General features: G+C 36.6%; 1 long non-coding RNA gene across 2 annotated transcripts; it reads right to left on the reverse strand.

The window, feature by feature from the left end:
* Positions 1-7,309: 7,309 nt before the first annotated feature.
* Positions 7,310-20,457, reverse strand: LOC121486247. Of its 2 annotated transcripts, XR_005986587.1 has the most exons (5): positions 20,383-20,457; positions 16,445-16,496; positions 12,020-12,094; positions 8,850-8,898; positions 7,310-7,585 (listed from the first exon to the last, which is right to left on the reverse strand). It is a non-coding gene; the product is annotated as an uncharacterized LOC121486247 (long non-coding RNA). The 2 variants fall into 2 exon arrangements; XR_005986588.1 differs by lacking the exon at positions 12,020-12,094 and having other exon boundaries at positions 20,383-20,455.
* Positions 20,458-72,089: the final 51,632 nt, after the last annotated feature.

Below are 72,089 nucleotides of genomic sequence, written 5' to 3' on the forward strand. Positions count from 1 at the left end.
CAACACTGGAACTGAGATGACACTGAGGGACACACCTTTTCTTCTCACCTCCATGTTTCCAAACACAGAAATGCTGGATAAAAACATAACAAAAAGTTATAGTGAAATGCAATGAAAAAGAAAAACATAAGATGTCAAAAATAAAAAGGAAACAAGAAAACAGGATAGTAAGCATATAAACTAATGCCATGACAACTGACTTATAAGGTATTGTTCCCAAATATAATCCTAATGGCCAGAAATTTGGATTTTAGTACCCAGGCAAGGACCAGAAATGTCGCCCTAGAACTGAGATTCTTGCACAAATCTCAAAGCTAAGATGCCTAAAGAGTTGAATGCTCTGTAAAATTGAGTCTGGAAGTGGCAAGAAACTTTTCATTAGTCTGGGGCTTCAGGTAAAAACAAAAACTGGGGGACAAAATAAAAATAAGGTAGAAATAAAATATTAGGAAATAATATCAAGGAAGTTGGATGGCTTTCCTAGAGAGCTTAGGAGTCAATCAGTGTCACAATTAAGAACATGTACAGTGAAGACAGACTTCCTGTGTTCAAATCCCAGCTCTATCATTTATTAGCTGTGTGATCTTGGACAAGTTACTTCCTCCAACTTTCTCCTCTGTAAAATGTAGATAATAATAGTGCCTACTTCATTAATTTACCTTATTAATATCCTACCTCCAAAATGTTTAGTATATTGATTTAAAAAACTCTTTGGAAAAAAATTTAGGATTTGAAGGGAATTTTCTTAATCTGATTAAGGTTGCTTAGCATTCTCTTTAATGTCAAGAATAGAATAATGCCAAACCCACAACTCTATGGTCAATTAATATTTGACAAAGCAGGAAAGAATAATCAATGGAAAAAAACATTTTTCAACAAATGGCCTTGGGAACACTGGACAGCAACAGGCAAAAGGCTGAAACTAGACCATGTTCTTACACTATACGCAAAAATAAATTCAAAATGGATTAAAGACCATATGTGAGACAAGAAACCATTAACTGGCAGTAACTTCTTTGACATTGGCAGTATCAACTTCTTAGTAGATATGTTCCCAGAGGCAAGAGAAACAAAAACAAAAATAAACTATTGGGACCTCATCAAAATAAAAAGCTTCTTCACAGCCAAGGAAACAATCAGCAAAACTAAAAGGCAAAGTATGAAATGGGGGAAGATATTTACAAGTGACATATCTCATAAAAGGTTAGTATCCAAAGTCTATATATAAAGAGTTTATACAACTCAATACCCAAAGCTCAAATAATCCAATTAAAAATTGAGCAGAAGACATGAATACACATTTTTCTAAAGAAGACATACAAATGGCCAACACACAAAAAGTTGCTGAATATTATCATCAGGGAAATATAAGTCAAAACTACAATAAGATATCACCTCAAACCTATCAGAATAGCTAAAATCAGCAATGCAAAAAACAATAAGTGTTGGCAAGGATGTGGAAAAAGGAGAAAACTCTTACACTGTTGGTGGGAATGCAAATTGGTGCAGCCACCCCGGAAAACAGCACAGTATGAATTTTCCTCAAAAAGTTACAAATATAACTACTTTACGACCCAGTAATGACACTAACAAGTGTTTACCCAGAGAATACAAAAATACTAATTTAAACGGATACACGAACCCCAATGTTTATAGCAATATTATCTACCATAGCCAAGTTATGGAAAGAGCCCAAATATCCATTGACTGATGAATGTATAAAAAAGATGTGGTATATATACATATATATATTATATTGGCTGATCGCCACCCAGTCAGGAAAGTAACACCTCCAGCGTGTGGAGGGACGAGATCAAAATGCTTATTTGAAACCTCACATGGTTTTGAGTCTCCCTCTTGGGTCCCGTGTGAAGGCAGGTGGTTGAAGTAGCAAGATGTTGACCTGTCTGGGCTTCCTTCCCACTGGAGGTTCTTCCCTGACTTTGGACTTCACATGATTCTTATTCATACTTGAACCTTTCCCGTCACCCCCTCCTCAAAGCATCTCTGTGTCATTCGAAAAGAGCTCTTCAGACCTTAGACCGAAAATCACCCCTTTGAGGGGGTGGCTATGCTGCCAAGAGTAAAAGGGACCCGCTGCATCCGGGTCACTGGCATTGAACTGGTCGTTTCCCCAGCTTGCTATCCTTAATGTGTGCTTGTCTCATCTCTTGTGACACATGTTTTCTTCCCTACCCCTGGGGATTGTCTTCAGGGTGTGGACTTCTGGGGTTTGCAGATTTGTAATGTGGTACTTCTTTTTTTGTCTGTAGTTTCTATCTCCAGGGGAAAAGGCAATAATTTCCTAAAATCCATATGAATGTGAAAAACAGCAGTATGTTACTGGGTGTTGTTTTTTATAGTGCAAAATAAAAAAGATGAAAAGAAAAAAATATATGTGGAATATTATTCAGCCATAAAAATAAATGAAATCTTGCCATTTGCAATGACACAGATGGAGCTAGAGAATATTATGCTAAGCAAAATGTTAGTCAGAGAAAGACAAATGCCATATGATTTCACTCGTAAATGGAATTTAAGAAACAAAACAAATGATCATACGGGATAAAAGAGAAAGGCAAACCAAGAAACAGACTCTTGATTATAGAGAACAAACTGAAGGTTACCAGAGGGGAGATAGATGAGGAGATGGGTGAAATAGGTGATGGGGATTAAGGAAGTCATTTGTGATGAGCATCGGGTATTGTATGTAAGTATTGAATCACTAAATTGTACACCTGAAACTAGGATTACACTTAGATTAACTAACTGGAATTTAAATAAAAATTGTGTGAGACAATTATGAAAAATATTATAAATATTATTGCAAGACCTAAAAAGACTTAAATAAATATAAAAATCATGGTCAATGAATGAGGAAATCTGTATCATAAATGTCATCTCCTCACAAATAATTTATGCATTTTAAATTCCAATTATACCAACAGGTGTTGTTTTGTTTCTATGGAATTTTATGAATTGATTGTAAGATTCATATCAACAGTCAAAAGCCAGGAATAGTTGAAGTAATTTTGGATAAGAAAAACAGGAAGGAAAAAAAAAAAAAAGAAAAAAAGAAAAACAGGAAGGATGTGATGTGTCACACAGATCTCTCTTTAGGCAAGAAAGAATTAATACCCCAAATACTGAGAGTGCTGCTGACAGACACTCATTAGTTGGCAGCTGACTTTGAGTATTGCATCAGTTGAAAAGACCCCAAGGTCATGGCTCTTGTTCAAGGCAATTTACTGATCAGTGCTGTGGTATAAAGGTCAAGTCCTTTGGTCCCAGCTTGGGATACCTTTGAAAGGCTATCCCAACTCCAGAATTCCCTGTGTAGTTTGCAGAGGATTTCATTGGGACTGCATTACAGCTCAGCTTCTCTTTCTGTCCAATTCACATCTTTCCTTTCCCTTCCACATGTTTTAATCCCAAGAGAAATTCATAATAAACCTTCTGCATGCTAATGTCTTTCTCAGTGTTTTCCTCTCCTGGGAATCCAACCTGCGACTAAAGACTTTCTCTTTCAGCTATCAAAACATATTTATTACGAAGCTATGATACTTAAGTAGTGTCATAAATAAATAAATAAATCCAAAAAAGTACAGAAACAGAAAGTGGTATAGGTGAAAGGTGACACTATATTAAGTTGGGAAAAAATGCTCTATTTGGTAACTATCACTCTGACAAGTGTCTATTCAGATAGAAAAAATATTAGGTTTATTTTGAAAAAAGTTCAATGAGGAACAAATACCCAAATGTAAAAAGTGAAGAAGTAAAGTTATTAATAAAATGTAAGTTAGTGTCTTTGTGACAGGATAGGAAAGAACTTCTTAAACAAGAGGCAAAAGTGGAAACCATAAAGAAGAGGTTGATAAGCTTGATTATATATAAATTTAAAAGTTTTGCAGGCAATCTCAGGCTTGGTTATGTATAATCAACAAAGGAATGGTACTCAGACTATACAAAGAACTCCACAAAGCAGCAAGAGGTAGAAAACTGGCAAAAGGGACACCTGGGTGGCTCAGTGGTTGAGCATCTGCCTTTGGCTCGGGGCGTGATCCTGGGATCCAGGATCGAGTCCTACCTTGGGCTCCCTGCATAGAGCCTGCTTCTCCCTCTGCCTATGTCTCTGCTTCTCTCTCTCTGTGTGTCTCTCATGAATAAATAAATAAAATCTTTTTTTAAAAGAAAACTGGCAAAAGATATGAACTGAAAATTTGCAGAGGAAGAAACACAAATGGCCAAAATCTTAAGAAAGGATGGTCAAATTCACTAATCAGTAATGAGTTATAAATAAGGAGATGCTATTTCTCATCCATAAGGAAAATGAAAATAAAGAATACAGATGTAACAAATGTGACTGAAGATGTGGGAAAATACAGCAACCTCTTTGGACAGGAATTTGGTAATATCCTGTAAATTTTATTTCTTATACACATCCCTGAGAAACGCATAGGAATGTGCACATGGTGGGATGCCTGGGTGGCTCAGCAGTTGAACATCTGCCTTTGACTTGGGGCATGATCCCGGGTTCCAGGATCAAATCCCACACTAGGCTTCCTGCATGGAGCCTGCTTCTCCCTCTGCCTTTGTCTTTGCCGCTTTCTGTGTCTCTCATAAATAAATAAATAAATAAAATCTTAAAAAAAAAAAAAAGGAATGTGCACATGGTGACATGCAAAAGGATGATCAGTATGATTTTGTTTGTAATAGCAAATATTTGGAAATCAATAGACAAATCAATCCTGCCTATCAATAAGGAATGAATGAATAAATAATTGTACTACATATATATGATACCATAGTATAAAGAAGTAAAGTGAATTAAACACATTTACATATCTCAACAAAAATCTTGAAAACATAATATGGAATAAAAATTTGTGTGTGGTTAGGGATGCCTGGATGGCTCAGTTGGTTAAGGGTCCAACTTGTGATTTTGGCTCATGTTGTGATCTCAAGGTCTTCAGTTTGAGTCCAGAGTCAGATTCCATGCTCAGCAGGGAGTCTGCTTCTCTCTCTCTCTCTGAAATAAATCTTTTAAAAAATTGTGTGTCGTTAGATAGCATTTATTTATCAAACATAAATTTACAAAATAATATTGTATTCAGCTTTGAAAAATATATAAGTGGTGAATATTTTTAAATATAGAAATGTTATAGAAAGGAAACATAACAGCTTCAGAAAACTGACTGTCTTTGGGGCAAGGAGAGAAGGAAATGGAAAAAGTCTTCAAGTGTATATTACATTTCATTTTTTATAAAAATATTCTGAAGTGAAAAGCTTAATGTGGCAAAATGTTAATATTTATTGATTCTGGTTGGTGATATGATTTTGGATAGTGGATACTCTGCATTTTTCTGTATGTTTGAAATACTTTAGTATATAGATTTCTAAAAATTTAAATAGCAGAGACATGTAGTAGAGGCCAGAAGTAAGTAGGAGCCTTGGATTGGTTTTGTAAGCATTTGTAACATATCCTTTGAGGAGTTTCAAAAATATTTTGGGAGACTTTTTTTTCCTGGAGGTAAAATTTGCATAATATGAAATTCACCATTTTAATAATTTTGAAATGTACACTTAGAGTTTTTAGTATATTCATAAGATTGTGCAATCACCATCACTATTTCATTCCACACACTTCCATCACCTTTGGAAGAATCCTGCAAGGAACCAGAGGTCTTACATTAGCAGCAGCTTGGGGAAAATGGTAAAGATATTAATAACTGATTTTGTATGAATTCTCAGAGAGAAACCTGGGATGATTCAACTTAACGTTTAAATTGCCAGTAGGGATTTAGGGTTTTAATATTTCCCCCATAGATAAGAATAGCTCTTACAACTTCCAAAGTTACTCAGTAATTCCTTTTCCCAGGTGGTAACTTTACCCACTATTTCACATGATTTCTTTCTCCTTGGAGTGCTGCTTAGAACAGAGAGACAGAGATACGTCCTCTGCCTAAAGTACATTCTTTTTTGCCATTCCAGACTGTGCTAGAAGTCTTAGAAACTGCTCTGGACTGAATGCTGTGCTCCACCCCACACCAACTGCCCCCACCAAACTCATAAATTGAAATCCTAATCCTTGACATGACGGTATTTGGATGTCCCTTTGGGAGGTGATTAGATAATAAAGGCAGAGCCTTCATGAATGAGAATAGTGTGAATGAAAGAGCCTCTGTAGGGGTCCCTGCTCCCCTCTGCCACATCAGGACACAGTGAGAAGATGGCTGTCCATGAATCAAGAAGTGGGTTGTCACCAGAGATCCCTAATCTGCTGGTGCCTTGGTCTTGGATTTTCCAGCATCCAGAACTGTGAGAAATCACTTTCTGCTGTGCATAAGCCACTCAATCTACAGTATTCTGTTATAGAGCCCTGATAGACTAAGGCAGGGAACCCTCTTCTGACTCTTAAACTGCAATGTGTAATTATTTCCACTATAAAAATTACTCTTAGGGATGTGATTACTTATGGCACAGTCTATCACTTCAGGAAGCTCTGAACTCCTGGAATTCAGTGATCACATCTTTTTACCTTTGAATCCTCAAAACTTAGCATAATTTCCAGAATTCAGTAAATTTTCAAATAATTTTGTTTGAATGACTTTGACGATGAAGTATCTGTGACTCATTTTGGGTCCATCCAAGCTCAAGAACAAATATTGGTTGGCCAAACATATCATTTTCAATCAACTGTTGGAGGTAGCCATTAACTTAATATTTAGCATACCTCAAGTAAGCAAACCCCCGAGAACAATGAAATGTTAAAGTGCCCTACCTACTCTTCCTGCAAGGGTTAGCTTAATTCTTTCTGTTTCGTGAGTCTTTCCCTGATAGCCTGATGTGATGGCAGATGTCTTAGACCAGGAAATCAGAAGATTTACACTCAGTGAGAGATTTCTATAGCTGTTTAAACTTCAGGAAAAAAATTTTTCTGAGTCTTATTTCCTTTTGGATAAAACTATGGGTTAGGTTTCTTGGTCCATTTCTCTCTTATCAGTCTCTGATTCTTCCTTGGAACTCTCAGTAGCCATTATTAGTTGGTTTAGACATTTGGCACTTACCAGATACTATCTTTATTATTTTTATCCTTTTATATTTATACTCATACACATGTATTTTATACTTTTGCAAGGCAAGCATTTTATATTATACTTATATATGTATTATATAGCTTTATAGCAGAAGGCTTTTGTTGTTTTGTTTGCTTTTGTTGCACCAAATTAAAATAATTATCCCAAAACTTTATAATATGCAGAGGTATTATTAGGCTTCAAGTTTTCTGAGGTAAATGAATCTGCTTGTGTGGATTCAATAGAGATAATTTTAATGTTTATTAGCAAGTTTCTCATTTTTCTCCCAAAAAAGGATTTTCTGGATAAAGACCTAGACACAGTTTTCAAAAGCTTTTCTTTATGGATACTTGCTCCATCTTCAAAATTGTTGAACTTTCCATCAACAAGCAAAAATACCATTAATTCTTCTAAGAGTTGAGCTCCAGGTTCTAGCTCTTCATTTCCAAACATTGTTCTTCATTCCATCCAGAGTCCCCTTCAACTTCCTCTGGCTTCTAACTACAGACCTATCAAGAATTTACAATTAGAAAAAATCACCACCAAAACTCACAGATTTTAACCTCAACAAAACAAACATGTAGATGCATGTTGTCCTCAGCCTTTAAAAAGCTCCCAGGCTGAACTCTGCTCAGTCAACCAGCCAGAAAGAGGCTCCTACATAATTCTGTGAGAAGGCCCTTGAACTGTGAAGATTTGTTATATATTTTTGGCATCATATTTGTGCATGTAAATATGTGTATGTGTAAACAGATATAAGGATGAGGTTTATAACAAATGTATTATAATATTTAACATCCAACTGTATAATTAAGCAGGGTTTTTTTTAAGTATAGAAAGTCCAACTTTAATCAAAGGACTTGATCTGGTGGTTGATTTCTGCAATTAGGTATCTCTAAATCTTACATCAGATATCATTTTACATTTTTTGGTTGATTTTTAACAAAAGAGAAAGTATGAATTCCTTAGAATTATTTTATTGTCTCATAATTTCATTTTTCTTCTAAGGAAAATACAAAACAAGGCTAAGATTCTTTTATCTGGTTCTGATAAGATAGGAAGCATATTAGTATAGTGACTAGAAGTTTGGCTTGCAACAGTTGGATTGTACTTCAAATTTCCACCATCACTTTCTAGCCAGAAATCCCTAGACAAATTATTTAACTTTTCTAAGATTCACTTTTCTTATCTGTGAAGTGAAGATAATAAAAGAATGTATGTTATAAGTTTTCTATGAGTACTAAGTAAGGTAATACATAGGAAAAGCAATAAAGATATAGCTTGGAACATTGTGTTTACTTAACAATAGTGATTATCTGAAACTCTTCATGGTAGATAATTTTTGCTCATGGAGAGGGTCTGAGGAATGGTCAGGTACAATTCAGTAGAGTATAATGTGAATTAGATCAAGGAATTTAGGATTTAAAATTCAATTTCACCTGAAAGAGCTTGGGCAACTCACTCAATCTGCACTTATCCTCAATATTGCATAAAAAACACCCTGGAATTTGTATTATCCCAGCTTCCTTTTCCCACATTTTCTCTCTTGCTATGTACTCTCCTCTCACCCCTTATCACAAACTTCTCTTAGAAAAGAATCTGTTGATACCTACTGACACCCTAATCAATAATATCCTTCCTCTCCATAGGAATTAATTTTTCAGCATAATAATTCATTTGGTGCTCATAAGCTATATATCTACTAAGGGAACTTCATGTATCAGAAACTGAAAATGGGAGAGGGTTTTGAAGTTGGTGGAGATTTTCAATGACCTTGAAATATTCTTCTGTGGATATTCTTCTTCTTTGGCTCTGCACAAAGCTGGATAGGAAAAAAAAAAAACAGAACAAAACAAAAACAAAAGTGAACAACAGCAAAAAAAAATCTCACACTAATCTTTTCTTTTTGGTTGCTTGACAAGCAGGGTAAGTTTCTAAGTCAGCTGAAAATTTTTTTTTCTTTTGATAAAATTTTCCATTTCAGAAGTAGGTTCAGTCTGACAATAACAGGAAAGGATGCAAATCTTTTCATTTTTGTCTGTCATCTTGTGTCTAAATGTCTGCTTTGTCACTGTATGTTCACACACACACACACACACACACACACACACACAAAAGTATTTGGCCTTCTAGGACTATGGAGACATTGTGGAGTGACTATGCTTGGATTTGGGGACCTAGTCCCAATGTAAGCTCTATAGCTCATTGGAAGTCCCAATTCTTGGACTATAAAATTAAAAGAATGCACTAACTTCTGAATTGCAGATAGGATTGAGTTTACAGCCATACTTTGAGTGATTGGTAGTAGCTGCCTAGGGTACTGACTTAAGGCAGTTGAGATCTTGATGAATTGGAAGAGTGTTTTGTGATAAATTAGCCATAAACATGGGACAGAAAAATGAGGGCCATCATGCCATAATCTTGCCAATCTTAGGCTGCAAAAATCACTAAGGTCTTTCAATTTTTGCATCACATCAGGTGATGATTAATTCTTTACTTGCTGAAGATGTGACGTATCTGCCCTTCAAGTAGGTCAGCCACCTGCTGTAACCTAGTAGAAGACTATTAACATGTACAAAATATATTATGACTCATTCCTTTCTTAAAGGATTTGAAGAATCATAAATAATTTTCAAAAGCTAAAAAGTGAATTCACAAAAGGGAAGTGAAAATAAGAGTAAAATATAAAAGAGAATTAGCATAAGAGTCAATTATGAAATTCAAGGTTTGATTTTAATTTCTCTAACTTTATTCCATATTATTTCCCCTTTCTATTTCATTTCCATAGATTGTGGCAAAATAAAAAGGAGTCACATTGGCCTGATAGTAGTATGTGAAGCCTGAACATTTTTCAAATTTTCTCATGAAAATGCCTGGTAAAATCTTGAGATTTGTTGAGGAGTCTGTATGATGGGGAAAATGCTTTAGCTGGCTTACTGAGTCAGACTTAAGCAAAGCAATCAGGATGATTGTTCTATTTAAAATTCATCAGCAGTAATGATCACTTGCGTCATCCTTCAAAGATAAGACTTGGGTCTCATGTAAAGGCATTCAAAACCTCATTACCATCTACAGTGCCCTTAGATGCAAGTTACTCAATGCATAGTAAATGGATCAGCACAGCAAGTTGGGCTAAATAGTCACATGCTCTAAAACTATACAGAGTTTTATAACTGGAATGACATTTTCCTTCTTATATTTTGCATTGAGAATACCACACAAAAATAACGATATTGGCATGCTTGTTAATAATATATCCTTGGTCTTCCTCAAGTATTCAGTTAAGTAATGATCAAGGCATACATGTGCAGAAACCACCTCTGGCTAGGGAAAGAAATTCTCAAAAAGATGAAACAACAGCACTCAGATCCCACATGGGGCCATGGTTACTGGGCTCAGTTAGGGTGCAGGACTAGACCAATTCCCTGCCAGAGAAGAAAAACTCATAATTCATGAACCATTGGATAGAGTATTCAAAAGAGTCTTGTTTCAGCAGTGAAGAGTAATTAAACCCAGACAAAATACAGTTCATGTATAAAAGCAATGGCAGAAAAAAATCAAACTATTGATTAGTTTGATAAAATATAACTGTGTCCCAGAACAAAACCCAACAATAGTTATAGAAATACAAAAGTATCCAGCACTCAACAAGGTAAAACACAATATCTTACATCTAATCAAAAATTGTCAAGCATGCAAGCAATCAGAAAAATGCCACCTATAATAAAGAGAAATATCAGACAAAACTGACAGAGATGTTAAAAATAGCTGACAAAAACATTGGAAAACTATTACGCTATACTTTTATGTTCAAAGAACTGAAGAAGAAATTAAATATACTAAATATAAAGATATATTTTTAAAGACCATATAAACTTCAGAGGCGAAAACCAGAAGATAAATCCTGGAAATAAAAACTAGAAGAAAAAGACATTAATGAGATTAAGGACAGATGAAATATTGTAAAGTTTAATGAAATTGAAGACAATAATTGATACTATCCAAAATGAAACTCAGGAACTTCCAGAGAAGACAGAAGAGTAGGACCATAAGCTTACTGTATCCTATGGGATACAACCAGATAACACTCACAGCAGTGTCAATAACCCAGAACATGACCTGAAGACTGGCAGAACAAACTCCAGAACCAAATATAGAGAAGAGGCCACATCAAAGAGGGTAAGAAGAGAAGAGATGTCATGGGAAACTAAACCCCATGAGTCTGGCCACTGAAGGGAAGAAGAAACTGAAGATGTGGAGAGGGGAGAGAAACAGACTACCACACAGGGGAGCCTGCACAGCCCATAGCATTCAGCTTTGAAAACCAGAGAGGCTGAACTTCATGAGTTCTTATCCAGCAAGAATTAAAGTCTGAAACTTTAAAAACCAAAAGACTTGGCTCTAGGAGGACCAGAAGGGTAATAGGAAACTCTGTCCTTGGGATGCCTGGGTGACTCAGTGGTTGAGCATCTGCCTTCAGCTCAGGGCATGATCCCAGGGTCTTGGGATCGAGTCCCACATGGGGCTTCCCTCAGCGAGCCTGTTTCTCCCTCTCCCTCTGTCTCTCTCTGTGTCTTTCATGAGTAAATAAATAAAATCTTTTAAAAAAAGGAAACTCTGTCCCTGCACATAAAGAGACAGTACAACAAACAGCCTGGGGAGATACAGCATAGAAGGAATGGTTTGAAAAATTCTGGGGACATACGGGAAGGAGAATCTCAGAATTTTTTGAAAGACTATCCAGAGACAAAGGAGTTGGCAGGTGCCATTTCCCTCTCCCAGCCCCCAGGATAAACACATAGCAACTTGTGGGCATCAACAATGGTACCAGCATTTACTACCTAACTTGTTTGCCTTATGCCCTGCTCCCTCCAGCTGGGTGTGCCTCAGTTCCAGTGCTGCAAATCCCCTCCCCCAGAAGACCAGTGCAAAACTTGCCAAACCTTGCAAAGACCTCATCTGCTGACTCTTTGCTTTGTAGAGTCTTGGTCCCAGTGGCAGTGGGGGCTGGTCACCTTCTGCAGAAAACATAAGCACCTTGTTAAAACTGCATGCCCCATCCACACATGCTTTGCAGAGTGGCTCAGGCCTACCCTAGTCTCTGTAACAGCTGCACATCTTCCTGTAGAAGAGGACCAGTGTCACGTTGTTAAAAGCACACATTCCACCTGAGCTTTCAAGAGCAAGAGAATAGCTGACTTTCCTAACACAGAGAAACAGACACAGAAAGTTAGACAAAATGAGGAGACAGAGGAATATGTCTCAAATGAGAGAACAAACAGGACAAAATCACAGCAAGAGACCCAAGCAAAATGGAGATAAGGAATATGCCTGATAGAGAATTTAAGGTAATGATCATAAAGATACCCACTAGACTTAAGAAAAGAGTGATCATCAGTGAGACTCAACACCGAGATAAGAAAGAACCAATAATCAGTGATGAAGAGCACAATAAATGAAATTTAAAAATACACTAGATGGAATAAATGGCAGGCTAGAAGAAGCAGAACAAATCAGTGAGGACAGAATAATGGAAAGTAATCAACCTGGACAGGTTACAGAAAAAAAAATTAGAGTAGACTGAGCAAAATGAGAGTAGACTTATGGAAGTCAGTGATGCCATCAAGTGTAATAACATTCTCATCATAAGCATTGCAGAATAAAAGAGAGAAAAGGGGGCAGAAAACTTATTTGAAGAAATAATAGCTGGAACATTCCTAATCTAGGGGAAGGAAACATATATCCAGATCCAGGAGGCACAGAGATCCCCCAGCAAAACCAACTTAAAGAGGTCCACATTAAGACACATAATAATTAAAATGGCAAAAAAAAAAAAAAGCCATGATAAAGAGACAATTTTAAAAGCATCAAGAGAAAAGAAAACAGTTACATATGAGGGAAACCCCATAAAGCTAGCTACAGATTTCTCAACAGAATCTTTTCAGGCCAGAAGAAAGTGAAAAATCTTTCACTTTCTGGAAGGGAAAAATCTGCAGCCAAGAATCCAGCAAAGTTATCATTCAGAACAGAAAGAGAAACAAAAAGTTTCCCAGACAAACAAAAGTTAAAGGAGTTCATGACCACTAAACCAACCCCAAATGAAACGTGAAAGGGGACTCTATGAGTGGAAAGAAAATACCATAAATAAGAGTAAAAAAAGGGAAGCACAAAAGCAGTGAAAATAAGTATACCTGTAAAAAATTGGTCAAAAGATTCACAAAATAAGCGGATGTAGAGTATGACACCATATACTTAAAACATGGAGAGGGAAAGAGTAAAGAATGGGTTCAAACTGAAGTGACCATCAACTTAATATAGACTGCTATATGCATAAGATGTTATATACAAACCTGATGGTAACCACAAATCAAAAACCTGTAATAGATATACAAAAAATAAAGGAATCCAAGTATATCACTAAAAAAAGCCAACTATGGAAAGAGAAGAGAGCAAGGGAACAAAGGAACAGAGAAGATCTACAAAAATGAAACACAAAACAAATAGTAAAATGACAATGTATACATACCTATCAATATTATTTTGAATGTAAATGAACTAAATCTTCCAATCAAAAGGCATAGGGTGACAGAATAGATTTAAAAACAAACAAATAAAACCCTACAGGCTTCAGATCTAAACACAATTACAGATTGGAAGTGAGAGGATAGATAAACATTTATTAAGCAAATAGATGTCAAAAGAAAATGGGGGTAGCAATAGCTATTTCAGAAAAAAAAAATTGACTTTAAAACAAAGAGTAACAAATGACAAAGAAGGATACTATATAATCATTAAGGAGACAATCCAACAAGACATAACAATTGTAAATATTTATGCACCTAACATGGGAGCACACAAAATATAAAAACACTTAATAACAGACATAAAGGAACTACTTGACAGTAATAAAAGAATTGTAGGGAACTTTAACATCCCACTTACATCAATGGAAAGACCATCTAAATAGAAAATAAACAAGGAAACAGTGGTTTGAATAACACTCTGCACTAGAAGGATTTAATATATATATTCAGAACACTCCATCTTAAAACAGAATACACAAATTTTCAAGTGTATATGGAATATTCTCCAGAATAGATCACATATTAGGTCATAAAACAAGTCTCGACAATTTCAAAATGATCAGTGTTATACTATGTACCTTTTCTGACCACACCACAATGAAACTAGAAATCAACTACAAGAAAAAATGTGGAATGAACACAAATACATGGAGGTTAAATAATACGCCACTATACAATGAATGGGTCAACCAAGAAATCAAAGAGGAAATTAAAAAAAAAAAAAACATGGAGACAAATTCGAAAACATATCAATGGTCCAAAATCCTTGGGATCAGGCAAAGGCAGTTTTTAGAGAGAAGTTTGTAGCTAAAGGCCTGCCTCAAAAAGCAGGAAAAATTGCAGATAAACAAACTAACCTTATACCTAAAGGAGTTAGAAAAAGAAGAATAAACAAAACTCAAATATAGCAGAATGTTGGAAATAGTAAAGATTAGAGCAGAAATAAATGATAAAGAGATTTTAAGAACAATAGAACAGATCAATGAAACCAGGAGCTGATTTTTGAAAAGATCAACAGGATTGATAAACTTCTAGGCAGGCTTACCAAAGAGAGAAAGACAGAGACAGAAAGTACTCAAGTAAACAAAATCAGGAATGAAAAAAGAAAAATAACAACCAACATCACAGAAATACAAAGGATTGCAAGAGAATATGAAAAATTTTGGGTCAATACATTGGACAACCTAGAAAAAAATGGATAAAATCCTAGAAACATAAAAATAACAAAAACTGAAGCAGTAAGAAATAGAAAACTTGAACAGACCAATTACCAGCAATGGAATTGAATCAGTAATTAAAATACTCCCAACAAACGAAAGTCCAGGACCAGACAGATTCACAGGTTAACTCTATCAAACATATAAAGAAGACCTAAAACCTATTCTTCTCAAACTATTCCAAAAAATAGGAAGAGGAAGGAGGAAGAGGAAGGAAAATGTACAAATTCATTCTGGGACCAATATCACCCAGATACCAAAACCACATAAAGATACCATAAACAAAAGGGGCACCTGGGTGGCTCCGTGGTTGAGAGTCTGCCTTCTGCTCAGGACATGGTCCTGGAGTCACAGAAGAGTCTCACATTGGGCTCCCTGCAGGGAGCCTGCTTCTCCCTTTGCCTATGTCTCTGTCTCTCTGTGTCTCTCATGAATAAATAAATAAATAAAATCTTAAAAAAAGAAAAAAGACACCACAAAAAGAGATAGGCAACGATCTCTGACAAACCTATACGCAAAAATCCTCAATAAGATATCAGCAAACCAAATCCAACAGTATATTTAAAATATCATTCACCACTACCAAGTGGGACTTATTCTTGGGATACAAGGGTGGTTCAATATTTGCAAATCAATTACCATAGTATATCACATCAATAGGTAAAAGGATAAAAACCACATGATCATTTCAAAATATGCAGAAAAATCATTTGACAAAGTACAACATCCACTCATGATACAAACCCTTAAAAAAGTTGGTTTAGAGGGAATGTACCTCAATATAATGAAGACTATATAAAAGACCCATGGCAAACATCATACTCAGTGGGGAACAGTTGAAAGCTTTTTCCCTAAGGTCAGAAACAGACAAGAAGGTCCACTCTCATCAATTTTATTCAACATAGTACTGGAAGTCCTAGTTACAGCAACTAGGCAAGAGAAAGGAGTAAAGGCATCCAAATCAGTAAGGAAGAAGTAAACATTTCACTATTTACAGATGACATGATACTATATATATAAAACCCAAAGCACTCTACCAAAAAATGACTCGAACTGATTAAAGAATTCAGTAAGTTTGCAAGTTTTTACCCAAAGAACACAAAAACACTAATTCAAAGAGATACATGCACCCCTATGCTTATTGTAGCATTATTTACAATAGTCAAGTTATGGAAACAGCCCAAGAGTCCATTGATAGATGAATAGATGAAGTATGGCATATATACATATACATATATATATATATATATATATATATATATATATAATGGAATATTATTCAGCCATAAAAAATGAAATCTTGCCATTTGCAACAACATGGATATGATTGCAAGTATAATTATATAATTAAAGTATAATTCTAAGTGAAATAAGCCAGTCAGAAAAAGACAAATACCATGATTTCATTTATAAGTGCAACTTAAGAAACAAGACACATGAATAAAGGAACAAAAAGAGAGAGACAAACCAAAAACAAGATTCTTAATTATACAGAACAAATAGATAGTAGAGGGAAGGGGAGTTGGGGGATTAGTGAATAGGCAAAGGAGATTAAGAGTACACTTACCTTGAGGAGCACTGAATAATATATGGAATTGTTGAATTGCTATATTATACACCTGAAATGAATATAAATGAGTGTGTTAACACACTGGAATAAAAAAAACAGAAAAAGAAAATGAAACAGAGAAAAAAATACTAGAAAGTAAAAAAGACAAAAAAAAATCAGTAAACTGTGGTACAACTTCAAGTGACTAATGTATGTGTAATTAGAGTTCTTTAATGTATGTGTAAACCTTCTTTAAGGTGGGAACCAAATAAAGATAGTTGAACACATGGTGGCCAAAAATTTTTCAAATTCATAAAAATTATAAACTTCAATGAAGCTCAAAAACTAAAAAATAAGAAATGTAAGGAATACTACAAGGTACACTATAACCACATTGTCCAAAACTAGAGAAAATGAGAAAATTTTTAAGCAGCCAGAGAAAGATTTTAAATTATATACAGAGGAGCAAAGGTAAGGACAACAGATATCTTGTCAAAAACAATGCGAATGAAAACACAGAGAACCAACATTTTTTAAATTATGAAAGGTCAAAACACTCTATCCATCTAGAATTCTACACCCAGTGAAAATACCTTTCCAAAAAAAGTGATATGGAGTTTTTTTCTGAAATCCAAAGCTGAAAGAATTTACTACCAGTGGTCTTGTAGTATAAGAAATGCTTTAAGAATTCTTTCAGGTAAAAGGAATATGATACTAGTTGGAAATTTGAATCTACACAAAGGCAATAAACATTTGGCTTTTATTATTTAAATACCTTTAAAAGCTAATTGTGCAAGTAAAAATAATAATCAAATATGGGGTTTATATATAGAAGTAAAATGAATGACAGTAATAGCATCAATATCAAGAAGGTAAAAATGAGAGTAAACTGTTATAAAGTCCTTATAATATGATATGATATAAAATGATATGTTACCACTTGAAGATAGACTGTGATAAGTTAAAGATATATACGGTAAATCCTAAAGCATCTTCTAAAATAACAGAAGAAACAATTACAGGTAATAAGCTAACAAAGGAGACAAAATGGCACCAAAAAAAAAGTTGACCCAAAATAAGGCAGGAAAAGGGGAACAAAGATCATATAGAGAAATCAAATAGGAGGTTGATTTAAATCTTGTCATGTTAGTAATCATATGATGTGTAAATCTAAACAACCAAGTTAAAAGGCAGAGACTACCTATCATGTTAAATAAAAAAATTACTGACCAAGTATATGATGCTTACAAAAACCTATGACTTAAAATATAAAGACACAAATAAGTTAAAGTATTTGAAAAGATATGCCATGCTAACATTATCATTTCATAATGATAAAGGGATCACATATTGCTGGTAAAAAGGTTAAATGGAAACATGCCTTTGGAAAACAATTTGGAAATTCTTTATAAAGTTAAAATAAACATAAACTTGCCCTATGACCCAGCCATTTTATTCCTTGGTATTTATTTACCCAAGAGCATATGTCCATATAAAGACTTGTATAAAGATGTACAAAATAGCTGTACTTGTAACAACCCCAAACTGAAATCAACCCAAATGTGGATCAATAGATGAATGGATAAACAAGATATATTTTATCCATACAATGGAATACAATGGAATAGTATTTAACAACAAAAAGAATGAAGTCTTGATGCATGCAACAATGTGGATGAATCTCAAAATAATGGCTCAGCTTGAAAAACATCTTGAAACATTCTTGAAAAACAGAATACACACTATATAATCTATTTATATAAAATTCTAGGCAATGCAAACTAATGTATAGTGACAGAAAGGAGACCATTGGTTTCCAGGCGAATGAAAAAGAGGGAGTGTTTGTGGGTAGAAATGGAAGAGAGAGATGACATAGGGACACAAGGTTTCTTTTGAGAGTGTTTACGTGTTCACTATCTTTATTGTGGTGATGAATTCATATATCATATTGGACATGTGGACATATGTCGTGTCAAAACTTACAAGACGGTATACTTTAAAAACGTGCATTTATTGTACATCAATTATACCTCAATAAAGCTGTTCAAAAATAACTGGAATGCAAAGTATGCAGAGAACATATCACCTCAGGGTGATCCGGATGCAAATGTTTTTCCTCTCTACCTTACACCTTAAATATTAGCATTTTGTTTTATCAGCAGAACAACTAACTTGATAACTGTCTCAGAAACAGGCAGATGCTGACTAGAGACCTTAATTGGACACATATTAACTGAATATATTACCCAAAGATAAAGGCTGTCGTGTTGGTTTTAAGTATCTTTCTGTACAATTGTAATTTTTCATCAATTTAAACAAACTTATAATAACCTCACTTAAAACCTTTTAATTCACCAAAGAAAAATTTCAGACTTTCCTACGGCACAATTGTAAATGCAGACATAGATTCATAGTACCTGAAAGGACCTCAGAAATATCTGGCTTGCTTTTACAAAGAAAGAGATTGAAAGTCAAGGGAAATGAGTGGCCAGCTTGAAGTCACACGGCTGAGACCAGAACTTGTGTTTCCTGACTCTCTAGGTAGGATTTCAGTATTTCAAACTCAGAGGACTTTGATATAAAGCCCATTCAATATATATTTGTTCAACTCGCAATGAATATCCCAGATTGAGCTGGTGACCTTATATTCTTCTCTTTTAAAATATACTGAATATTATAAAAGAAAAAACACATTTTTGTGCAAATATCTATACCCCCCACCTTTCTACATTAACAAGTTTCCGTTTTGGGAAAGGGACACCATAGGAAGAATATAAACTGCCCTCATCTCTTCATCCTCTCATTTATCTTCTGTTATATTTAGGGCATGGCCCATTTATGAGGATTTATGAAAACATGGGCCAATACAAACTCTCTCATTTTCCCCCTTACCTATGATTTCTTAATTTTGTACTGTACTTAATTTTTGTCTATATTTTTATCTTTTTATTAAATTTCTGGTAATAATCTTTCTAGGAATTCTGGGGAACATTAGTCAGTCTTCTCGAATTCTAAGCTGTTAAAGGCTCAAACTATGCATTAAAAACTGCTAAAAGAGGAAGAGAAAGGGAATAAAGGACTAGCACCACCATTCATCCATTAGAACAAGTGGAGGGGTGGAAATCTATGCATGGAAACTAAGGGAAAACTAGTTTCGGTCATTAAGAAACAGATGCATCTCATTCATGGTTTTTGCCATGAACAAACACACAGAAAATTTCTCAGCTCTGTTTTTTTTTCTACTCTACCATTGTTTTGTGTGACTATTCCACAAATTCCATCTAAGGAGAAAATGCTAATTCTTTGTGGCCCAATTTGAATCTAAAATATAATCTTCTGACATTTTTTGTATATAGAGTTTCCAGAAATCTGACCATATTCGGAGGGATTGAGAAACAGTAGGTGATAAAACAAGGCTAATCTTCAAAGTAATTTAATTGTAGGGTAACACATTGTATCCTAAAAAAATAACTGGAGCATAATGACAATTATGACATAGCAGTGGTTCTCAAATTTGGGGGTGCATAAAAGTCACAGAGAATTCCCTGGCACTTCTCCCAGAAATTCTGGTTTAGTAGGTTAGGAGTAGAGCCCAATTTCCACTTATTAAAAACTTTGCAAGTGATTTTTGCTGTAAGCAAATTTGTACTGATAAAAATTGCTCAACTTCTCACTTTTTTGTTGCTAGTAAAACTTTGGTTAAAACTTCAGTTCCATAACTCACTAACCAGAAGTCCTTAGAGAAGTCACAGGACCACTCTGTATCTCAGCTTTAAAAAAATGAAATAATGTATGTAAAGTGCCTGATACATAGGTAGATATTTAAATAATATTAGTTTCTTTACCCAAACACATATTCTATTCAATCTGAGCCTAATCTACAATGTGTCTCTCTCTTAATTCTTAACCTAAGTGTAAACAACTCCACATATTTAAGATCATGAAAACTCACATACCTCAACTCAAATGACCGGTTACCAGCCTCAGAAACATTTTTGCTATGTTTGAACGACTAAGGCACAACAGAATATTGATGCATGCATATGATTAGTCCTGTTACAAAAGCCAGCTGACATAAGATTTTAAAACTTATTCGAGTAAAAAATGTAATCATTAACCCAAACTTACCACCCCGCTTTGGGTACTATTTTGTAAACTGAGAAAAACTACTTTAAGTAGGAAGATATAAAGTATTTCTGTGTATAGACAAGAGTTCAAGATAAATCCTTATACATTTTTTGACATATGTTCTAGTCCCTCAGCCTCTTGCATTCACATTCATTTGAGTGCTTTAGATCCAGCAAGATGCTCTGAAACACCCAGGATTTAAACATAGGCCCAATGCACACCCAGACAACCCAGAGGAAAAGTGAGAATTACACTTGTGCCTGTAGTCAATAATGGTTAAAGAGAAAATCATCATCTCAGTGAACACACAAAACTCAATCCGAGGTAGTATATGAGAGTCTATCTCCTTATTTATCAGTGCTGGATCAATGCCAATAGAAGTTATTAACAACATTTGACCAGAGCCTTCCAGACCAAACTCCAGTCCTAAGACTTCCTCCAGTCCACCAAATCCACTGAAATCTTCCTAATCCTTATACTTAAAAAGCCAACCCCTCTTTATCACTGCTCCACAAAACATTGGGGAAAGCATGCCAGCCTTGTACTTATGGTAGAGGGAGTTGGAAATACAAATTGTATTTTTAAATGTTTAATTTTTCATGAAAATCATATTGGTATAAAGTTTTAAAAGTCAAATAGTCCTATGTAGTTTACACTAGAAATTGCTCTCCCAAGACAAGCAACATCAACCCTGCTCTCCAAAGGCAATTACATACAAATATCTGTTTCTTCTGATATTTATCTCCATGTTTTTAAAAATTAACTTCATTTCACTATATAAATATAATTCACTAGTGGGCCATTATGCACATAATTTTATTTCCTTCCCTAAACTTAATTTTTTATTTTTCCTGGAGTTATTCACTGCATCTTTTTAAAATAATTCACTTGGTTTTCTCTGTACTTACTCGTAGGTCTTTCTACGTCCCTGGCAACTAGCATTTCAGAATTGCTCACAAATATAACTTGTCAGATAATTCTTCATTTCCATTTTTTCTAGAAACTTTTCTCCTAGCATAATTTTTGGCCTCCTACTTCAGTTTGAACTTATTTCCTGGAAGGGAAACTTCACAGCTCTTATTCTTTGCCATTCCCCTGTATTGGATTCTGTAAACCCATGGCTAATTTTTTTTGGCCTTATTTTTTTCTTTTGGTGGAGGCTAATTCATTTTTAATGGCCAGGTTTTAAGATCAACTCCAAAAAGCCCCCTGAAAAAAACCTACTCCATTTGTATTTTAGAAATATCCCAAAATAGAAAATTAAACCAATTTACACATTACCCTTAATAGTGGCAACTGATATACTCTCACAAAACACAAAATCAAAACTACCTAATAGAGCAACCTAAAAATACTGACAAACTCTCCAGATGAGAAAGCAAAAGGCTAGGATATTATCAGTATAGAAGGCTTAATATTTTTTATTTTCCTCTCAAGTTCTATACTTTCTTGGATAGCTGATTGTCTTCTGATTCAGGAATTTCACTATAATTGAGCACCATGTGCAAGCAACAAGGAAAAATCAATTCAATGACCATGAGAAAAGGAGAAATGAGCTACAGAATCACTGGGGAAGTGTATAAAGCTTCTCTATAGGATTAGGTTATTAGTTTTTGTTCTGAAACAGCAGCACTGAAGCACAAAAAATTGCCAGTAATTGGGGTCAATGTTCAGTCAGATCCCCAAAAAGAAGATCTAAGCCAACTAGTATGCAGTATGCAGTGTCCTCTGCTAGAATAAAACTTCGGCTTCAAATAAGCATGTGATGCTTCTAGCTTTTCTATTAAAGAAAGTTAATGAGTTTCTTTTGACTAAAGTGTTACAAAGGTGTGATTTTCAAAAATGAAAACCCAGATACCTCAAACTTCATGTGTAAAAAAGATACTCTTGAAAGGAAGCAAAATGTATATTCATTTCATGCCTTTTTTCTCTGTATAAAACTTAAGTCCAATAGCAAAGAAACTGTGTTGAAATGAATGAAAATGAGATTATTAGTTCTTATAGAGAGGAGAACGGAAGTAGTCAAGAACTGATTTCAATATCACATGCAAAGGAGGCTTTAGGCCACTAGACATGGATCATGCCACCAGAGCTTTGCCCAGCTACTTATGGGGAAATTTGTCCTTACTGTATGACCTAGAAAAGAGACCAGAAAGGCAAAAAGAGCACTGATTTCCTGAAAAACATTGACAACAGCCTGAATATGAGTTCCTCAGAGGTTACCTGCTTGTTCCCTCAGGTCTAATATGCGCCTGCCTATACTTCCTTAAAGCTGTCACTTACTTCTGTAAGGTGTCAGTTTCTTAGCTGAAAATAACAATAGCATTCCCTTCAAGAACTGTTCTGAGAGCTGAAACTTTACAGAAATAATAAATTATATTTACAAAGGTTTTGTGGTGCCTTGGAAATTTAAGCTGCATACATACGAGTATTTCAAGTAGCTCCCTACAGTCCTGAAAACATGACCCAAAGTTGATGTGAAAAAGTCAAGGATGATCTTTCTAAATTTCATATTCCTCTAAATCTTCAGGTACCTACCTCCTCTGTCATGAAACCTTTGGCCAATCCAATATTCATTTGCTTTTCACCTCTAAATTTTATTTTAGCATTTAGTTTCTGACTCTGTCATATACCCACCACTTGTAACCTTTTGGCTGTTTATCAGTTTCTGGGTGGAAATTTTCTCCTACGAGTAGCTGAAAGCTCCTTGAAGACAGAGAAAAGTTTTGGTTGTTTTTGTATCCTCTACAGTACATAGCACACTATCATGTTCTGACAGTTTGTTCACTGCCTGTTAATCCTATTAAAAGGAGCATCTCCTAGTTAGTGATTGTCAAACCTATCTGCAGATAAATTCACCAGGGAATGTTTTGTAAAATACTAACGTCTCACTCCAATTTTGAAAATTCAAATTTAACTGGTCTTGGATAAAATCTGGGCATTTGTATTTTCTAAATGTCCTGCAGGTGATTCTTGTCTGCCATTTCTGCATGCCCTCCTTTAAGAGAAGTTCTGTAAAATTGTGTGGAGAAAGAATTGTGGTGAATGGCAAGAGGAGAGAATCTGGTTGTTGTTGTTTTTTTATATTGACTTAGAAGGTACAGAAGTTGAATTGGCTTCACATCAGTTCTGATTATTTGACAATCTTATAAGTTTTCTGACACCTCATTGACCTTTCAAGACACTGAGACATCTTAGATGTCTTGGATGTTTCAGGTAGTGCAGGCCTTAAGGAATGACACTCACCTTGCACATTTAAACCCCAAGTCTTTGTTACAGGTATTTTTTGGTGGGAGACAGTCCTCTTGGAATAGGACTTCAGAGGCAAATAGGGAGTCTCTGCCTTGAGCCCAGTTGTAAAGATCTAGGTAACTCTTCTTCACATACTAGAAGTTCCATCCATGTAGGGTTGTGAGGGTTAGAGGAGAATACTAAACCAAATATGTTCCCTGCCAGGAAGCCATCTGTAGAAACCAGTAATTATATTTTAAAAATCAACTATATGCAACATACAATATCAAACATTTCTTTCAATGAGTTTATAATTCAAGAAGGCACATTAAGATATAAACCTATGAAACCTAGAAAACAAAATAAAAAGTCACAACTATGTAGAGAGAAATAGTAATGGCTACTAATAATTGCATGCTGACCATGTGCCAAGCATAGTGCCAAATATTTACACTTATGATCTCATTTAAACCTCACAACTTTATGAAGTGAGAACATTTTTTATTATCCTCATTTTATGGATATAGAAACCAAGATGTGAAAAAGCTGAGTAACTTGCACAGAGTTAGACAGCTAGAACATGGTAACAAAAGGATTATAAACCAATCTGATTCCAAAGTCTACACCATTGGTCCTCAGAGCCACTGCTTTGTGATGATAAAAAAAACAAGGGCAACGGTTGTTCAGAGGATCTAGAGAGTAGTGTGAGATGTGATGAGCAGAGAAAGTAGTCACAGTGGCAGTGAGATCTCTGCTGGCCCTGGAGGAATTTCAAATGAAATTAAGGAGTCTGGGCATGAGTTCATCACATGAATCCATGGTTCAGAAGCCCCTGAAGAAATGAGATTATCAGTGGCAGTAGAAAACACCTGCATTCTCTGACAGCAAATCTCAGTCCCAGAGTATAACCAGGATTATGACTTGCCCTGGACTTTGAATTGAAATCTGAGTAGTTTAATCTAGAACTATTCAGTAGGAAGATCTTCTAAAAGGGTTGAACTCTTCATGCAATGCCAAACTGAACCTACTTTCCCCACCTACAAATGTGTATTGAGCCATATGGTTGTTCAGCAAATATTTCCCCTAAGGCAGTGTTTTCCAAGAAGAACTATTTGCTTTTCATATTCACTTATCCTTTTGACAAAGTCATTTAATTCACTCATTCTTTATCTGACAAATGTGTTAATTCATTTATTTATCCCTTGATTTGATGAATTTTCTTTTATTGTTTATTATGTAAACTGTAATGGTAAACAAAATGGCAAGCTCTGCTTCCATGGAGCTTAGAGCCATGGACAGTGGTTCTAAATGCTAGCTGAACATGACCCTTGATACACTTTAGGCTGGAGATTGGGAATCTAATGTGAACCTGAGTTGATATCCAGTGTAGTGGACTGGGAAAATGCATTTATATAGACTCTGTGGTAGTACATATATGGGAATAAAAGAAGGCAGATGTAGATGGAAGAAGGTAGCAAAGAGAAACAGTGTGAGATGAGGTCTGGGATTTGGGAAACACTGGATTTAACAAAGTTAAATAGATTTCTTTGTACAGGCCTTCTCAACTCTTCAATAATCTAATGATCTGTGAATCTCCAAGAGGGATATTATATACAGTGTTACAAAGTTACTTTTACACAGAGCTTATTGAGACTGTCATGTTTCTTATCAAGGAAATGCTGCTCTATATACTACATAAGTATAGTATAAACTAGAGGGATGGGGAATGTAAAAGTGGGGCAGGTGAAATAATTTTGTTCCAGAAGTTAAGAAGATTGGTAATAAATCTGCTAAAATCTAGATCTTCTAATCTCTGAAGGATTTTGAAAGGGACCTCAGATTGGAATTAATAGCTGTTTACATAAATGGCATGTAATACCACACAGTGATGTGTTCAATTTTATCAACTGATTTTCACCACTTAAAAAAGTATTTAATATTTTCAAGTTTTGAAAAAAAGGAGGATTTGTTTCAATATTTCTAAATGTAAAAGGCAAAGTATAATTGTAGGAGGAATTCATTATATTCGTGATTTGAGTTAGAATCAAGGCTAAGGATCACTAATCTTTTGAGGATAGCCTTTGTTCTTAATTCACTGAAAAAGAACTCGTAGTTAATGTGCACTAGATGAGAATCAAATTTTAGAGGGAGAATTTAGGGAAAACTTATTTAAAGAGGAAATGCATGGAATTGACTATTATAGGTGTCTTCCTGTACAAACTTGATTGCAAAGATTTCTCACTGATTAACCTTTGCATATTAAATACGCCTAACTGGAATTTGAAAGTCATGAGACTGTTTCATTTATATGGCTTTGGAAAACATTTTGACCTGTTTAGGGAGTTGAGCCAAAAGCCTTAAGGCAGGAACTTTAGAGGTGTAAAAAAATGTGTAATTCATTATATTTCCTGCATGTTGATTGACTAGGTCTACTTTATTGCTCTCACATGGTAGTCACTCCATACACTGGTTCTAATAATCCTTTAAAAAAATTGAGTACACTTAAGTTTCAGAATAGAAGTAACATATGACATAATCCCACAACAATACAATGAGGCAGGTATTTCTAATAAGTGGTTAAGCTTTGCCTAATGTTACACAGCTGGTAAACAGCCCAAAGGATCAGTACCTATAACTGACACTAGAGCCTAAGCTCACATTAAAGGATAATTTTTAAACAAATAGAAATTAAACACATGTCAAAGATTTCATTTAGCTCATTAAATAAATGAGAGAAGTGGTAAGATGTTATAACCAGCTCAAAGAGTGTCCAAAGAACAGACATGATTATAGATCAGCAATGTTGAAATGAATTTGCAAATGGACACAAAACTGGCTGCTTCCACAGTGGAGCGAAGTCTTTGAACTTCCACTAGACAGAATTTATTTGCCTGTGTATAGACAAGAATTCTTTTGTACTGCTATCAGTTACCCTCAACTTACAGTGTTGTAAAATAGTTCAAAAGCAATGAAAGACTCATAGTCCCCACGGAATAGAATAATCTGTAAGAATGTGCTTTAAACAAGGCATACATACTAACAAAGAGTCCTGTTCATGAAGGAATAAACTTTCCTTTTTTACAGCAAGGTTGTATGCTTCTAAAAAATAGAGATATTATCTTTCTAATATCTACTTTATAGTCCTCAAAATGGTGCTTAATAAACACATTTTGATGTTGACTAATCCCTGACCTTTAGAATTTTGTTTTTGTTTTGTTTTCAAGAATAACTGGTATTTATTTATTTTTTAAAGATTTTATTTATTTATTCATGAGAGACACACAGAGAGAGAGAGAAAGAGGCAGAGGCACAGGCAGAGGGAGAAGCAGGCTCCATGCAGGGAGCCCGATGTGGGACTCGATCCTGGGACTCCAGTATCACACTCCTGGCCGAAGGCAGGTGCTAAACCACTGAGCTACCCAGGGATTCCCAAGAATAACCGGTATTTATGTTTCAAAAATGTGTTTACATCACACAGTTCTTGATTTCCAAGCCGGATCCCAAACTTAGCAGCAGTTTCAGGGTTTTACTTTAGATCAATGTACTTTATAGCAGTATTTTAATTGAGTCTTGAACTATGACAACAACACAGCCAGCCCTGCTTATCGAAGATAATGTTATCAAAATCTGAGGGTGTAGCCTTATCTAATTAGATAAATACAAAGAGTTTAATGAACTAATATTCTGTTCTCCTTGAGGTAATGAAGAACACATCCTTCTTATAAATCTTTTGAGTGATTGTTTTCTAGACTCATTATAAATATTAAGTTTAACAAATGCCCTATTCTTAGACATTATCATCTCCTTCCTTTCCCTCAAAAAAGAAATTGGAAAAGCTTGGAATACCCACAAATTATCAACAAGGTTATCCCTGAGTTTTAAATTTTTCATTGACGTGTGTGTGTGTGTGTAAACAAAAATTTATTTACAAAACAAGTGGCAGGGCCATATTTGGCATTCAGACTATAATTTACGAAGTGCTGGCTTAGGGTGTGGGCTCTGGGTCAGTCGCTGTGGTCAAATTCAGGTTCTGCCTCTTATTATTTGGTTGACCCTGGGTGAGTTACTAAACATCTCTATGCCTTAGATTTGTTATCTCTATAATGGGAATAATAGTACCTATCTGGGTTTGTAGGGAGGACACTTGCACAGTGGTCAGAAAGTGTCTGACACACAGTAAGCTTTCAGTGATGGGTAGCTCTTATTGTTCTGTTTTAAAATGGACCCTTTTGAAGAACTAACATTTCACTTATCTGAATGTATTTTCATTGATCCAGTGAGGTAAATTCAGCAAGAATAATGACTAATCCCATGGGTTGTCCAAATTGATTGCTTTTTTCCCCCATTTTATGTCTTTTGTTTATCAATAGATACAATATTTTCTACAGAGGCCACATAACATCTTGCAATCATATTTGAAATTAGAAAATTATAAAATTAAAGTTTGATACTAGAGGAGAAAACTAATGAAAATCTGTTTTCCAGCTACTAAATCAGACTAAACCTCCTGGAACAGTGGGTTTGGGGGAAAAATCCTTAATACTTCTAGGTTCAGTCCTCATGTGCTGGTTTTTCGTTTGCTTGTTTTTCATTTCTTGTCTGTTTACCTTCCTTTGACTTCCCGAAGGAGCAAGTCTAGTGCTGAGAGTCGAACATCAGTGGAAATAACAGAATCTTTTCACTCCTCCTACTGTGAGCTGCCTAATGAACAGTTGACATATTTCAAGAACATACTCCATGTCCCAAGTTTCTGATTGTTTGGTCATGAAATGAGGGAGGCTATGAACATCTTTATAAGAGCAAACTCTGTGCAGAGTCACTACATTTCTAAACTGGGGCCCAAATCAGGGAACTGCACACTGCTATTATTTAATCCAGCTGAAGTTTCCGCTAATAGAAGCTGGTTCCCCCAGCCACAGCTGGCTAATTACAAGCTTCAAGATTATTTTTCTCTCATTCGAGCTGTTTTGGAATACTCAACCCAATATGGAATTAATAGCTATTTGACTTCTGGCAAACATGCCTGAATAGTTCAACTTCTGCAACCTGAGGGATATAGAACATGGAAGTTTGCAAAAAAAAAAAAAAAAGGAAAGGACAAATTCTCATTGCATGATAGAGGACTTCTATGGCTGAAGGAGGTGGTGCAGAGATTCTCAACTCCAAAATTAGAGCTTCAAAATGCCACACTCTCCATTTTTAATCCTATCTAAGTAGTCACAAATGAGAGAGTTAACAATCATAAAGTTTTTTTAAAAATGGCTTAAAATCTGCAGTACTATAATAACACAAGAATCTTTTGCATTCTGTGGTTGTTTGTGTTTTTTTGAGACACTTACAAACACTGTACTATCTGATCTCTAAAGTGAAGGTAAAAACCAGTGAGGTACCAGAAGAGGTATACTTTCCTTTGATTAAAAAAAAAAAAAAGAACAGAGTGAGAAGTTTAGTGACAGATAGAAAGCAGAATACCTGACTGCAAATCTAAGGTTCTCTGCATTAAAGCTGATTCTCCTCAGCGGTGCTGCCACTAGCATATCCACACAGTACACTAATTAAATCCAGATGGCTTGTGAATCTCCTTCATTTCCATCTGGGATAATGTAGAGAATGTATAGAAGCAATTCCTCTCCTTGAGTATTTTAAGGGTCAGTTGCAAGTTTTGATTATCAAAGAAAATCAAAATTATCTCTTTCTTTACCATAAAAAGTCAATCTCCTCACATAAGTACATTAGTGCTCCTAACACATTAGTAGCATGCCACAGCTGCCCAAATCAAATCATTAAAAAGGAAAAAAAGAAGCACAAAATTCCAGACTACAAATAAACCTATGAAACCCCCATTGAGAAATGAGATTACTTCCTTATGGATTTCATGAAACAAAGATGAGGTTTTCTCACTTATATTTATGAAACAGGTCTTGCAAGCAACTTAAGCAGCTGGAGGGCAAACTATAGAACTCAGGAAGCAAATGTCATCAAAGATGTCCATGAAGCTTCCAGGATTCACTGGACACTAGAAATGGGGGTCTCTGGTTTAAAGTTGGTCTGCCTGAGCTCAAACCTCAGCACTGCTGCTTGGTAGCCAGGTGATGTTAGGCAAATTATTGGCCCTCCCTAAGCCTCAGGGCTTTAGTGCTTTCCTAAACACTATACATGGGGATAATGATATTACCTTCATAGATCTGTGGTAGGATCAAATGAGATAAAGCTCATATTCCCATGTTGTATGTGAAAGCATTTAATGTTTATTATTCAGGGAATATTAATTTGAGCCTCTCCTTAAACTGGATGGCAGAGAGAAAACTATGAAGCTTAAAATTTCATATAGATCAAAGACATTTGCCCATTGAAGAGGAATTTGGGTATAATTTAATCCATATATATCAGATGAGAACTCAATATGCATTAGGAAATAAATATATCTTCACTGAGCATATTCTCTGTTCCATGAGAGCTTGAAAAGTTCTTAGCTCTAATGTATATGACACAAGAGGTACTACGAGGCTTTATAGAGTTAATTGCCAACTGAGTGGTATTTACCAGTGTTTTTCAAAACTGGGATCCATGCACTTCTGTGTGATCCACAAATATCCTTATTATGAAAGGCTCCAATGTGATGTTTTGATCCACTGTTATGCATATCTATTTTATAATAATTTAATAATTTAATCATATTCTGGATTATTTGGTGATAACATAACTGAGTACATTTGTAGTTGTGACTGTGATTGTGTGGAGTCCAAATCATATCATTTTTTCTGTGCCTATCCACCAAGAATTAACCAATACATGAAGCATTCAAACCAATTAAAATGCAAATTGAGGGACGCCCTGGTGGCTCAGTGGTTGAGTGTCTGCCTTTTGGCCCAGGGTCCCTGGAGTCCCGGGATCAAGTCCCACATCAGGCTCCCTGCATGGAGCCTGCTTCTTTCTCTGTCTCTCTCTGTGTCTCTCCTGAATAAATAAATAAAATCTAAATAAATAAATAAAATGCACATTGATTTTAGAAGGCTATATAAATAATACAGAAGGAGTGGAAGAAGAATTTGAGTTATCCTATAAGAATAAGGTAATCACAGGCATGTTCACCTAAAAACAATGGAGGATATTATAGTGGATCTCATATTCATGTGAAAACAAAGAAAAAAGACCTGTCATATTATAATGATCCTGCTACTTTGTGAATTTTATATTTTGCTTATATTTAATCAATAAATATATCTTTATCCCATTGTTGTATAGGAACCATAAACTGAGAGACTATATATATATACATTTTATGGCTTTTTAAAACTACCATTTGGTTCTCATAGAATTTTTGTAGATTCTTTACGATTTTCTACACAGATAAGCATGTCATTTGCAGGTAGTTCTATTTCTTTCATCCTAATCTGAATGCCTAAACAACAGAAATTCAAAGGATTATAAGACACTATTATAAAAACTATATGCCAATTAATTGGACAACCTGGAAGAAATGGAAAAATTCCTAGAAATATGCAATCTTACAAAATGGAATCAGGAAGAAATAGAAAATGTGGACATACCAATTACTAGGAACAAAATTGAATCAGTAATCAAAAAACTCCCCAAAAAACTACAAGACCAGATGGATTCATTGGTGAATTCTACCAAATGTTTAAAGAATTGATACCTATTCTCCTCCTATTTCAAGAAATAGAAGAGAAAGGAAAGTTTCAAAATACATCTCATAAGACTGGCTTTACCCTGATACCAACACCAGACAAAAACACTATTAAAAACGAAACTACACATTAATGTTCCTGATGAACATAGATACAAAAATCCTCAACAAAATATTAACAAACTACATTTAACAATTCATTAAAAGAATCATTCACCACATTCAAGTGGGATTTATTCTGGCAATGCAACTATGGTTCCATATTCACCAATTAATCAATGTGATACACCATGTCAACAAGAGATAAAAATCATATGATCACTACAATAGATGCAGAAGAAGCATTTGAAAAAATTCAACATTCATTCATGAGAGAAATTCTCAACAAAATGGGTTTAGAGGAATCATTCCCTAACATAATAAAGGCCATATATGACAAAACCATAGCTAACATCATATTCAATGTTTATTTCCTTTTCTTGCCATATTGCATTGGCCAGAACCTACAGTACAATGTTGCATAGTCAAAAAAAGTTTCATTTTGATGAGAATCTGCTTTTATTTTTGGTATGAGTCTGTCTTTTCTTGCCTATCTTTAGATCCTCAGCCAATACCACTGTCTGTATGTTTACAGGCTGATCCACTAATCATATGATATTTCACAGACCAAGGAACTTATTTTAAAGCAAAAGAGGTACAAAAATGGGCACAAGACAGTGGGATCCACCAGTCCTGTCTCATACTGTACCACTGTATCACTCTGGAGCTGCTGGTCAGAAAGAGTGACTGAGCTATCTGTTATGGTGCCAGCTTGGAAATGATGCACAACAAGGATGCGATATCATCTCAAAGAATCTAGCCTACACTCTAAATCAATAGTGCTGTGTTTTTGATTGGTAAAAAACATGGGTCCAAAACATAGAAATTTGAATGGCCCTAGTTGCCTGTTTCCCATCACTCCTGGTACCGAGTCAAGGAAATTTTGCTTACCATCCCCACTGAGAGGTCTGTGGCTTATGGGGGAAATGGCAAAAAATCCCATTGAAGTCTTTCTCCCAAGACTCCTGTCAAAGGACCAGCTGACAAAAAAAAAAAAAAAAAGGAATTACCATCTAGGCAGGTATAGTGACACTAACAGGAGAAGATTGGTCTTTTGTTATACTTAGAAGAAATAATATGAAACAATAAGACTTTAGTCTAGAATACTATATTGATTTGAGTTCAATTACTTTTTAAAAATCATAATTTTCATTAATTGGGTACTTCCATTAGAGTCAGAGGGTCGCTGCCTATATCCAGACCTATTAAGAATACAATTATAAGATGTTGAATATTCGCCTGCACATCTTGGGGAATTGAAAGGGAGAAAGAGTAGTGAAAATGATAACAAATCAGGGATAAGGATGATTGGGAATGTTTGTTTATATACAAATCTAAATCCTTCAGTCATTTATTAAGCAGTATAATGATAATTAAATCAGGGAAGCATAGATCAGTAGGACAGCAGCTTGTCTTCAGTACTGACTACTCTTCGTTTTTCTATCCTCAGCTGTGTTGATCCCCTGCCCACCTCTGACTGCCAAGACCTGTCTTCTTAAAGGGTGTTAAGCCATTGCCTGTTTTTATTTTATTTACTTGCTTTGTTAGCCTCTCCAGTTTCATAAGTGCAGTTTCTTGCCCATCTATCTTCTTCACAGCTTTATCTCTGGCACCTAGCACAATGCCTGACAGACATTCACTCTATTTACTAAATGAATGAATGACTCACCAATGTTAAAGACATACAGTAGAGTGCTATTCTATTTAAAATTATGCTGTAGGTAGATAATTATGTGTCATATGTTATTAAGTATAATCAAGTTACTAAGCAATGCTTACAGTATAATCTCATTTTGAAGATTTTGATCAAAATTATTAGTAATGCTGATTGTCTCTGGAAAATGGGAATAAGGGACGCCTGGGTGGTTCAGCGGTTGAGCATCTGTCTTCAGCTCAGGGCATGATCCTGGAGTCCTGGGATCAGTCCCACATTGGGCTCCTTGCATGAGGCCTGCTTCTCCCTCTGCCTGTGTCTCTGCCTCTCTCTCTGTGTGTCTCTCATGAATAAATACAATCTTAAAAAAAAAAAAAAGAAAATGGGAATGAGTATTTATTCTTTTCTGATAGTTTTACCTGCATTTTCTGTTTTTATCTGCAATGAACATATATTGCTTTATTTTAACAAAGATACATTTACTTTCAATAAAAATGATAATGACAAACTTGTCTGTTGAGACTTGTTTTTACAGAGTTTTGTCCATATGGAAAAACAAATAAGATCATTTTACCTGTAACTAAAAATGGAATAGCATGGTCTTGTCTCTGGGCTATGGTTCTCAATTGGAGGCAATTTTTCTTCCTCAGGGATCATTTGGCAGTGTCTAGATATTTTTGATTATCATAATTTGGGAAGTGGGGTGTAGCTGCCACTTGCATGTAGTGAGTAGGGGCCTGAGATGCTGCTAAACATCCTACAATGCACAGGGCAGCTCCACCACAAAAAGAATTATCTGGTCCAAAATGACAGTTGGAGCATCAAGTCTGAGAAACCCTGATCTAGAGTAATTAGAATTTTGATGCTGGGAGACTCTCTGATGGTAAAATTTAAGACTATAGAATCAGGTTAATGAAGGAAATTTTTTAGGCATCAACATTTAACTGCTCACTCTGGTTAGAGATAAGCCATGCATTTATTCAAAATGAAGTTCATAAAAATATATTTTTAAAGATTTTATTTATTTATTCCTGAGAGACACAGAAAGAAGCAAAGACATAGATAGAGGGAGAAGCAGGTTCCCCACAGGGAGCCCAATGTGGGACTTGATCCCCGGACCAGTATTACACTCTGAGCCAAAGGCAGACACTCAACCGCTGAGCCACCCAGGCATTCCAAGTTCATAAAAATATTTTTAAAGGTATTTCTTTATAGCTCTGTGTACATATGGCTCATTATAGGAAAAGGAGAGGCATTAAAAGAACACCGAATAAAACAAGATTGTATTGGCTATTTTCATTTGATAGTTTTGTGAAAAAAGTAAATTATTGATATAATAGTAATCCCTTCAGGGCCAGCATAATGTTTTCTAATCAGTGGCTCAGTCAGATATCCAAAAATAGGTCCTAGAAATTAGAATTACTGAGCACTTCACAAGGGAGATTTCTCAATCTTACTATCTAAGACCTTTAAAATAGAGACTTAGGGGTATTTTTATTTGTTTATAAAAAGCTTTAAAAAAAGATTTTATGTATTTATTTGAAAGAGAGAGCACTGACTCCAACACTCACCATCTCTTGCAACAGGCCCCATTGCTTCTTGGAACTCCCTAACTTTCCCCAATCCATCTTTCCCTGGATTCCACCCTTAGGAGAGAGACAGCCTCTGATCCCGCCACGGTGGGGGTTGTGGTGGCCTGAAGGCATGACCAGGGAGTGGGGGAGGAGCAAAGGGACAAGCAGACTCCCTGATGAGCCGGAAGCCTGCCTTAGGGCTTGACATGGTCTTGACCCAGGGCTTGACATGAGATCATGATCTGAGCCAAAGTCAGACACACAACCGAGCCACCCAGGTGCCCCTATAAATCACTTTTATTAAAAGAAAAGTATAAGATATGATCCAAAAGACTCCTGTGAACATGTTTGCATATTCAGTTGCAATTTAACTGAATTAATTGATTTTTGTAATGTGCTATTTGGAGCAAAAATATAAACACTGTAGAATCTTTCCAAGAGACTTACTTCTCTCCATTTCTACAGACCAACAATGTTTCTCAACTAGAGTTTTGCTAGTCCTAACTAGATTCCTTACCCCTACTTTACATCATAGACATTGCTCATGAATCCAGGCTAATTTCTCTGGTTATCTCAAGTGCAAAATGAGGGTAGTATCTTTTCTACAGGATAATGGTGAGAAACAAAAATGACATATATAAAGCACCTAAAACAGTGTTGAACACATAGTGGATGCTCAGTAAGAAGAATTTAAGCAAAATAATGTCTATGCTCATGGAGGGATGAGGGGCTTTCAGCCCTACCACACATACTGGCATTTATGTTTGCATAATAACATATTTTATACACTTGTGTCTGAAATTATGAGAACTTGCCAGACTGTAAGCACAATAAGGTCCCACCTCATGGAAGCCTGAAAATCACTTGTCCCAACCTATTTCCAACTTCTTTCCAACCTCTTCAACTTTCTGGGAAGTAATATATCTTAGACGAGTGCAAACCCAAGATACGTTTGTTTCTAAGTTGTTTGGTCCTTGGGCAGCAAGAGTAACTAAATGAATAACAAAATATCTTCTCTTCCAGTCACTTCCAGAGACAATGGAAATATCCTAATAATGCTGAGTCTCAGACATGTATCTGTTCACCAGAAATTTAAAACTACTATTTATTGACATTTATCTTTTTGTACTTACTCCTTGTGCCAACCCTAAAAATAGTCATTATTTATACTATTTAATTGGATGAGCAAGTTGAAGTTTACAGAGATAGAGATTTGCTCAGGGTGACATGGCTGTAACTACATAATTTGGATTTAATTCCGTGTTTCTCTAACTTGTATGCAGACTACTTCTCAGCATCAATATATTAGAAGGAAACTAGATAAGCTAAAAATCTATTTAATCTCCCCAAAGGTAATTGAGAGTTGAGAAAAAGTTAGATATTTCTCTGGACCAAATGGAGTTCTTTGCTTTTTTAAAGAACTCAAAATAGTTGATTGACTCCTTATGCTAAATTTTCTTTTGCTTCACTTTTAACCACAAACATTTTTTTGCCAAATTTTTTCTTCTCAATGCTAATAATTTCTTCTTCGATGCTAATGTAGTTTTGTTTTATCCCAAAGGAAGGAAAAAATCACCTAGAATGACATGAACCTGTAGCCTAAATGTAGACTCCACGTCTGTTTGTTCAAATTCACATTCCCTGGCTCATCCATAAGTCTGTCTCTTTTTCTCAGTGGGAGACCATATTCCTTAAAGTCAGTTGCAATAAAAACACACATTATTGCTGGAATAAGCTACATGCTACTAAGGAAAAAAATCAATAATAGTTAACACACACTCTTCGAATACCTAACTAAATTGAGTGTGTAAACATTCTAAAAAGAAATTATTGCTTTCTTATTTTTCCCTCCAATCATGGGAGTCATTTCTCCTATCTCTGCTTACCTTGGCAGCTAGTCAAGACTGTCTTTCATTTCTATTCACTCTTTGTTATATCTGCCACATGTTTGAATAGTCATAGTTCTGTGCTCAGCTTGTAATTAGATGAAGTGATGAAAATAACTTTTACATGAGCCCAATTTTCTCTGCATAAAAATAACTCCTTTGAGTCTTCTGATGTAATAAATTATAGAAAGCTTTAGGTAGGACTAGTTCTAAAATTGGAGTCTGATTTGGGCCAGATGCATCTAAGTGGTATCAGAACTATCTTTTACATTGTGTTCTTTTATTGTAAGCTTAGATGCTATGCCACAATTCATTTAATGGGTTCTGCAAATGTGGAGATTTTTAGTCCAATTACCAGTAGGACACTGTTGTCATTTTACACCCTAACTCCCATCCAATAATCACTCTAGGTCCCAAACAGCTTATTTGTAAAGTTGAAGATTGAGGATCACATTCTGAAGCTCCTTTCAGGCCTGCTGTTTGCAATTTTATTTGCTTCAATTTCCATATCCAGATATATAACACAACAGGCCACAATTTGGAATTTGGGTCTTGGGCTTTTAAAAAATTTCACTATTTCTAAAATTGTATTAGGAGCAAAGATTCCCCTCACTCAGCTTACTAGAGGCATTAGACATTACTAGAATGAATATCAAAACTCTACTTTGAAGTGCTTTAACTTGATCCAATAATAAAAACAATGGTAAATAATTTATATCTTCATAGCACTGTAACTTATAAATTAAATTCAGGATAGCAAACTGATATCTCTAAAAGGCTCATTAGGTACCCTAAATGAGTAAACCTAGGTGGGGCTGAATGTAAAGGAGACAAACATGCCTAAGAGTCCACACATTGGAATACTTGATGCAATTCAGCAATATACAAGATCTCCCTCTCTCTCTCTTTTATTTCCTTACCCAGATCCAAAGCTATGAAATCTGAATGAGTAGCAAACCCCTCAATGACTGGAATGTCATCCATAAAAGTTCCTGGGAAGAGAGGAATGACCTCAGAGAGTGAAGTTGCCTTTATCCTCTACAACCCCCCTCTGTGCACCAGGGATACTAGGGCTGTGGAGCCAGCCTTCATTAGTAAAGTGCAAAAGAACTGGAACATTTCCTTGCTAAAGTACAAAGGCCCTTTGCCTCTTTTGTTGGCTCAGAAGCTTCAATCGGCTGTAGAGTTTCAAAGGTTCAACCAGCGGAGTTCCAACTGGGCAGGGATTGAGTAGTGCCCTGGGTACTGAGTAGGGAAGCAAGTGTCTCTGCCCACTCAGTAACCCCAGGCTGATGGGATCTCTCTACGAAGGTTGAAACATAATGTTTCATGATTTGAGCCACCACAAGAACAGCAGAGAACAGGGTGATGAAATACCACTTTACCCTTCACTATCAAACATCTATTTATTACTTGGCTACCTTTGAAAGAACATAAACAACTGTTCTTAAGGACTTACCAAACCTATTCTCTAGCATCACACATTCAGAACAGGCAGCTTCCTTTGAAAGTTAAAAGAGAGTCAGGCCATCCTAGCTAGTAGTTAGAGAGTCAGTGATGGACAGATATATAAAAGCCAAGTTAAGTGAAAGGGAAATAGAAATGAACCATTAGCAAAGGGCATGACAGCTCAGAAGAAAAGTCATAGAGGAAGGACTGGGAAAAGCAAGATCCATTGTTTGTTACCCCTAGCTCTGAGCCAAGTCAGGGGGAAGATAGAAGATGATCAGCATACAGAGAACCCACTTATTGTCAGTTTTTGTTACACTCCATTATGGTTAAGAGATCAGATAAGCTTTCTTTCTCCCTATGATGCTAAGAGGACAATTATTTATAAAGGACAATTGCAATGAGGTGCCTTTAGTGCCGGATATAATTCACTAACATCCCCTGACATGTTCCCATTACCCAGTCCCAACTCACATAAATTAAAGTACTAAATCATTCTATTAATTTTGTCAATCAATTTCATAAATATCTATTATCTATTTTACTGTAGGCAAGCCACTGCACAAGGCACTGGTGATACAAAGATAAGTGAAATACTAAGTGTACTCAAATAAACTACAGTTTGGTGGATGAGACCACATACTAAAACAAAAATACCAATGTGAAAAAGTGGACAGAACCCAACCTTCAGATGAAGGCATACCTGAGTTTGAATCTTTGCGCTGCTACCTGTTTGCCAGCAGAGTTATCTGAGTCTGTTTTATCATTTGAAAAATTATATATACGGATAACTGTGTATATAATGTATGGCACTTTTATGAACTAGGGATATCATTTGTTAAGTAAAGTAAGTGTTCAATAAATAGGCATTGGATGTGCTAGTAACTTGTATTTGTACTTCTGGATCTAACCTCTACTTCACTCAACAGTGTTCTGTGATATAAAAGTCTGACTCTTATGGATTACATATACAAATGACAGCTTTCTCTATTTGCTACTTGGCTTCTTATTGGATTTAGCAATTTGGAGTAGATTGTCAGGCATGAGGGATGTGAGGTTGGTATATATTTCCTGGGCTCCCTCCATGGGGAGTTGCTGTGGCTATTTCTACCAAGGGGCATAGGCATCATAAGATGAAGTACCTTGGGGTGCCTGAGTGGCTCAGTCGGTTAAGTGTCTGACTCTTGATTTTTGCTTAAGTCATGATCTCAGGATTGTACGATTGAGCCCTGTGTCAGCCTCTGTACTCAGTGTGGAGTCTGCTTAAGATTCTCTCCCTTTCCCTCTGCCCCTACCCTGTTTATGCACTCTCTCATAAATAAATAAATAAATAAATAAATAAATAAATAAATAAATAAATAAGATGAAGTACCTCCATACAGTACTGCCTCTGAGTTATGGTAACAGCTTTTTCCCTTTCCTTCATCAGGTGGTAACTTTCTGATGCTACTAGCACTGAGGTACTATACTATCCCTGGTTGCTTCCCCCAAACTCTGCCTGTACTTTTGTTTCATTAAACTCTCCTCAAATTGCTCAGCTGAAGTATACCATCTGTTTCTTGCTGAGACTCTGATAAATATAAGTAGTATTATTAGTGTGGATATGAAGGTGCTATGAAAGCAGAGGAATAACAACAACAATAACAAAACCAAAACCATTGCGAAGAATGTCAGAGAGACTTTTTGGAGGAACAGTTATCTAAGGGACTGTCATATGTTTCATCAATGTTCACATTGATGAAAGTGAGCAGTGTGGAAAAAGCAGGAAGAGAACATCTGGGCAGAGGAGTACCATATGCAGACACAAACAAGAAGGTATACAGCATTATGGGGGAACTTCAAGTGTCTCAGCCTAGCTGGAGCATAAAATAAGAGATGGAAGGATGACTGCTGAAGTTGTGAAGTTGGACCAGTTCACAAAAGACCATGTATGATTTTTTGCTATAGGCAATGAGATACTATTAAAGATTATAATATGATCACATTGTATTTGAAAGTAATATATAGAGAGAATTAGAAAGGGGCAAGACTGGAGACAGAAGTATCAAATAAAGAATCTAGGTGGGAAAGAATACAGTAACCAAAAAATGGCAGTGTCAGGAGAAAATGGTTTGAATTTACCAACTATTAGGGAAATAAGGTCTATTTGATTTAGTGAGCAATTAATGTAAGGATCTGAGGAGGCAAAGAAGTCAAACACAGCCCCCACCATCAAGTTTAATTTCTTTGGATAGTCCTGACTTTTTCTTATATAAAGTGACTTGTTCATCCTCAAGAGAACTTTGGAAGACAGGAGCGTTTTGATTTGGGCAACAGTGTGACTTGTGGTGCAACTGCTCTTCAAAAAGAAGCAAACTAAACTTTAAGCTAGAAGTATGATAGAACTGATTCACACAGGCTTGTGATAGTCAATTACATACATCTCTTCCTAGTTCTGACTTCAGTAACATCACTTTGATAGTTTGAAATTGGTCATGGTGGGAGTATTTACACCACAGAAATTATCAAATACTACCAATCAGGTTTTTATACCCCTTCTCTGCAAATATCTGGTTGCTAAAATATTTACTTGCCACTACTGAATAAGGCCATTTAAAAAAGGTGGGGGGATAACTCTGATAGTGATGGTAGAATTGAGACTTGAGCCAAAAACCCTGTACCAACAACTGATAGTCAAACCAGAACTAGAAGGAAAATTCTATGACCTGGATGAAGGCAGATTAGAAGGTTCAGTGGGACATCCATGAGGGGCTAGATACAGATGGATAAGTACATTGGCATTTAGAGGGGAATCTGAAACATCTGAGGTGGCAGGTAGTTGAGGTTGATGAGTGATGAGAATTCATGATGGCCAGGAATCAGAAACCAAGAGCAACACAAGAATAGGAGATAATTCAAGCAAGTATGGGGAGAAAGCTTTATCAAGGCAAATCAAGAAACAACCCTTCTAAAATGGTGGCATACCTTCTTGTCAGTTTTTATAAAGGAGGCCTTCCATTTTCTTGCTATGTAATTGCATTGGAATATGTCATCGTCTCTATCATGGAGGCATCTTCCAAAGAGTAAAGCAGATCAGAGTTCAGAAAGCTGTCATATTGCAGGGAAGATATGAAATGAAGTTGTGTACATGGGCAACTACTGGCCAGGTCTAGTCTTTGGGCCCATACTTCTGTAGCCCATACTCATGTAGTTGGGGCCAGTCATCCAGGACATAAAGGTCCAAAATGGACGAAAGAGCAATCTCTTGTTTCCCTTAAGTCTGATAAGCAGGACTGCCTAAATCATTTGCAGGACCCAGTGCTAAATGAAATGGTAAGGCCTCTTGTTTAAAAAGTATAAAGAATTTCAAGGTGGCATAGCCAAATATTAAACCAGGCATAGTCCTATGAAGTTAGCTCTGATGATAGATCACTTCGGTAATGGTAAAACTTGACCTAAGTTATTATCTTCCTCTGTTTAGTCCAGATTCTCTCTTTCGTTATTCATCCTTAAGTGAAATTTAGAACGCAGGAAGGTATTGGCTCTTAGGCTAATGACTGTAGGTATATTAAGCTCAGACTCCCTGGAACCAGGAGATTTAAGGCTCTGAGAAACAAAAGATTTAAATGATGCCCAGCTAATGAAATACATCCTAACAAGTGGCAAAAACTGAGACTAAACATGACTGTTGTCAAGCAAGTTCAATGGGCTAAACAATGTAGCACAATTTTGGTGGGTACAGAAACAATAGAAGTTTCTTCTTGCCTACATCACAATCTAATAAAAGACAATGGAGCTTTTGTTCACATAGTCAGAGACCAAAGACCTTCAGTGTTATTGATCCATCTTCTCCTTGGGACTTATATTTAATTCAATTTAGTTGGTGGATAGGGAAAGAGTAAGAATCCTCTGTGGAAGATCTTCATAAGTCAACACTGGAAGTGGTACATATCATTTCTACTCATATTCCTTTGGCCAGAACTCAGCTATATGAGTCAGAAAGGAGACTGAAGAATGTGATTCTATGCTCATGCAGAAAAGAACCTGAATATTGATGAACACCAGCAATCTTAACCACATGAAGCCTATTGGTGGTAGTCGAGGTCCACATAATCAAAAGCACGTCTAAATTTTGTTTTAGAAAACAATTCCTCCCTTTCTTCCTCTTTATTCTTTCCATCATTAAACACATATTTTCCAGGAGCCTATAATGTGCAGGAATTACACAGGAATATAATGTTGATAATACATAAGACCTGTACTCAGGGAGAAATTGTCACAAACAGAACAGTAAAGAGGACAATACATGCATGACTTGTTCTAGATGGTATTGCCTTTAAAGATTTTTATTTTATCTTATTTACTTTATTTTATTTTATTATTTTATTTTATTTTGGGGGGCAAGAGGACAGAGGGAGAGAGTCCCAAGCAGACTTTGAGCTGAGCATGGAGCCCAACAGGAGGCTCAATCTCATGACTCTGAATCACAACCTGACCCAAAAGCAAGAGTCAAATGCTCAATTGAACTGTGCCACCAAGGAACCCCTAGATGGTATTGCCTTTAAACTGATATGGCTCTGGCTTCTCAAAGCTGTGACCTTCGAAATAACACTGGACTCTCAGTATCTATTTGACAAATTAGAGAAACATGGGCTTGATTGAGGATATATTGATTTTCCCCAAGTAGGATTTTTCTCTTAAGAGAAGTATAGTAGGGGTATCTGGGTGGATCAGTAGTTGAGCATCTGCCTTCAGCTTAGGTTGTTATCCTAGTGTCCTGGGATCAAGTCCCACATCAGGTTCCCTGCAGGACTCTTGACTCTTTCCCTGTGTCTCTCATGAATAAATAAATTTTAAAAATATTTTATTTATTCATGAGAGACACACAGAGAGAGGCAGTGACATAGGCAGAGGGAAAAGCAGGCTCCATGGAGGGAGCCTGACCCCAGGACTCCAGGATCAGGCCCTGGGCTGAAGGCAGCCCTAAACCACTGAGCCACCAGGGCTGCCCCGAAATAAAATTTTTAAAAAGAGAGAGAAGATATAATAATATAGTAGGACTCCCCTGCCAAGGCCAAACCTTCATTGAATGTGAATGTCAAAAGAGATGATCTCTAAAGTCCTTTCTAGCCCTGACATTCTAAGATTTTATGTTCAAACTAAGCAGATCTAGGAAACCCGGTAAAGAGGCTGGACAAGACCCAAGGATAACATGTAAGTGAGAGCAGTAGCAAAGTGGAATTTAGGAATAAGAGTCAGCAGAATGGAGAGCCTACTAGGACAATGACTTGAGGGCTATTTTCTGACTTAAAAATATTTCTTTATGAGCGTATCTTCACATTGCTTGGAGCATAGTGCCTGGATTCTTAAATATTAAGAACTCCTTGAGCTTTGGAGTACATAAGAATCATACCAAGAACTTGTTTAAAATACACCTTCCTTCCCCAGAATTTCTGGATCCATACATTAAGGACAGAAACCAGAAATATGTGTTTTTAACAAGAACTTCTCAGAAACCTTGAGGTTGAGATTATGCATCCCAAATAGCCTATGGTGAGGAAACTCAATGCAGTTAGGTATTTTCTCTCCTACAAGGCAGCATGTGGCAGAACAGAGGTGATCAGTGTTCTGTTTTTAAAGTGTATTAGTGCTATGGCTTGCCAGTCCCATCACTTTACTTTGCTGCCAACATTTGTAGAGTAGTTATAAGAAGAAGGGGAATTGCAACAAGACTTTCCAGCTGGATGTTGGTATTGGCACACATCTGGATAAAAATTAGAGGAGCCACATCAATCCAAGAGACAGCTGTTTCCCAATATCTCACTGTTTCACACTGTGGGCCATACATCTGGATTCAGGGCTCTTTAATCCTATTTGAGTTAGAAAGTTTAATATCATAGAGGCAATGTTTTTCACACTTTAGACAACTTGCCAGAGCGCTATCTCAGGTCAACTTGTACTCAGAGCCACCCCAAGGGATGGAAAATTAGGTCTCTCCTTACAGACCACAGATGCAGACCGTAAGGAACTTCAGATACTGCTTAGAAGGCCCTATCATCCATGACCACCAAAATACAGTATGCAAACAACTTTCCTCCTTCCACCCTTTTCAGACTACATTGGAAAAAAAATTTTTTTTGTCTTTCAGGGATTGCCTTAGGCCCTTATCCTGATTTCATCTAGAAATAGATGCTAATAGTGAGGGCCAGGACATTCCTAAGGAACAAACAGATCCACAACATGATAAAGATCAATATCTAGAACCTCAGATCCCACCAAGAAGTTCCTATTTACTATACCTTTTTATGAAATTCCTTTTTGACTTAAATTCCATAACATGAACCAGCTGCTATGGTGGAATCCTAAGTGCATGAGTCTACATATGCAAGAAAACAATGCTTTATAAACCAAGGATTCTGAAAGTATAATTTGAATACCCTTTTCTATTGCACCTGTCGCTCTAAAAGAGAAAATATTTAAGTGAAGTTTGAGCTTTCATCAGAGATTGCCAACTTTTCTTTTGACTGTGGCAGACTCCACAGTTAATTGGAGCTTTTGATGACTAATGAGGAGGATCATTCCATCAAGACATGGGATCACTGGGTTTTGAAAAAATAAGGATCTGGCTGCAGTCCAAATCCAAGAAAAAGGAAATTAGCCAGAAAGAGTACCTCAAATGAGGACAAACCTTGGCATGTTTTTTTTTTCCTTTACTGAGGAATTCATTATATCCATCTTATAACTTACATTCATTTGTGTGACATTTCTGCCAAGTAGGATTGGTGGGCCAGCACCCAAGATTACTCCAGAGGTGAGGCAAGTAGAATCTTCAAGTTTTCATGTTGTCCTACTCATTGTCAGGCAGACAATTAAATAATCTGGAATATGTGGAAGTCTCCCACATGAGTCTCTGTGACTGCAATCCACAGCTCAGAGGTAATATTTTATAGGTTATTATTATTCAGAAAGCAGCAGAGCCAGGAGTAGTTCCATATATTGTATCTACAATGACAACCAGTGTCCAGCCACGGTTAAAGAAACATTGAGAGGTAGTACCTTACCTTCCACTGATTCTTGAAGAGGGTTTTGTTGCAGCAAAAACTGGTAAAATATCTACTGGTAAATATCTACTGAGTTATGAGGAACAGAAGAACAAAGGGAGGAGGGGCAAAAGAATAGGGAATGAGACACACTGATGTATAATTAGGCCTAATTATCACTTTTTTTGTAAGGATAAGGATCTCTCTGAGTTTATTAGTTTTTTCATCCATTAAATAAATATTTATTAAGCACATGCTATGAACTAAGTACTATGCCAGGATTGAGAATATAATAGTAAGCAAGACTTCTTCATGGAGCGTTTATGGGTGTCATAATCTAGTATGTTACTTGCTATATGTTCTTTTAAGATTTTATTTATTCACTCATGAAAGACACACACAGAGAGAGAGAGAGAAAGGCAGAGACACAGGCAGAGGGAGAAGCAGGCTCCATGCAGGGATCCCAATGTGGGACTCGATCCTGAATCTCCAGGATCATGCCCTGGGCTGAAGGCAGTGCTAAACCACTGAGCCACCCAGGCTGCCCTGTTACTTGCTATTATTGGTGCTATGGGAATCCATAGGATGGGCAGCCAATTGAAATTTGAGAGATCAGATCAGAAGGCCTTTTAGGAAGAAATAACTTTGGATAAGTCACTTTTAGGGGCCTCTTTTTTCTTCATTTTAAAATGGGAATAACAAAACTTTCATAAGTTTGAGGTGAAGATTGAATAAGGTGATGCATGTAAAATTTTGCTTGTGGACATAGTAAGCTCTGCAAATATATAGTTAATATTATTTTTATTATTTAAACTATTATTACTAGTACACTATTACTACTGTTATTTTTGCTTTTATAATTATTTTGGACTTGAAGGATGGGTGGATGAGAGCCAGGAAAAGGATGGAGATCATGTCAGACAAAGGAACAGCAGGTGTAAAGAACTATAGGCAAGAAACATCATATCTTGGGGGAACTGGACATTTAGTATGTATATAAAAATATATAGTATATATGCATAGTATACATTTATAGTATTTACTATATGTGTACATGTATATGCCTATATATAATTATAAATTATATATACACATATATATGCATGTATATATATAATGTATGTAACAGGTAAGTGGCAAGAGATGAGATGGAAACATAATCCATGATCCAAAGAGTTTTATAAGCTGAGCTTAAATAGTTTGTATTTTATCCCAAAAGCCATTGAAGAATATTAAGTAGTGGAGCAACATGATCATACACTAACATACCCTCAGCCACAGCTTTGCACACAACACACTCATATCCATAATTTACAATCATAGTACAGCTAGGGCTTACAAATTATATAATTCAAGTCTTTTATATTAATGTTGAGGAAACAGAGTACAAAAGGTAACATGACTAACTAGGATAACAGAAAGAGTTGCTACATGTCTTTCGACCTCAAATACCTTATTTTTTTTCCATTACACAATACTGCTTTCCTTAACACTAGTATTAGTACTCTGTTGTATCTAGTATTAATTAGTACTCTATGGGACAATTCTCAGGGTGAGAGTGTCTCAACTAAGCTGTTTACCCTCTAAAAGTGGGTAGGAACCTGCAAAAAAAAAAAAAATTCTAGCATGCTGATTTGCCTCTAAAACCCAAACTCTTTTTTTTTTAAAATTAATTTTTATTGGTGTTCAATTTACCAACATACAGAAAAACACCCAGTGCTCATCCCGTCAAGTGTCCACCTCAGTGCCCGTCACCCATTCCCCTCCAACACCCGCCCTCCTCCCCTTCCACCACCCCTAGTTCGTTTCCCAGAGTTAGGAGTCTTTATGTTCTGTCTCCCTTCCTGATATTTCCCAACATTTCTTCTCCCTTCCCTTATATTCCCTTTCACTATTATTTATATTCCCCAAATGAATGAGAACATACACTGTTTGTCCTTCTCCGATTGACTTATTTCACTCAGCATAATACCCTCCAGTTCCATCCACGTTGAAGCAAATGGTGGGTATTTGTCGTTTCTAATTGCTGAGTAATATTCCATTGTATACATAAACCACATCTTCTTTATCCATTCATCTTTCGATGGACACCGAGGCTCCTTCCACAGATTGGCTATTGTGGCCATTGCTGATAGAAACATCGGGGTGCAGGTGTCCCGACGTTTCATTGCATCTGAATCTTTGGGGTAAACCCAAACTCTTAAGTTCACAATGGATCCTTGGGAATCCAGTGAGTTAAGCTTTTAAGAGCTCAGAATCATCTCCACAAGACTGTGGATCCAGGGTAAAAAGTTCACTACATGATCAACCTTCAACCTCCACCTCCATTCTTATATAGATAAAATTGAAACTAGAGGCAAAATTGACTCAAAAAAGCATCTTGCAGATTTCAAGAAGAAAATTCTATTGGGAAGTAGATTTGTGTTGGTGTTGACCCTGGATAATTTTAGAGCTTGTTTGTGTGTAATTTTTTTTCTTATCCATAAAGATAAATTCCATCTATACTTAGATACTTTCCTCTATCACTGACCATAAGATTATAAATGTCATGTATCCTGTTCCTACCAATCTGTCCTTCCTTCACAAACTATTCAAACCCTATAGTCCTGATGTTCTATATGCTAATGGACAACTTAGAATATGCAAACAAAATGTATCTGTACTAGATATCTTTTCATAGAAATGCCTTTACTGAACTACTATTTAATATTACATTTTAGGAAGTTGTACATTCTTATGAAAAATGGCCATCATAAAGGGTCTTCTGTAGAACTGCATTTGAAGACATTTCCCATGATTTGGCTTCATGACATTTATTCTTATAATTAATTTCTCTAAACCTTAACATCAGAAAAAAGATCATCTCTTCTGAAGATCAGGTAATTTTCTTTCCTTTTTTTGGAATGAGTTATATCTAATTTTATTTCCTGCACTCTTTTTCTTTCTTGGTTTGGCTGTCAGGAGCTTAGAGTTAACACAATACTTAATTAACATCAATAGCTCATCCTTAGTTTAATTCCCTACTTCTTTATCTTATTCCCACTAGTTTTTCAGATGGCCTGTGTGAAAAAAGGGTTATCTATGAGGGGATCATCTGGTTGAGGCTGGAAGTTCACAAAGATCAAAAAGTTACAATCATTTTTTAGGATGATCATCCAGACTTCCATATGAGAGAACATTTTATTCTCTCAGTGAAGTCCTTGAAGACTTAGAATCTTCTTCTATGTAATGTTTTCTATCCTTTTCTTATTTAAACTCCATGTAGGAATATATATTCATTTTCATTGCAAGATACTTGAAATTACTTTCAGAAGAAGGAAGGTTATAAATTATAAATAAATGGTCATGAATTATAAATATTTGGCATTAAGATTTCAGCAACCATAAGTTATGTCCCTGAGACATGAGTTCAACTCACCACCAAAACAAAGTGTCTGTGAAGGAGGTCCAAGAAACACCAAGTTTCTGCAGCTTTTATTCTGTGAACAAATCATTTGTACCTTGGGTGGCACTGAGACCCAATGACCTAGGATGAGCTTGGAGAGAAAGCCATAAAACTATGCATCTTAACATTTTTTCCTCCGCAAAGGGAAGCAGGAAACTGTGGCTTTAGTTTCTCCTCAAGTTAAATAAATACAGGCATTTGCAGTTTTTAGAACTGCTTCTGAGACAAGTAGGAGTGAAATGAGAGTAATAGCTGGAATGTTCTTCAGCCTGGGCAGCTTTCTTTAGGATGTTTTTGTTTGGTGACAAATCACTTCTTATTTCAAATCCTGCTGTTAGACTAAATGGCTGTGTAAAATTGAAATGACAGTGAAGACAAGTTATTCTAACTTCTCCACATTTAGGTAACCTAAATGGTGTTGTCTCAATGCTCTTACACTGAGCTCTGAAAGAACAGGTGTTAAGCGTAGACTTTTAGGCCCCAATTATATGTCATTGAATACTAAGGCAGGAAGAGTCAGAGGAAGAAAAGTCCAGAATAGTACTTGGGGATGCTGGCAACTGGGAAATGAAAATACTGTAATTTAAGAGAGAAAAATGAAAGAACATTCAGATGAGGAAGATTGAAGAAAGAATGATCTGAAATGAAAGTGCCTGGAAGGACTATGAGAATGGGTGGGGAGGATTGAGCATACAAGATGGGGATAGCTAGTGTGATAAAAAATGGACACTGTATGTTAAATAGAATTTGAAATAATAAAAATAAGATTGCATAGGTAGGTTGGGACTAAATTATCGAAGTCTGTAAAAACCGCAATAATGCATAATAATACACGAGTATACAATATGGATTAAAGCTGTAAAAATTACATAAGAAACCAAAAAGATGTTGTGAATGTCTAGCAAGAGATGAGATGCAGAAGATGATAAGGTCTTGGAGGAAGAGGATGACAATAAACCTGGAAACAAGGAGGCATTTTTTTTCTTATAAAGAGACATATTTAAGTGGAGGAAGGAACTGGCATTTATTGAGCACCTATCATGTGCCTGACCCTTTACATGCATTACCTAACATATTTACAGCTCATGAAAATCTTGAAAGGTAGGTAAGATTATCCCAGGTCTACAGATAAAGCAGAAGATGTAACCCTTTCAAAAATTCATTCAGCTGATATGAAGAGCCAAGATTTGAATTCAATGTTTTCCAGCTCAAGCAACTATATAGTCTTCTCATTTCAACTTTAGCTAACCTGAAATATAAAAAAGAAAGGATGCGGGATCCCTGGGTGGCGCAGCGGTTTGGCGCCTGCCTTTGGCCCAGGGCGTGATCCTGGAGTCCCGAGATCGAATCCCACATCGGGCTCCCTGCATGGAGCCTGCTTCTCCCTCTGCCTGTGTCTCTGCCTCTCTCTCTCTCTGTGACTATCATAAATAAATAAAAATTAAAAAATAAATAAATAAAAAAGAAAGGATGGGATTTATTCTCAAAGTTATATTTGTCCTATTTTTTTTAAAAAAAAGGGGTTTCTGGAGACTAGGTTTTTATCTGTAAGTAATAAAAATGGTGTCACAGATGGAGACAAAATAGTTATGAAAAATTAAAGGAAAAAGAGAACAATAGCGACCCTAACTTTTGTTGATATTTATTTTATTCTAGGTGCTGTTTTTTAAATATGCTTTATTTTTTAATTTTTTACTATTTTTATTTAAATTCAATTAATTAACAGAGTGTATTATTAGTTTCAGAGGTAGAGTTCAGTGATTCATCAGTCTTATAATAACACCAGTGCTCATTACATCACATGCCACTGTTAATGTCCATCACCCACTTACCCCATCCTCCCATCCCATCCCCTCCAGCAACCCTCAGCTTGTGTCTTATGGTTAAGAGTCTCTTACAAGTTGTCTCTTTTATTTCATCTTGTTTTGTTTTTCCTTCCCTTCCCCTATGCTCTTCTGGTTTTTTTCTTAAATTCCACATATGAGTGAGATCAGATGATAATTGCCTTTCTCTGAATAACTTATTTCACATAGCATAATTCCCTCCTAATTCCATTCACTTTATTGTAAATGGCAAGACTTCTTTTTTTATGGCTAAGTAGTATTCCATTGTATATATATATAATACATCTTCTTTATTCATTAATCTGTCAATAGACATCTAGGCTCTTTCCATAGTTTGGCTATTGTGGACATTGTTGCTATAAACATTGGGGTGTAAGGTCCCTTTGAATCAGTACATTTATATCTTTGGAGTAGACACCTAGTAGTGCAATTGCTGGGTTGTGGAGTAGTTCTATTTTCAACTTTTGAGGTACCTCCATACTATTTTCCAGAGTGGCTGCACCAACTTGCATTCCCATCAACTATGTAAGAAGGTTCCCCTTTCTCTGCATCCTCACCAACATCTGTCATTTCCTGAGTTGTTAATTTTAGCCATTTTGACCAATGTGAGGTGGTATCTTATTGTGGTTTTGGTTTGTATTTCCCTGATGACAAGTGATGTTGAGCATTTTTCCATGTGTATATTTGCCATTTATATGTCTTCTTTGGAGAAATGTCTGTTCATATCTTCTGCCCGTTTCTTTACTGGGTTATTCATTTTTTGGGTGTTGAGTTTGATGAGTTCTTTATAGATTTTGGATACTAGCCTTTTTTCTGACAAGACATTTGTAAATATCTTCTCTCATTCTGTCAGTTGTCTTTCATTTTGTCAACTGCTTCCCTTGCTTTGTAAAAGCTTTTTATCTCCCTGAAGTCCCAATAGTTCATTTTTGTCTTTGTTTCCCTTGCATTTGGAGATGTGTCTAGCAAGAAGTTACTGCAGCTGAGATCAGAAGGGCTGCTGCCTGTGTTCTCCTTTTCTTTATGGATTTTTTAATGGATTTTTAAGGATTTTTATGGATTCCTGTTTCACATTTAGGTCTTTCATCCATTTGGTTCTATTTTTGTGGATGCTGTGAGGAATTGGTCCAGTTTCATTCTTCTGCGTGTGGCTGTCCAATTTTCCCAACACCATTTGTTGAAGAGACTGTCTTTTTTCCATTGGATATTCTTTTCTGCTTTGTTGAAGATTAGTTGACCATAGAGTTGAGGGTACATTTCTGGGTGTCTCTATTCTGTTCCACTGATCTATGTATCTGTTTTTGTGCCATTAACATACTGTCTTGATGATTACAGTTTTGTAAGAGAGCTTGAAGTCCAGAATTCAAAAGCTGGTGCCACCAGCTTTTTGGTTTTCTTTTTCAACATTGCTTGGGCTATTCAGGATCTTTTCTGGTTCCATACAAGTTTTAGGATTATTTTTCCCAAGTGTGAAAAAATTGATGGTATTTTGATAGGTGTTGCCCTGAATTCATAGATTGCTCTAGGTAGCATAGACATTTAAAAAATATTTGTTCTCTTAATCCATGAGCATGGAGCATTTTTCTATTTCTTTGTGTCTTCCTCAATTTCTTTCATGAGTGTTCTATATTTTTCAGAAAACAAAATATAGAAAACCTAACCTTTGCCTCTTTAGTATCCAGGTTTTTGCAATTGTAAATGAGACCTACTCCTTAATTTCTCTTTCTTCTGAGACATTCATTGTTAGTGTATAAAAATGCAACTAATTTTTGTGCATTGATTTTATATCTTGACACTTTAGTGAATTCCTGCATGAGTTCTAACAATTTTAGGGTGAAGTTTTTTTGGGTTTTCCACATACAGTATCATATCATATGTGAAGACTGAGAGTTTGACCTCTTCTTTGCTGATTTGCATGCTTTTTATTTCTTGTTGTTGTCTGCTGAGGCTAGGACTTCTAGTATTATGTTGAACAGTGGTGAGACTAGATATCCCTATCATACTCCTGACCTTCGAGGAAAAGCTCTCAGTTTTTTCTCATTGAGAATTTTATCTGCTATGGGCTTTTCATATATGGTTTTTATGATATTGTGGTATGTTCCCTCTATCCCTACACTATGAACAGTTTTAATCACAAAAGGAAGCTGTACTTTGTCAAATGCTTTTTCTGAATCTATTGAGAAAATCATATGGTTCTTATCCTTTCTTTTATTAATGTGATGTCTAACACTGATTGATTTGCAGATGTTGAACCACCCTTAAAGCCCAGAGTAAATCCTACTTGGTTGTCGTGAATAATCCTTTTAATGTACTGTTGGATCCTATTTGCTAGTATCTTGGTGACAATTTTGGCATCCATGTTCATCAAGGATATTGGTCTATAATTCTCCTTTTTGGTGGAGTCTTTGGCTTTGGGATCAAGGTAATGCTGGCCTTATAGAAAGATCTGGGAAGTTTTCCTTCCATTTCTATTTTTTGAAACAGCTTCAGAGGACTAGATGTTAATTCTTTAAATGTTTGGTAGAATGGGAGGCTGGGAAGCCATCTGTTTCCGTATTCTTGTTTGTTGGGAGATTTTTGATGACTGCTTCAATTTCCTTTTGGTTATGGGTCTGTTCAGGTTTTCTATTTCTTCCTGTTTCAGTTTTGGTAGTTTATGCATCTCTAGGAATGCATCCATTTCTTCCAGATTGCCTAATTTGTTGCATATAGTCGCTCATAATATGTTCTTATAATTGTTTGTATTTCTTTGGTTTTGGTTTCTAGGTGCTGTTCTAAGCCCTTTCCCTGTGTTATCACATTTCATACTATGAAAAAAGCTTAGAGGGTAAACATAATTATGCTCATTCATGTTAGGAAGGTGAGGCTTGTTTGGAGAAGTGAAGAAACTTGCCTGATGTCATAGTTAGGGATCCCCCAAAAGTAGAGCCTGAAATAAGGGCTTGCCTATCATGTGGTTTATTTTGGGAAGTGACCCCAAAGGACAGGAATGGGACTGGGAAAAGTAAAAGAGGGAAACACAGAAAGCCAATCAAAGCTATATAGCTGACATGGTCACTAAGTGGCTAATTGGGCCTCAATCCATCTGGGACTCTGAGTTGCTGAGGAAAAGAAACCACAAAATTGTCCTCCAGGGACAGAGGGAACTATTTAATAATGACTTCCATTCTCTCATTGGTCAAATGTTGGCCCACAAGTGGAGTGGTCAACTCCCTTGTACTTTCAGGTTTGCACATGCATTAGAATGTTGAACAGGACCCATGTAACAATGGCAGCAGAAAGCAAGAGATGAGTGCATGATAGAAAAAGTATGGTCAAGATAGTTATCATAGCAACAACAAGAGTTACAATAATCAAGAGGATGTGAGATGAGACACAAAAGGAACAAAAAGTCCAGAGGCAGAATAAAGATTTGAATCTGGGTAGTCTGACTTGAAAGCCCAAGCTCTTAGAGCAGAGGTTCTCAAATGTTGCTGTGCATCAGACTCATCTGGAAGCTTGTTGAAACATAGCTTACAAAGCCCCACTTCTAGAACTTTTGATTCTGTGGCTCAGAAATGGGGCTAGAAAATTTTCATTTATCTCATTTCCAAACTGACATTGCTGATGCTATTCCAGGGACCAGAGCCTTGAGAACCACTGGTCTTAAACATACGCTATGCTATCTTGACAAGGATCTTTGAAATAAGCAAAGGAGAAATGCATTACTGTGGGGAAGCTGTGCCCAATTCACTGACTTCAAGTTCTTTGGGAAATAGCTTGGATCCCTTTCAAAAGGAAAATATTCTTTACATGAAAAACAAGGTTTAGATAATAAGCACCTGTGTAGGAAATTTTAAGCCTGGTTCAAGAGGCTCTGAAAGATCAAAGAAATGATATGATGGACTGTCACACTAGAGGCAGGAGTCCCAAAGAAGTAATTGTTAAACTTGGAAAGAAAAAATGCAAAAATCTAAGAGATTTAGAGTATGATGAAGCCTAACCTCAAAATGAGAGAACATAAGAGAGAAAACAGAGCAGCTGCTATAGCTAAGTGTTTATCTGGGGTGCTCTTAATTTTTGCTACATTTAATTAACACCTATTAAAAATAAGACTGTAAAATAAATAAGAGTTCTTACTTTCAAGAAGTTTACAGTCTAGTGAGGATGAAAAAAAAAAGCAAATTAATTTAAAAGCTGCCTGGTAAACCTACAGAAAAAGGAACAAAAACCTTTAAGAGCATTAAAAAGAAAGTAGCAAAATTTGACTCAGAATGCTAAAGAAAGGTGTTTAAAAGACTATGGTATAATTAAAGTAGATGTTAAGGGGGAATAAAGTTTGCCTTTCAAAGAAGGGAAGAAAGAACATTCTGGGTACAGGGTATCATATACTAAGGAATCACGAAGAACCTGGAATGTGCTAGGAACAGTGTTGAGCTCAGCTTGATTGGAAAGTATCAAGATATACCCTGGAAACAGAGTGTGAAGTTCTTGTGTTGACTAAAATGTTTGAACTTTATCTAGTAAGCAGCAGAGAGATAACAGAGGTGTTAAAATGAAATTTGGCACACAGAGATTTGTTTTCTGGGGATTAATTTTTCAGAAATACTTCTAGATGAAGTGTGGAAAATGAAGTTGATTGGAAAAATGAAGCGTGGAAGATGAAATATGGAAATGAAGGTTCTAAAACAAAGCAATGACAATGGGTACTCTATCCCTGTTGAAGAGGTCAGATTTGAGGTGCATGGAGAGATGCCCCTGTGAACACAGTCCAGATGGATTCAGGAAGTGGGAGAAAGAGAAAAAGAAGGTATGCAGGAGTCAGTTATTAGCTTGAGGATCATTCATAAATGTGTGAGTCCTCTATCTGGCTCTAAGATTAATGCTCCATGGCTTTTCCATAATGCTTGTGATTTTTTATTTGTTTTATTTTGTTAATAAACACCTAGATGTAGATATCTCAAAGAAGTTAAGGCAACACTTCATATAGTGTTCTTTAAAATATCAAATATAAGTAGAACAACTGTCTCAAGTTCAAATAGTTTACAAGGTCTTCTTTTTTTTTTTTTTTTTTTTTTTATACAAGGTCTTCTTAAATGTGCATTGGGATCCACTAAGTATTCTCTGTTCCCTAACTCACCTGTCTATAGAATCCCTTTTTCACAGAGAATCTCTCAGGTCTGATGTATTTTTGAGCACAATCTGGAAAATAGTGGTTTAGGAGGTAGAGGAGCTCTTCCTCTTTACAGTGAGATCATTTTCACTAGATAGAAAAATTGAAGGTGATCCTTTCCTCAAAAGAGGTTTCATGGTAGAGTGAATGGGTCATAGGCTTCAGAGACAGTCAAACCTGGGGTAATATCCCAATGCTTTCCTTGATATGTGTATAATTTGGGGCAAGTTAGGTAAACTCTGGATCTTGGTGTGCTCATCTTTGAAGAGCAAATAATGATACCCACCTTGTAAGGTACTAGGGAATTAGGGAAAAATGTATATCAAGTATCTATCTGGTCCTGAAACAACAAATCATAGCTGCAAATTTTGCATTAGGGAAGCCTAGAATTTTAGCTTATAATGCTAACCATTATTCCTGTTCTAATTTTTGACTGGGTGGAGAATGTCCTTACCCACTTTGTCTTCTGGTGCTTGAAATCTTCACCTTCTGTTTTTTTTTTTTTTTATTCTCCATATTGCTCATAGGTGTTATTTCTGCCTACCATCTATTGGTGTCTGCTTTGGTTGATTTGGTTTTTGTTTGCTGAACCAACTGGCAGGTTCACTGAAAAAAGGTCCAAGGATCTTGGTAGTTTCTAAGGTCAAAAATCACAAAGTTAAGACAGTTTGCTTTTCAAAGAGAAGTCAAGGCAGAATGAGAGATGTGAGGAGCTGAAGCTATTTCTGTACAAGTTTTAGATCCAATTTCTGTATTGCTAAGAAGAATGACTCATAAGACTAAATCACAAGCATGTCAGAAAAAATAACCATTATGACCTCTTCAGGTTGTGGTTAAAAATGATTAACATGTTATTGTGAGGATACTTCCTCTGGTAGGAGGGTAGATAATGGCTTAACTGGAATATATAACTTGATGTAGCTGTATTTTGTTCCCAATTATAAGATCCTAAGCCAGTTAATTTTTTTAAACGGCGCATGATATTTTCTCTAATATATATTTCTTAGCTTCTACTCAAACTCTTTCACAAACCAATTTGGAAACCTTAGTGCAAGAAGATTATCATTGGTCATCAAGACGAACCAATTTCAAGTATGTGCTTTTTTTAGTCTGCTATTCAAAAATTTTTCCATGTCTCTGTTGCTTACTGAATTAACTATTAACCACAAACTTAATGTACAATTTAAAGCTCTCCATGGCCATTGTGAAACAAAGATGAACTAAATTATGTGTCTTAGTCCTGGGATGTTGACAATATGTGTTTCTGATTTAGTAGGTTTGGGGTAGTACTACTTAGAGCAAAGCATGGCAAGATCTTGGGTGGTAGGAATCAAGGAAACAAAAAAGAGTTTTAATCATTTTTTTAAAGATTTGATCTATTTATTCATGAGACACAGAAAGAGAGAGGCAGAGACATAGGGAGAAGCAGGTTCCATGCAGAAAGCCGGATGTGGGAACTCCGGGATCACGCCCTGCCAAAGGCAAACGCCCAACCACTGAGCCACCCAGGCGTCCCAAGAGTATTAATCATTAAATCCTGGGATGGGAGGAGGGGGTAGAAAAAAAGCCAGTGAAGGGCTCCAGTGGAAAATAAGAGTGAGGGATGAAGAAGCCTGGAGAGATTTCCAAGAGATTTTCCCTCCAAATGTGACATTCTTTCAGACAAATCCAGGGGGGTTCCAGTATTTGACTTGCTTGCCCAGTTTACATTTCCTCTCTCACTAGGTACTGCATAATGGGTTTTCTAGGAGCGTGAAACTAATAGTCTGAAACCCCTTGAGTTTTTTTCAGTAATGCTAGAGTTTTGTTTTAAGATGGAGAATATGTGTCTTCACTTTATCATACTTTAGAAAACATCACCATCTTCTTGATAGATAAATATTATGGCAGTCTTCATATCTTTGGCTTGAGAATTTTAATTGTGGTATTTAGAAGCCTGGCCATCAGTCAGAAATTCTAGTCCCAAGTCATTTGGGAACTTTCATGCACCTTAGACTTGCCACAAGATTCCAGAATCCTCAGGTATTGGGTTTATAACTTATTGAACATTTATTAAACAATGGTTATGGGATCCCTGGGTGGCGCAGCGGTTCGGCGCCTGCCTTTGGCCCAGGGCGTGATCCTGGAGACCCGTGATCGAATCCCACATCGGGCTCCCTACATGGAGCCTGCTTCTCCCTCTGCCTGTGTCTCTGCCTCTCTCTCTCTCTCTCTCTCTCTCTCTCTCTGTGACTATCATAAATAAATAATAATAAAAAATTTAAAAAAACAATGGTTATTATGATTAAGGCTCTATATACATTATCTCATTTGAAACACAGTAAAAAAGAAAAAACACTGAATGAGCATCTGCTCAATTAAACTGAATGTCTTATAAAATAATATTACAACTTTCTTCAGAGTTTTGCTTTTAGCCTGTCCTTTGTATAAATAGTATGTAGTGGTTGTGGGTTTTCTTTACTATTCCATGTTAACTGTTTAGCTTCTCTTCATAGTTTTGAGAGTATTAGATACAAAATACTGAAGATTCTCTGTCTGTAACTGGAGGTGATTTTGAGTATTACTGATACATTTGAATCATTCTTATTTGGTGTTTAGAGAACATACTCTTTCTAAAAGTTTGAGTCCCTGGTACCATTATTCCTTCTGAGATTTCACTCAACTCCTTAACTGAGTCATTTTCATTTTAATCAAACTGTTGCTTGGAGCAGTGACAATACCATAGGAAGTCCTACTATAGATCTCACTTTGGCTTTTACATGGTTAATATTCCATTTTGAAATCCAATCCATGAGTTACGTTTCCCTTCACTGGCTTCTGTGAAGGTAAAACATTAACAATTGTTAAACTATTGCTTGCTTACTTGCCTTTTTAAGAAGAGTCCAAAGGTTAATAAAATAGAAATGTTTTTGCAGCAAAGCTTTTTTGTAATATTTAAGCTCAATTTGTTTCTGGGACCAGGTCCACAAAGAAAGCTTTCCATACTGTGTGAAACTATTTCAACACGAATAGTTGGTCCTGGTTTCTACTTCAGTGGTTTTAATCATGGCTGTGTGCAAAATAACTTTGGGAAAATTTTGAAAGTGGATCTTCAGCCCCTACCCTACCCCCAGCTCTAGTGAATAAGAGTCTCTGAGGGTGTGGACTGAACATCTGTGTTTTAAAACCACCACCACCACCAACACCACCTCACTGAGTGATTCTTGTGCCCAGTCAGGTTTGAGAACCACTATCCAGAGCAATGAAATGGTCCCAACTGATCAAAAATTGGAGGAGAGCCGTGTCTTTACTTGGCCAAACATATTAGAAAGTCAAAAGTGTGCTCTGGAGGACATTTACATCAGAACCTCCTGTTAAACTTATTTTAAAAGGCCAATTCCAGAAACTTAATCTGGATTTACTAAATCTGAATTTCAGTGACTCAATAATCTATTTTATACCAGATCCCCCCAAGAGATTTCCATGTATGCTCAAGTTTTAGAAACTCTCTCTATATGAATGAGCAATCAACTGCCTAGATGGATACTCTTTTCAGTTCTTTTCTGACCATATTTAATTCTATCCCTGGTTTACAGGTACCATCAGAATCATTCTAAGAAATTGTTCTCAATTTTCTCTGACTATTGAATTCCTTTTGGTGAAATCTGTGAATCCTCTCCCTAGAAAATTTCACACAGACACACATATATATATGTTTTACATTTGATGAAGTTCACAGATTTGAGGCCAATTCATATACACCAGATTAAGAAATGTTACCCTGGAAAAGGTAATCAATTTACTGAGTCAATCAAATTCAGTATATATTTTGTCTTGGTGGGTCTACTTTAGGACACAGCAGGGCTAAGGAAATGCACAACAGTCTGGGTCAGAAATCTATAGTGGGACTGACAATAGGAAGGGGGAAACTCCTCCATCTCAGAGACTTGCTTAACATGGAGTCCAGTCTGAATGGAGACCTTCTTTTTAAGACCCATGGACCTAAGAGTTCTCAGAAACACTTCCTATTCTCTGGCCCAAGAGTACTATGACAGATAATAGAAGTTTCTTCAATGGAATAAACATATTTTTAGTACCTACTCTAAAGTGCTGCCAGGAGCTAGAAGTACAAAATTGAATCAGACACATGTGCTGATTTCAAGCAGCTCACAGCTACCAGTATATTGCATATTGCTGGATTTTGCATCCAGCTGGCCCTCCCAAAATGTTCACTACCATAATCATGAAATATCCAGCCAAAGACATTAACTAAAGTTTGGGAGATTTTCCTGATTGCTATCCTATTTTGTCTTTCAGCCCAGTGCTCAGTACATTCTTCTACTGGCTTTCAGCTCCCCAGCTTTATTCCCTAGTTCTCCATATCTGTTTCTTCTCCTTTGGGTTTGATGACCCATTTGGATTTATTTCTCTGGCATATCAAATTCACATATTTCCCTCGACACTTAACTCTAAGAAATCCCATGGTTTTGGTGCCCCTGGAGCTCTGGCCCCCAATATCAACAGTTCTGGCCTTTAGAATTCTTAGTAGCACAGAAGTTCCCAACCAAGGAATAAAAGCACTTTAATTTATTCATTCAATATTACCAAGTATGCTAGGTACTATTCTAGGCATTGGGAATACCTCAGTGAGATAAACTGACAAAAATCCTAAGCTTTGGAGTTTATATCTTAGTAAGAGGAAGTTCACCATATATACATAATAGTTACATCACAAACACCTAAAAATATATGTAATAAACACTCCATTTTCATTATTCACAGATTTCATATTTGCAAATTCTCCTACTTGCTGAAAGTTATTTGTAACTCAGAAATCAATACTCACAGTGTTTTCATGGTCATTTGTAAACATGCCAGAGCAGTGAAAACTTGTCACCTAACTGGCACATTCCAAAGTGAGGTCAACCAAGGCAATGCTTTGCCTTAATTTCTGCTCTTGTATTAAAAATGTCTTTTCTTGGTCTATTTAGTTCCTCATTTTTGTGTTGTTAATGATTTTGCTGTTTAAAATTCACACCACCTCCCTCTCCCTACAAACATAGTGCTTCAGTACTGTCTAGTGTTTCTTAGCTCAAGAAGGCTGTGATATCCTTTACACAGAAAATTTGTGTGTTAGACGAGCTTTGTTCAGGCATAAGTTCAATGTTAATGAATCAGCAATATATAATAAGTAAAGTGTCTTTAAACAGAAGCACACATAAAATAGGGTTATGTATCGATGGTTGAAGAAAACATTGTGGCCAAGGCTCACAGTAAGAATGATGTGATTAGTATTTGCTAATTCAGCATTCACAGATAAATAACTACAGTGAATAATGAGGATCAACTGTACATATTAGATCAGATTTTAGTAAATGTCATGGATAAAAAAGTGAAGTAACAAGGTGTATAAGAAGTGTTCAGTGTGGGAGTGTGTTTTCAAATTACAATGATATGTTAGGTGATATTTGAGTGAAGATATAAAAGAGATAAGGGAAGAAACCATGAAAATATCTGGGGGAAAGAGCATAGGTAGTAGAGAGAAGAGTATGCACAAAGGATGTGAGGCTAGGAAGAGGAATGGAAGGAGGCCAATGGAGCAAAGGGGAAGATAGAAGCTGAAGTCAAAGATTTAATGGGGAGCAGAAAATTCTGTAAAAACTATAGGTTTTTTTCTGAATGTAGTAGGAAGCCCCTGGAGAATTTTGAATGGTAGAGTGACTTGATCTGACTTATGTTTTAACAAGATCTTTTATATTGAGCATAAAAGAGAATAAAAGTGGGAGAAGTTAGTCCATTTAGGAGGCTTATATAATACAGGGAAGAAATGATGGTGGCTTAGGTCAGAGTGTTAGCAGTGGAAATTAAAGAGTGACTGGATTCTGGATATATATTTTAAATGTAGAGCCAACAGAATTTGCTGCTGATGAAATGGGGTACATAACAGGGGAGAAGCAAGAATCATGTAAGGATTTTGGCCTAAGGAACTGAAATAATAGAATTATCATTTGATAAAATGGGCAAGCACTTATGGAGGAACAGATTTAAGACCAAGGTCATCAGGAGTTCTGTATCATACCCATTATGTCTGGAATGTCAAAGAGACACTCAAGAGGGAATGTGGAATAGGCAGATATATGTATGAGTCTAGATTTCAAATGACAGGCCCAGACTGGAGAGTTGTCACCAATTAAAGCCATAATCTTGAATATCCCACAGTTTCACATATCTAGTGCTAGGTGTATATCCTGAATATGGATATCCATATCTATCCTGGTAGATAGAAAAAAAAAAGGTGCCCTAGTTCTGACCCTAGAAGCACTCCAGCATAATGGAAAATGAAGGGGGAAAAAAAACACCTAAGAAAACTAGAAGGAACAGTAAGTGAGGTAGATAGCAAAAACAGGAAAGTAATATTGTCCAAGAATACCATAAGAAAAGGTTTTTGAAGGAAGAGGAAGCTATCAACTGTGTCAAATTCTTCAGCTGGGTCTAGAAATATGAAAATAAAATTAATCTTTGGATTTAGCACACAAAGATCATTGGTGGCCTTGATAAAGCAGGGTAAGCATGAAAGCCTGATGGTAGTATATTCAAGAGAGAACAGGAGTTAAATTTGAGACAGCAATCATAGACAAATATTTCAAGGGTTATAGGTATAAAGAAGAGGAGAGAAATGAGGTGGTAAATGGAGAGGATATGGGGTTCAGAAAGTTTTTATTGGGATCCCTGGGTAGCTCAGCAGTTTAGCACCTGCCTTCGGCGGAGGGCATGATCCTGGAGTCCTGGGATCGAGTCCCATGTCAGGCTCCCTGCATGGAGCCTGCTTCTCCCTCTGCCTGTGTCTCTGCCTCTCTCTCTCTGTGTGTTTCTCATGAATAAATAAATAAAATCTTTTTTAAAAAGTTTTTATTAATGATGGGAGACATTAAAGCATGCTTGCTGTTAGAAGTCAATTTTTCATGTGTCTCTTCCATTTATGCATGTCTTGTGAGCAGAGACAATGGTTGCTTTTATTCTAGATTTCATTTTCAAGCATTTGAAGACAAAGAAAGTATCTTCCTTCAGAACAAAGGGCAGGCATATTTACTGCCCAGTATAATACGTAATTCAAGCTCAGAATTACTCTCCGGGAATGTAATTTTCTGTGTATGCAGGTGTCACTTGGCTCTTTTGCATCACCACGTGCGTGTGAGGGCTCAGGGAATCAGCACAATAAAATGCTGAACCTCTGACTACTGCTGTTTCTGTCAATAATGAAGCCCTTTATTTCCGACCCAGGAGTCTCATAGCTTCTCCCAGTGGCCAAAAAATTGTGGCAGGCTAACTTGTGGTTTGCAAGTACGGTAAAATTTCAGACCCCTCGCAGTTCTTGACCTTTGCATATTGACAACAACAATCCAGTAGGGAAGAAAAAGCATGCTGGAAGAGAGAGAGGGAAATATTTCTGTAGTAATGCCTTGAGTAGGTAAAAGGAGCTAATATATAGTGCATAAGCACAGGGTCTCAGACTTTTCCTCCATAGCAATAGAAGACAAAGGAGAATGCATGGGAGCAGATGCAGGGAGGTAAATTAGTGTGGTTATGGGACTGAGTGGACCTTCTCTTGACATTGCTTTTGTTTCCTCAGTGAAATAAGAAGCACTGCCATTAGCTGAGAATGAAGCTGGGAAAGAAGTGTTAGAGATTGAAAAAGAAAAGGTACAGAATAGTCATTTGTGTGTGGGAGGGAGAACAAACAAAAGAAAAACCAGTTGGATTGATAAGCATCGCTACAGACCTTGTTCTAACTAAAAGTGAGAATTCAGCAGGATATACTCGTATGTGTCCTTCATGAGTCAATCATAATAAATGAATGCTGATGACTCTTCCCTTTTGGGCATTAAGGAACCACTGTGGCCAACGAAACCCCCTTTTCATTCAATGCATGGTCAAATATAGTGAATCCTAATTCACCAATTAAGCACTGGTCCTTTTGCCTAAATGTTCTGGGGCTTATGTGTCTGTGCAAATAAAGCTTTAGATTCACATTTTAGTAACAAGTGGCTATCTGGATTACATTGTTAAATTTTAATTGTATTACTAGAGAATGTCTGCTTAATTTGTGTCTTTTATTGGTGATGCTCTGTTTTCTGGCTTACTAGACATTTACTTTACTTCCAGATAATTACTGTGGCTTAGATTTTAATGTCTTAATTAACTATCCTTATTAACTTTATGGCAAGAGCAGTAGCACAACATACCTTCTTATACAAACATGCTTGATAATAAAAATATTATATCCCTTTCACCTGCAGAAAGAAGAAAATGGTAAAGCAGGCAACATTCAATTTAGTTGGTCCCACTAAATGAATTTCTTTTAAAGCTCAAGCTCAGGCACATGGACCAGTCCAGTGTCATGGTGAGACAGCCTCACTACAGCAGCTGTCTTGGCTAGGCAGCTTCTTCTCAGTCAAAACATTCAAGTCCCAGACACTTTTTTAAACTAGCAAAGCATGCCAAGAGAAAACATAAAGACGCCTGTATTTTTCAGTCTTTATTCAGTAAGATTCTCTGTTATCTTTATTTGTTGTGATGATTTAATTAGCCAACCAACAGGCACTTCTCAGCACCTCCCCATGTGTCCACATTGCTTTGTATATTAGTTAAAATAGGCTTGGCTCTGGCATGGTCATCAATAGTCCCTCAAATTTCAATGGCTCACACAGTAAAGTTTTATTTCCCATGCATACAAAACCCTATGCATACTGGATCACCCTCCTTCATCTTGTAGTTACTCAGTCATGCGCCCTCTACATTGCCATGGGGCCCTCAAATTTGCCATTGCATGGGGAAAAGTCCCCTGGAGGATTAAGCAGGATGGATTTGGCTAATACTACTTCTATCCATAGCACACTGATCAGAAGCCAGTACATGGCCCTAACCCTAAAGAGCAGGGAACTAGAGAATGTAGGGAAGCCCAGTGGAGTATATTAGTTTCCTAGGGCTGTTTTCACAAAGTGTCACAAGCTGGAAAACTTTAAAACACAGAAATTTATTTTCTCACAGTTCTAGAGGCTAGAAGTCTAAAGTTAAGGTGTTATTAGGGCCATGCTCCCTCTGAGACTATAGGGAGAATTCCTCCTTGCCTTCAACTAGCTTCTAATCATGACCATCAACCTTTGGCCTTCCTTGGAATGCAGCTGCATCACTCACTCCACTCTCTGCTTCTGTTATCACATAATATTCACCCTGTGTGGCTCCATTTTTACATAGCTCTCTTCCAGTAATATGGGGGATTAAAGCCTACCCTAATGATGTCATCTTAACTTGATTGTATCCACCAAGGTCCTATTTCCAAATAAGTTCATATTCACAGGTACCTGGGTTAGGGCTTCAACATATCATTTGGAGGAACACAATTCACCCATAGCAAGGGGTAAGCCTAGAGTGTTAGGAAAATACGTAGGAGTGACACCTGCATCACAGGAACTTCCTAACTTAGAAAGAGGTATTTCTAAGACCCTCAGATCATCAGCAGACAGTCAAGCAAAAACATGAAAGAAAAGGGGACGCCTGGGTGGCTCAGTGATTGAGCATCCGCCTTTGGCTCAGATTGTGATCCTGGGGTCCTGGGATGGAGTCCCACATCAGGTGCCCCACAGGAAGTCTGCTTCTCCCTCTTCCTATGTCTCTGCCTCTCTAAATATCTCTCATGAATAAATAAATAAAATCTTAAAAAACAAAACAAAATAAAACAAAACAAGGCATTCCAGGCATAGGAACCAGCAGTGTGCAAAGATCCAGCAGCAAGAAAACCTGATGCACTAATGCAAACAGTTTGATCTTGCTGGAGATGAAGTTCAAGATGGGAAAGTAAAAAGAGATGGGGCTTGGTTTTGAATGGTTGTGACTTTATCCTTAGAGCCAAAATTTTTAAGCAGAGAAGCGACAGTATGAGGATTTATGAACAATCACCATGGCTGCAGAATAGACCAAACTTTGAAGAAAGCAGGATTGGAATTAGGAGTTATTATGATGACCCAGATAAGAAGGGGTGGCAGCCCTAAGAATAGTAACAGGAATTATGGTGAAAAGAAGTGAGTGGATTCTAGAGATATTGGTGGAGGGATTATGCTTTATGATTGTTACTATGTGAGAGAGAGAAAATGGTAAAAGATGACCCCCTTTTATGGCCAGATGTGGCATATAATTCATTGAGACACAAACCAAAGGAAAGTTTTTCAGAGTGTGGACTGACAATGGAAAAGTTGCTGAGGTGGAGATACATGTTACTCAGATACCTGGCATGTCACAAGGAACCCAGGCAGTTAGGTAACAATGTTGGCTACAATCCATGTGCTCTTTCAACCACATCCTGTTGCCTACAAAAGCCACACTGGCAAAATCCTAACTAATGGAAAACAAAAATACCAATATATTATTTAGAATGGCATAACAGGAGTGTAAAAGTTATAATAAGCATTCACTGAAGAGTAGGTCCTTGAGATCCAAGAAGAAAGAACAGTCTTGACAAAAGAGGTAAAGACTCTAAAGATTGATCTTTGAATTACAGAATTCAGAGAACCAACAAGAGGTTGGGAAAGCATACCATAATGGGGTGGAAAGGTGTAGAGGCCTCCTGGGGTAGACATTTCGATTTGAACAACAGTGTGAGAGAGAAAATTAGATAGGACAGGTGAAGACAGATGAGGGAGGGTTTGGCAGCCAAACAGCAAGCTCTCCACAGTGTCATCTTACTGAAATGGCACTCTCTTTCTCTGGAGAGCATTTCCTGCTTTCTTTAAGTATGAGGAGAACTGTCATCCTACAATACTTATTGAATGAATGACTAAATGATTGAATGACTATTTCAGGCCAGGATCATCAAATCTTTGAAGTTCCCTTTTGATCCATGAGTCAGCATCTTTGTTTATACTTTTTATTTTAGTGACGTTTTTCTCTCAATGAGAGGATGAGGTTACTTTTTAAGGGGAAAAATATTATTTTACTTTTCTAGCAGTGGCAATTTATTCTAATCTCAGGGGAGGTACCGTAGGCCAGAAGTTAGGATGTTTTTGTTCTTAGCCACTAATGAGCTCTATGACCTTGGTCACTAGGGCTCCCCAGGCTCTGGTTTCTTCATCTGTAAAATAAAACACCACACCAGGCCATCTTTAAGGTTTATTCCAGCTCTATTATTTTATGATTCCTTTTTAATCTTTATGAGCTATGTTTGATTTATTAGTCTCCTGAATGCACCCAGTTCCGATGATGCAAGGGAAGTATAAAGAGCTGAAATTTTATTGTTTTTACAATATCAAAATAACTAGATTCTTTTAATTCAATTAACAAAATATTCAGATATTTTCACAGCCGGCCTGTTCTATTCATTGCTTGAATGGAACTGCACCTGTTAGGGGCCAATTCCTTTCAACTTCCATACCAATTCTACCTCACACTGGCCCCTGTGAGGGCTCCCAGTTCAATTATCTTATTTCAACAGTAACTGAAAAGGGCAGTTTAATCAGGGACTTCAGAGTAGAAGTTCTTCAACTTTCACATGCTTAGAATCATCTGTGTGATGATCTGAAAATGCAGGTAACTGGGCCCTAACTGCTGGGCCCTAACCTTAGAGAGTCTGATTCTGAAGACTGGGGGTAGAACCAAGTCTCTGCTTTCTCACAACCCCAGTGAGGTCTGTTGGTCATAATATGAGAAATACTATCTTAGGGAAATTTTGTTGAGAAATATTGAGTCAACACTGATTGAATTATGTATCAATTTTAAGCTAGTAATTTAATTGCGGGTATTTGTATGTGCAATTTTTTGCAATATAAGTATCTAGGTCTACTATTCGGCTCTGAAATCAGCAACAAATAGCTCTGAGGATTGGTTGGAAAAGTGCATGACTCTGAGTGGCTACCAGTATTTTGCCTGTTTCTGGCATTATTGTTTGGCTTTGCCAAATTTATGTTGCTGCTCCTTATATGGAATCATCAATTTGCACTGACGCTGATGTGCCTATTGAGAAGAGGTCCATCTCTCTCTGCAGCATCCAGTCTTTCTAGTCCAGGCTCCATGCCTCAGACCAGGAGTCCATCAACTCCTCAGCTTGTTCTCTGCCCTGTACTCCTCACAGTGGCTCTACTGTCACCCAATCCTGTACAACCAAACTGAAGGATGGAGAGACTGGTGTGAGCAACTCTGCAATGGCTCTCTTTTGAGAGTATCAGGGAGAGATTTTAATCAAGTTCCCAGTGTCATGTGAGAAGAAGATTCTCTTTGGAGCTCAAAACACTCTGGAAAATATTTTCTCATTTTTTCCCCATTTTTAAACAGGGTGAGTAAGATCTTTGCCTTTTGACTCTTTCAATTTACAAGTTGGCTTCTGCTTACCAAAGTTTTACAATTTGCAATAATATATTTACAAACGGTGAATCTGTGTATTTGACTGAATACACTTGGAACCGAACTGACCAGTCTTTCTGATAGTAGATAGGTATATAAGCACAGAAGGACCTGGAGTCATAGGTTAATGTGTCCCTCCATGTATTCCCCATCCTACCTAGAATAGCCTAACCTGGATGGTCCTTAACCTTTATTCATCACATGCACTTCTAAAATTCAGATTCCTAGTCCCTACTTTCAGATAATCCTGATTCAGTGGGCTTGGCCTGGGACTCAGGAAACTGAAGAATTAGATAAACACCCTAACAATGGTAATGCTGATGACCACACTTGGTGAAATATTACCTAGCATTCTAACCTTTCAAGTTTACACGTTCCTTAGATATGTCATGTCTCAAAGTCATTATTCAGTTTGTCTCTGCTGAAATGCCCTTTCATCCTTGTCCAACCAAGAAATTTCAATTCATCCTTTGAAGCCCAGCACAACTGTTCTCAAACTCTCTCTTCATCACCAAAATTCTTTGCTACCTTGTCTGTACTCCTATTACATTTTGAAACAACTTAGCAGAACATTCTACAGGTAGCTATTATACAGAAAGCCTACCTTTCTAAGGTATAAGCTTCTGGAAGGTGGGAGCCCTGTCATCTTTGTTTGTTCAGAGCTCAGCATTGTATCTGACACGTGTCAGGTACTTTAAAGTGCCTTGATTCTAATAAACTGGTAGGGACACAGGTACAGATGTGTGACACACCTACACAAGCTGATACCCAGGTAATGGTGGTTTCCTTCCAAACATTCTAAAATATATTTGACCTTTACAGTTCTCCCAACAATATAAAGGCACAATAGGAAATGAAATCTTAGTCTTAAAGTAATCAGGAGGCTTTATCATTGTGTAAACTATTCTCTCCACTTCAGTAGCACTTACCAAAATTAGGTTATAGAATCAATATTTTCTCTACTGTATGTATTGGCTTATGAGGGAGTAATTGCTTCTGGGGGTGTGCAATGAAGAAAACCAGAGGCAGAAGAAGGGAATTTCAGAGACAGGAGTTGGAAACAGATTTCCTCATCAGAGAAGCCTCCTTTTTATCTCCAGTGAGGAGGCCATTTTCCACCTTGTTTTTGTCTGTGGCAAGCCTTCTTGGAAGCAGCAGCTCCATGGAAACAGGAATTGCTGTTGTATGTCAGGCATTTAGGCTTCTATTAAGTGGAGATGAAAAGAATATAGACGTGGCAGGGCAAAGGAGAGGCAACAGAGAAGAGTGCAGGGGACAGCATTTTGATTGAGGATGGACATCTTGCTAGTGAGATTAGTGTGGCTGGTGGGAGATGTAGTGGCATCTTTTGACAGTCTTCATAGGATTCAATTATCAAAGGACCTGCAGCTGCCCTCCTTTACTCCAATCAGTTGCAAAAATCCTAGCATTAGGCACACCAAATAAGGAGCTCTCAGAATTTAAAAGTGATGCAGCTCGTGAAAAATTTCAGGTTAATTCTATAGTTGGCTTTCCTCCAATATGCCCCTCAAAGGTCTGAAATTCTGCTTGAATTCAGCCCAGAATCAAAAGTATCTAAATCTCTCTTCAGTAAATATTTTTAAAATGTTTACCTCTATTGCATTCCTCACCACATAATGCTATGAAGGTGACAGGCACTGTAAGAAGTCTTTTATAGATGAAGAATCTAAGGTTCAGTACTTTTCCTGGGGTTCCTCAGTTAATGATGGCAGAGACATGGCTGAGTGAAATCTCCTCTCTTCTACCTAGGCTGAGGTACAGGTTTGGGTGAGGAGAGGTGAAGGCCTATTATTTTCCTTCCCAGAGAAAAGGCATGAAAAGCTAGGAAACTAAGTATCCAGCTCAGCCATTTCAAAGATCATGGTGTAATACTCACCGAGCTGGTGATGGCAGATCTGTGAAAACTAGAATCAGAAGAGGGGGCTTTAATCTGAAGGTAATGACAAACTCAGTATGGGAAGAATCAATAGATTATTATGTGAGTCATTGAGCTTTGTTATGAACAGCAGCCTTTCACAGTAAGCACCTTATTGCTACAACATAGCAAGATAAACAGGACTTCTTATTCTTCAGATCATGGGAATTTAAGGTATTACCACGTTGGGCAGAAATTATTTTTAAAAGCATTTATTTATCACCTATCTTGCAGCTATTGGGTACAGAGAACAAAGGCAAGCATTCTCTTCCAAACCTTTAGTGCATACCATCTGGCACCAGTTATTATTTCCCCAAACATCCTGTAGGAATTAATATTAGACTACCAGATTCTGGGCCATTTGGGAATTAGATGATGGTGGGAGTTTAAAGTCCTGAACCTCCAAGAAAATGATCCCCCTTTTTTATCAGTACGAATTTATAAGAGCCTGAACCCATCTGACCATATTGTTTCTTTTGATGGAACTGAATGGATGCATGGGAGCACCAGACTAATGGTAAGCTATTTAGACTTCATCAAAGCTCTCAACACTGTTTTGGGATGAAAGGCCAAGAAAATGACATAGATAATGTAGACAATATAGCAGAAAGTAACATAGTAACTAATTGGTTTCTAAAAAGGCCTAGATTAATAACAGTGCTGCCACTTATTACCTTTCTCCTTTATAAAAATGATTTTATTAGACATATTTTACATGTCATATAATTCATTCACATCAAGTGTATTTCTTGGTATATTTTCTAAGTTGGGCAACTATTACCATAAATCAATTTTAGAACATTTCCATCACCCCAATAAGATTGTTCGTGCCATTTTGTAGGTTAATCCCCACTCCCATCCACATCCTGCCCAGGTAACTACTAATCTACTTTCTGTTTCTATGGATATTTGCCTTTTCTGGATATTTCATATATAAAAGGGAACATATAATATGTGCCCTCCTGTCTTATGCTTCACATAATGGTTTTGAAGTTTATCAATATTATATGATATACCAGTAGTTCATTCTATATTTATTGCTCAATAGTACTCCACTGTATGAATATACACATTTTGTTCAGTCAGTCACCAGATGATAGACCTGTAGACGGTTTTCAGTTTGAGCTATTATGAATAATGCTACTAAGAACATTAGTGTGCAAGTGTTTGTAAGGATGTAGGTTTTCATTTTTCTTGGGTAGATACCGAAGAGTGGGATTATTCTTGTTATCTTTACCTCCATTAGCATGAAATTCCTTTAACATGGTGACTCAGGTCACTATGTGCCATCTGTCTCCTTTGAAAATCAAAGTGTAGATCAGATAATCAAGAGATATTTGAGGATAGAATTCCTCTAGGTGCTAGAAAGAAAAAAATTTCCATATGGAAAAACATAGCCACAAACGGGTAAAACATTTTATGATGATATTGAATAGTTCCACTGTAACATTTGTTGTCCCCTGTATCTTCTCATTGGTTTTTCTAGTCCAATATCCACACTGGGACCACTAATTTTAATTAAATACAAGGTTCCAAACATTAAGGCATGAAATGCAAACACTTAAGCATGCTTTTCACGGTCTTCATAATGTAATCCCAACATATCACATATGAACATCAAATCTTGTCAGAAAAACAGTCTTTCCAGGTAGTTCAAGAGAGGAAAATTAATACAAGAAATTTGATACACAGGTGTTGGAAGAGCTGAAGGACAAAAGGGATGGTAGTGAGGCTCCATAGATACTAGCACACAATTATAAATAGAAGCTCCCTCCTATCCTAGGGCTAGTGGGAGTGGGAGTGGGGTGTTATTAAAGTCAAGGGGTACTATTAAAGTCAAGGGGTACCTGACCCAGGGGTACCCTTGACCCAGGAGGATGACTCTGGAAGGAGGGAGGAGAACCTATCTGCCAGAGACATCACCTAACACAGAGAAATAAAGGTTGAAATATTCTGGTTTACATTTTCTCCTGTCTTCTACTCTCCTGCCAGTGCAGCCTTTGGCTAACCTACCTGGCTGCCAGTTGGCAATTGCATATGAAAATCAGAGCAAGGCAGGAAAAAGATAAGAAAGCAAACAGATAAATGTCCAGCTCTGTCTAACCACTTATATTAATTCACAGTCCTCAGAATATAAATATCATTAAACGTCCAGCTTCCCAAATAGAGCCAGTACAAATTTATGAACGTTTTCTGTGTGTTGAATAGAATTCTAGTGCTAGAAGGGGC

The sequence above is a fragment of the Vulpes lagopus genome, chromosome 3, assembly GCF_018345385.1.
Source record: "Vulpes lagopus strain Blue_001 chromosome 3, ASM1834538v1, whole genome shotgun sequence".
Lineage (NCBI taxonomy): Eukaryota > Metazoa > Chordata > Mammalia > Carnivora > Canidae > Vulpes > Vulpes lagopus.